We start from the raw sequence: 70,066 nt of genomic DNA, 5'->3' as shown, positions 1-70,066 counted from the left end.
GGCTGTTGAACAAATTGAGGAGACTAAATTACTTGCCGTTACTTTAGATTGTAAACTGTCATGGTCAAAACATATAGATTCAATGGTTGTAAAGATGGGGAGAGGTCTAGCCATAATAAAGAGACGCTCTGCTTTTTTGACACCACACTCCAAAAAGCAAGTCCTGCAGGCTCTAGTTTTGTCTAATCTTGATTATTGTCCAGTCGTGTGGTCCAGTGCTGCAATGAAAGACCTAGTTAAGCTGCAGCTGGTCCAGAACAGAGCGGTACGTTTTGCTCTTAATTGTAATCAGAGGGCTGATATAATACAATGCATACCAGTCTCTCTTAGCTAAGAGTTGAGGAGAGACTGACTACATCACTTCTTTTTATAAGAAACATTCATGTGTAGAAAATCCCAAATTGTTTACATAGTCAACTTACACATAGCTCTGACACAGACACTTATCCCACCAGACATGCCACCAGGGGTCTTTTCACAGTCCCCAAATCCAGAACATATTCAAGAAAGCGTACAGTATTATATAGAGCCCTAATTGCATGGAACTTCCTTCAGTCTCATATTGCTCAAATTAACAGCAAACCTGATTTGCAGATAAAGCAACACCTCGCGGCACAACGCCTCTCCCCTATTTGACCTAGATAGTTTGTGTGTATGCATCTCTTGTCCCTGGATGAGAGAGAGAGATGTAAAGTCACTCAGTAGGCTACATGTGCCTTTTAAAAAATGGTATGTAGTTCTGTCTTTGAGCTGTTCTTGTCTATTGATGTTCTGTATTGTCATTCTGTATTATGTTTCATGTTTTGTGTGGACCCCAGGAAGAGTAGCTGCTGCTTTTGCAACAGCGAATGAGGATCATAATAAAATACCAAATGCCAGATCTTTAATAAGCAGTGAATGGGCATTACCCTTTTTTCTACAGAACTACAATATGACCGAGATAGCTGTGGATGTCACAGGGATGAATAGTTCCTACATCTTAGTGGCCTCTCTCTCATCCAGGGACAAGAGAATGTACACACACAGACACACACACACACCACAGGCTGCTGAGGGGAGGCCGGCTCATAGTAATGGCTGGAATGGAGTAAATGGAATGGTATCACACAAATGGAAACCATATGTTTGATGTGTTCGATACCATTCCATTCCAGCCATTACTATGAGCCTGTCCTCCCCAATTAAGGTGCCACCGGCGACCTGTGACACACTCGTCCTGTCCCAGGGATGGCTATCTGGGCTTATGATCACATCCATGTGTTGCTACAGCAGAAGGTACTCTCCCCTACCCTGCACATCTACAGACTATAGAGCACAACAGTGGAGGTGTCATAATACCAATAATACCTAGCGGTCAAACTGGGAAATGGTTCCAATCGTTTTTCCACCATTCATTTTTCCCATAGGGAATTTTAGAAACACTTCAAATAAGGGCTGTGTTTCGTGTAGGCTTACCTTGGCATGATGTTTTTATAACCATGTAAATCTTTCTCGGACAAGGAGACTTTTATCAATATAGTCGTCTCTATTTACACACAGATTCGAAAATGCAAATTAGCATCAAAGTAGACATCATGCAAGCTCCTGCACGTCATCTTGTCACGTTCGTTATAATAATGATCGGACCAAGGCGCAGCGTGAGTAGCGTTCCACATAATTTATTAGAAAGTGAAACTTTAGAAAAATACAAAACAAATAAAGAATAAACAAACCATGACTACAAAGCAACTACACATAAACAATATCCCATAACCCCCAAGTGAAAAACAAGCTACTTAAGTATGATCCCCAATTAGAGACAACGAATACCAGCTGCCTCTAATTGGGAATCATACCAAATCAACCAAACATAGAAAAACCAAACTAGAACCCCACAGAAAATAATAACTAGAAAAAAAAAACAGTCACGCCCTGACCTACTCTAACATAGAAAATAAGAGCTTTCTATGGTCAGGACGTGACACATCTCTAGCTGACACCTTTGCTGACAGGTATTGTGTCAATTTAAAACTTCATAGAATTGTAATTATAAAGAAATGTAGCTAATTTATTAATGACTAAATTTAGCTAACATTAGATAGTTAATCATGGCATTTGTAGTTCTTTATGATAGCCACATTAGCAGCTAGTTAGCATTTCATTTTTGGTAAATACAGGCAAATATATTGATAAGTCACCTTGTCCTAGAGAGATTTACATGGTTATCAGGGTAAGGGTAAGCCTACACAAAACACAGCTCTTATTTTAAATGTTTCTAATATCCCCTATTGGAAAAATGAATGGGGGAAAAAATATTGTAACCATTTCCTTGTTTGACTGCTGGGCTTTATGGGTATTATGAGTCATACTGTGGTACTCTATTTTTGCTCCAACGGCCATGCCCTGTTCCCATGAATATGGTTCCAGGAACTGACATGGCCACTGATTTTTAACATATACTGTCAACAACATGCTGGTTATCGATGTTCCAAACATTGAATATAAATCTACGAGGTGAACCATTAATTAAAAAGATTATAAATCGCTTTTAAGAAACTGTGATAGATTTTAAAAAGTCAAGAATACAACACTGTGTACACACCGCGTTAGGGGGGAAACAAATTACTCATCCCATTCAGCATTGCGGTCTGTATCGTCCAATCACAGAGCAGATACAAGTCACGTGGTCTGTTAGCGAAAACATGATGGCACGGTCAGTGCTATCCAGGCTCCTTGGGACGTCCCAACACTGATGCTACCCCATTGATATTGAAATTTTAAATGGTTAAGGTTAGGATTATGGTTAAGGTTACAGTAAGGGTAGGGGTTAGGGTTTAGGGTAGGGACGGCCCAAGATCCTCAGTTATCACTAACCATGATGGCACTCGATAGCTGCCGGACAGTTAGGACGTGATCTGTAGATTCTGCTGCTGGACAGTTAGGACATGAACCTGTGTTGTGTTTTCCTATCTTTTGGAGGGAGTGATTGAGGCCGTTGTGTCCTATTAGCAGACGGGTGATTATGGTTTCTGATCATCTTGAGAGTCCTTTGTGGTTATTGAAATCAGTGTGTGGATGGAGTACTATATAGATCCCTTCCTTATTCCCATTCTGTACATTCTTTTTTGCCATTTGTCTGTGATTTTGATTCTGATGACTGACTTTATTTTACATTTTGACATTGGAACTATGGTGTTGATGTTGTCATGTTCTCCTTTGGCCGCTTCATCTGCCATCTTGTCTCAGGCACCAACAGTTGAAGTCGATGTTTACAGTGAGGGAAAAAAGTATTTGATCCCCTGCTGATTTTGTACGTTTGCCCACTGACAAAGAAATGATCCGTCTATAATTTTAATGGTAGGTTTATTTGAACAGTGAGAGACAGAATAACAACAAAACAATCCAGAAAAACGTATGTCAAAAATGTTATAAAATGATTTGCATTTTAATGTGGTAAATAAGTATTTGACCCCTCTGCAAAACATGACTTTGTACTTAGTGGCAAAACCCTTGTTGGCAGTCACAGAGGTCAGACGTTTCTTGTAGTTGGCCACCAGGTTTGCACACATCCCAGGAGGGATTTTGTCCCACTCCTCTTTGCAGATCTTCTCCAAGTCATTAAGGTTTCGAGGCTGACGTTTGGCAACTCGAACCTTCAGCTCACTCCCCAGATTTTCTATGGGATTAATGTCTGGAGACTGGCTAGGCCACTCCAGGACCTTAATGTGCTTCTTCTGAGCCACTCCTTTGTTTGTCTTGGCCGTGTGTTTTGGGTCATTGTCATGCTGGAATACCCATCCACGACCCATTTTCAATGCCCTGGACGAGGGAAGGAGGTTCTCATCCAAGATTTGACGGTACATGGCCCCGTCCATCGTCCCTTTGATGCGGTGAAGTTGTCCTGTCTCCTTAGCAGAAAAACACCCCCAAAGCATAATGTTTCCACCTCCATGTTTGACGGTGGGGATGGTGTTCTTGGGGTCATAAGCAGCATTCCTCCTCCAAACACAGCGAGTTGAGTTGATGCCAAAGAGCTCCATTTTGGTCTCATCTGACCACAACACTTTCACCCAGTTGTCCTCTGAATCATTCAGATGTTCATTGGCAAACTTCAGACGGGCATGTATATGTGCTTTCTTGAGCAGGGTGACCTTGCAGGCGCTGCAGGATTTCAGTCCTTCACGGCGTAGTGTGTTACCAATTGTTTTCTTGGTGACTATGGTCCCAGCTGCCTTGAGATCATTGACAAGATCCTCCGGTGTAGTTCTGGGCTGATTCCTCACCGTTCTCATGATCATTGCAACTCCACGTGGTGAGATCTTGCATGGAGCCCCAGGCAGAGGGAGATTGACAGTTCTTTTGTGTTTCTTTCATTTGCGAATAATCACACTAACTGTTGTCACCTTCTCACCAAGCTGCTTGGCGATGGTCTTGTAGCCCATTCCAGCCTTGTGTAGGTCTACAATCTTGTCCCTGACATCCTTGGAGAGCTCTTTGGTCTTGGCCATGGTGGAGAGTTTGGAATCTGATTGATTGATTGCTTCTGTGGACAGGTGTCTTTTATACAGGTAACAAACTGAGATTAGGAGCACTCCCTTTAAGAGTGTGCTCCTAATCTCAGCTCGTTACCTGTATAAAAGACACTTGGGAGCCAGAAATCTTTGTGATTGAGAGGGGGTCAAATACTTATTTCCCTCATTAAAATGCAAATCAATTTATAACATTTTTGACATGTGTTTTTCTGGACTTTTGTTGTTATTCTGTCTCTTACTGTTCAAATAAACCTACCATTAAAATTATAGACCGATAATTTCTTTGTCAGTGGGCAAACGTACAAAATCAGCAGGGGATCAATTACTTTTTTCCCTCACTGTACATATACCTTTGCCAAATACATTTAAACTCAGTTTTTCACAATTCCTGACATTTAATCCTAGTAAAAATGTCCTGTCTTAGGTCAGTTAGCATCACCACTTTATTTTAAGAATGTGAAATGTCAGAATAATAGTAGAGAGAATGATTTATTTCAGCTTTCATCACATTCCCAGTGGGTCAGAAGTTTACATACACTCAATTAGTATTTGGTAGCATTGCCTTAAAATTGTTTAACGTGTCGGGTAGCCTTCCACAAGCTTCCCACAATAAGTTGGGTGAATTTTGGCCCATGCCTCCTGACAAAGCTGGTGTAACTGAGTCAGGTTTGTAGGCTTCTTTGCTTGCACACGCTTTTTCAGTTCTATGGGATTGAGGTCAGGGCTTTGTGATGGCCACTCCAATACCTTGAATTTCTTGTCCTTAAGCCATTTTGCCACAACTTTGGAAGTATGCTTGGGGTCATTGTCCAGTTGGAAGACCCATTTGCGACCAAGCTTTAACTTCCTGACTGATGTCTTGAGATGTTGCTTCAATATATCCACATAATGTTCCTCCCTCATGATGCCATCTATTTTGTGAAGTGCACCAGTCCCTCCTGCAGCAAAGCACACCGACAACATGATGCTGCCACCCCCGTGCTTCACGGTTGGAATGATTTTCTTCGGCTTGCAAGCCTCACCCTTTTTCCTCCAAACATAACGATGGTCATTATGGCCAAACAGTTCTATTTTTGTTTCATCAGACCAGAGGACATTTCTCCATAAAGTACGATTTTTTTGTCCCCATGTGCAGTTGCAAACCGTAGTCTGGCTTTTTTATGTCGGTTTTGGAGCAGCGGCTTCTTCCTTGCTGAGCAGCCTTTCAGGTTATGTCAATATAGATACTTTTGTACCTGTTTCCTCCAGCATCTTCACAAGGTCCTTTGCTGTTGTTCTGGGATTGATTTGCACTTTTCGCATCAAAGTACGTTCATCTCTAGGAGACAGAACGCATCTCCTTCCTGAGCGGTATGACGGCTGCGTGGTGTTTATACTTGCGTACTATTGTTTGTACAGATGAACATGGTACCTTCAGGCATTTGGAAATTGCTCCCAAGGATGAACCAGACTTGTGGAGGTCTACAATTCTTTTTCTGAGGTCTTCGCTGATTTCTTTTGATTTTCCCATGATGCCAAGCAAAGAGGCAGTAAGTTTGAAGGTAGGCCTTGAAACACCTCCAATTGACTCAAATGATGTCAATTAGCCTATCAGAAGCTTCTAAAGCCATGACATAATTTTCAGGAATTTCCCCAAGCTGTTTAAAGGCACAGTCAACTTAGTGTATGTAAACTTCTCACCAACTGGAATTGTGAAACAGTGAATTATAAGTGAAATAATCTGTCTATAAACAATTGTTGGAAAAATGACTTGTGTCATGCACAAAGTAGATGTCTTAATAGACTTGCCAAAACTATAGTTTGTTAACCTGTTATGGCTAGGGGGCAGTATTTTCACGGCCGGATAAAAAACGTACCCGATTTAATCTGATTATTACTCCTGCCCAGAAACTAGAATATGCATATAATTATTGGCTTTGGATAGAAAACACCCTAAAGTTTGTAAAACTGTTTGAATGGTGTCTGTGAGTATAACAGAACTCATATGGCAGGCAAAAACCTGAGAAGATTTCATGCAGGAAGTGGCCTGTCTGACAAGGTGTCGTTCTTCTTGTCTCTGTTTATTGAAGAGTGAGGATCTTAGCTGTCCCGTGACACTTCCTACGGCTGCCATAGGTTCTCAGAAGGCGGCAAAACGCTGAATCGTGGCTTTGCAGGCTCTGGCTGAAACAAAGTAGCGCGTTTGGGTAGTGGCTGGTTACAGTACTGTGAGACTCAGGCTTGTGCCCGCGTCGACCGAAAGCTTTGTTTTCTTTCCTCTGTTTAGCTAAATGGACATTCCCGGTCGGAATATTATCGCTTTTTTATGAGAAAAATGGCATAAAAATGGATTTTAAACAGCGGTTGACATGCTTCGAAGTACGGTAATGGAATATTTAGATTTTTTTTGTCACGAATTGCGCCATGGGCACGACCCTTCTTTACCATTCGGATAGTGTCTGGGACGCACGAACAAAACGCCACTATTCGGATATAACGATGGATTATTTTGGACCAAACCAACATTTGTTATTGAAGTAGCAGTCCTGGGAGTGCATTCAGACGAAGACAACAAAAGGTAATCAAACTTTTATAATAGTAAATCTGATATTGGTGAGTGCTAAACTTGCCGGGTGTCTAAATAGCTAGCCCATGATGCCTGGGCTATGTACTTAGAATATTGCAAAATGTGCTTTCACCAAAAAGCTATTTTAAAATCGGACATATCGAGTGCATAGAGGAGTTCTGTATCTATAATTCTTAAAAGAATTGTTATGCTTTTTGTGAACGTTTATCGTGAGTAATTTAGTAAATTGTTAGCAAATTCCCCGGAACTATGCTAGTTCTGAACGTCACATGCTAATGTAAAAAGCTGTTTTTTTATATAAATATGAACTTGATTGAACAAAACATATGACTATTTCACAGCATTTTAAAGACAAGACTCTCCTTTATCTAACCACACTGTCCGATTTCAAAAAGGCTTTACAGCGAAAGCAAAACATTAGATTATGTCAGCAGAGTACCAAGCCAGAAATAATCAGACACCCATTTTTCAAGCTAGCATATAATGTCACAAAAACCCAGAAGACAGCTAAATGCAGCACTAACCTTTGATGATCTTCATCAGATGACACACCTAGGACATTATGTTATACAATACATGCATGTTTTGTTCAATCAAGTTCATATTTATATCAAAAACCAGCTTTTTACATTAGCATGTGACGTTCAGAACTAGCATACCCCCCGCAAACTTCCGGGGAATTTACTAACAATTTACTAAATTACTCACGATAAACGTTCACAAAAAGCATAACAATTATTTTAAGAATTATAGATACAGAACTCCTCTATGCACTCGATATGTCCGATTTTAAAATAGCTTTTTGGTGAAAGCACATTTTGCAATATTCTAAGTACATAGCCCAGCCATCACGGGCTAGCTGTTTAGACACCCAGCAAGTTTAGCCTTCACCAAAATCAGATTTACTATTACAAAAGTTTGATTACCTTTGTTGTCTTCATCAGAATGCACTCCCAGGACTGCTACTTCAATAACAAATGTTGGTTTGGTCCAAAATAATCCATCGTTATATCCAAATAGCGGCGTTTTGTTTGTGCGTTCCAGACACTATCCGAAATGGTAAATCAGGGTCGCGAGCATGGCGCAATTCGTGACAAAAAAAATCTAAATATTCCATTACCGTACTTCGAAGCATGTCAACCGCTGTTTAAAATCAATTTTTATGCCATTTTTCTCGTAAAAAAGCGATAATATTCCGACCGGGAATGTCCATTTAGCTAAACAGAGGAAAGAAAACAAAGCTTTTGGTCGACGCGGGCACGAGCCTGAGTCTCACAGTACTGTAACCAGCCACTACCCAAACGCACTACTTTTTTTCAGCCAGAGCCCGCAAAGCCACGATTCAGCTTTTTGCCGCCTTCTGAGAGCCTATGGAAGCCGTAGGAAGTGTCACGTTATAGCAGAGATCCTCAGTTTTCAATAAAGAGAAGCAAGAAGAACGACACCTTGTCAGACAGGCCACTTCCTGTTTGGAATCTTCTCAGGTTTTTGCCTGCCATGTGAGTTCTGTTATACTCACAGACACCATTCAAACAGTTTTAGAAACTTTAGGGTGTTTTCTATTCAAATCAATTATATGCATATTCTAGTTTCTGGGCAGTAGTAATAACCAGATTAAATCGGGTACGTTTTTTATCCGGCCGTGCAAATACTGCCCCCTACCGTAGAGAGGTTATACTCACAGACACCATTCAAACAGTTTTAGAAACTTTGGGGTGTTTTCTATCCAAATCAAACAATTATATGCATATTCTAGTTTCTGGGCAGGAGTAATAACCAGATTAAATCGGGTACGTTTTTTATCCGGCCGTGAAAATACCGCCCCCTATCCTAAACAGGTTAAGCAGACCGAAACTGTGACCATTTACTTTAATGGTAAATGACCTGAGTACGACATCTTCACTTATCTACCATCTTTGCTATAATGACACTGACTGTGGTCAAAGATTTTTTATTATATTGACAAGCTAGTCGAGTGACCACTCTGACAATGAAAATACATGTCCTCAAAGATGGAAGGCAGGTGGGAGGAGGTGAGATTCTAGCCAATGAGAGGGCAGATATGGGTGGAAACCACAGGCACAACTCCGATATGAAGTAGTTTTTTCAAACTTGCCAAAATGCCACTTATATAGGTGCACTCGTAACAAACTAACCACTACAAAATGTATATTCGATCAAATAAGACTCACATAGGCAATTAGCAATACATTTTTTTTGTTGACCAAATTTAACACTCTCTAGTTGGCCTCCATACAAAAATTCCTCACTTCGTGGTTTTATTTTCGTGGACAGATTTTGGGCGGAGTAAACCCGCTCACTTCGCTTCTTCCTCTCTGCTGTAGCTAAAATAAGTCTAGCTATCTGCATCTGTATTGTGTGTCCACCTTTGTCATGTTTCCAAGGGGATTCTTTTTAAGTCCTGCCTACCCCAAACTCAAAGAAAATCCAACATGACATAACTTCAAAACTTTTAATTGAAGGACCACTGTAGTCTTGGGAATTCCAGACCTAGGGCAACAGCACTAGGTCTGGGATTTCCGAGACTACAAAGGTCCCTAAATGAAAAGTTAAGGAGTTATGCCGCGGTGCATTGAGGTACATTTTGGTATAGTACGGTATATTGCCAAGTCAAGTGACGCCTCTTTGAAGCAATAGAGGAAGTCAACAAGATCCCCAAGTATTCTTTCACAATAGCTGGCCTTGTGTTTTCTGCAATTTTGTGCTGGAAACTGTCCTACTCCATGGTGGATAGAACCCTCTCCACGAGCACCCACACTTTGTTTATGTCATGGACTGTAAGGCACAAGTGTCCTATTTTTTTTAAATTGTCAAGTGTAATTGTGCCATTACCCAAGTTCTCTCTCAACTCCGGGACCATCAACCAGCTGATTCTTTTGGGGCAGATGCAGGACTATATTTCGAGAGGAGAGACTCTTGGACAGAAATATTCACACCTCCATTAATTTGCAAAAGGATAGTCTAATAGCTTGGCTAGGTATGAAAATGATGGGGGTAAATCATTGACAATGATTTGAGCGTGAAGAATAGATTTGTAGTTTTAAACACAATTTTGCTTTAGAAAGCAGCACAAGACAGGGATGTCCCCTCTTCCCCCTCCTGTTTGCACAGATAATTGAACCGCATGCAGAAAGAATTAGACAGGACCCACGAATGTAACAAGTATCAGTATTGGTAAACATGAATATAAACTAAAGTTATTTGCAGATGATCTTCTGATATACCTGATTAATATGAAAACTAAATGCCCCCTTTGCTAAAAACATTTTCAGAATACCCTAAAATCTCAGGATATAACATTTCTGGAAGGGAAAAGCGGGGAAAATTGTTGGAAAGTTGCTTGCTCGTTACTAGTAAGGGGAGACGGGAAAATTGTAACAGTCTTTATATCTATTATAGACATGCTTGCGCAGTGGCGAACCAATTGGACCTAGGCCTTCAGTGTGTGACAGGCTCATGATGCTGAAAGGACAGTAACCGTAATACCAGCGCAGTCATGTAGGAGAGTGAACTTTTTGTAAAACACAAAGGGCCAGTGGTGTAGTGGAGGCTATATGCAGGTATACACCCTATACACGCTTATTTTTCAGTTGGCATTGCCTATACTCACATCTTAATCTCTACTGTGTTGTATCAAAGTAGTGTAGTGGAGGTATGCGATTTACTAATTATTTAGTACAATAGAGAAATCATGCACAAAGTAGCTGGCTGGAGTGTTAACAGACATATTCAATCTCTCCCTATCCCAGTCTGCTGTCCCCACCTTCTTCAAGATGTCCTCCATTGATCCTGTACCCAAGAAAGCGAAGGTAACTGAAGTAAATGACTATCGCCCCTTAGCACTTACTTCTGTCATCATGAAGTTCTTTGAAAGGCTAGTTTAAGGATCATATCACCTCCACCATACCTGACACCTTAGACCCACTTCAATTTGCATACTGCCCCAATAGATCCACAGATGATGCAATCGCCATTGCAATGCACACTGCAATATCCCATCTGGACAAGAGGAATATTTACTGTGTCCTGGACTTCCTGACGGGCCGCCCCTCCAGGTGGTGAAGGTAGGAAACAACACCTCCACTGCGCTGAACCTCAACACAGGAGTCCTCAAGGGTGTGTACTCAGCCCCCTCCTGTTCTCACCATTCACCCATGACTGAGTGGCCACGCACGCCTCCAACTCAATCATCAAATTTGCAGACCACACAACAGTAGTAGGCTTGATTTCTCACATGGAGGAGCAGAGGGCCCTGGTGGAGTGGAAAAATAACCTCTCCCTCAACGTCAACAAATCGTGGACTTCAGGAGACAGCAGAGGAAGCATCGACGGGGCCTCAGTGGAGAAGGTGAAAAGCTTCAAGTTCCTCGGCGTACACATCACTAACAACCTGAAATGGTCCACGCACACAGACAGTGTGGTGAATAAAAGGTGCAATAAAGCCTATTCAACCTCAGGAAGCTGAAGAAATTCAGCTTGGCCCCTAAGACCTTCACAAACTTTTACAGATGTACTATTGAGAGTATCCTGTCAGGCTGTATCACCGCCTGGTACGGCAACTGCAACACTCGCAACCGTAGGGCTCTCCAGAGGGTGGTGAGGTCTGCCCAACGCATCACTTGGGGCACACTGCCTGCCCTCCAGGACACCTACAGCACTCTATTTCACAGGAAGGCCAAAAAGATAATCAAGGACATCAACCACCTGAGCCACGGCCTGTTCACCCCGTTATCATCTAGAATACGAGGTCAGTACAGTTGCATCAAAGCTGTGGCCGAGAGACTGAAAAACAGCTTCTATCTCAAGGCCATCAGACTGTTAAATAGCCATCACTAGCCGGCCTCCACCCAGTACCCTGCCCTGAACTTAGTCATTGTCACTAGAGGGTTACAACCTGCTTACTAAACCCTGCACCTTAGAGGCTGCTGCCTTATGTACATAGACATGGAATCACTGGTCACTTATTTACATACTGTTTTACTCATTACATATGCATATACTTTATTCTAGTCAATGCCATCCAATTCAACTATTGCTGTATATATTATATTCTATCCTACGTACTCTACAGATATACTACATACACTGTCCATACATTCCATCACACATACAGTGCATGGAATGTATGGACAGTTTATGTAGTATATCTGTAGATACGTTACCGCCTTATTCTAAAATAGATTCAATTATATTTTCCCTCATCAATCTATACACAATACCCCATAATGACAAAAAAAATACGTTTTTTAGAAGTTTTTGAAAATATAAAAAATAAAAACTGAAATATCACATTTACCTAAGTATTCAGATACTTTACTCAGTACTTTGTTGAAGACCTTTGGCAGCGATTACAGCCTAAAGTCTTCTTGGGTATGACGCTACAGGCTTGGTACACCTGTGTTTGGGGAGTTTCTCCCATTCTTCTCTGCAGATCCTCTCAAGCTCTGTCAGGTTGGATGGGGAGCATCGCTGCACAGCTATTTTCAGGTCTCTCCAGAGATGTTCGATCGGGTTCAAGTCTTGGCTCTGGCTGGGCCACTCAAGGACATTCAGAGACTTGTTCTGAAGCCACTCCTGCATTTTCTTGGCTGTGTGCTTAGGGTTGTTGTTAGGGTTGTTGTTGTCCTGTTGGAATGTGAACCTTCGCCCCAGTCTGAAGTTCTGAGCTCTCTGGAGCAGGTTTTTATCAAGGATCTCTCTGTACTTTGGTTCATTCATCTTTGCCTCGAACCTGACTGGTCTTCCAGTCCATGCAGCTGAAAAACATCCCCACAACATGATGCTGCCACCACCATGCTTCACCATAGGGACGATGCCAGGTTTCCTCCAGACATGGCGCATGGCGTTCAGGCCAAATATTTTGATCTTAGTTTCATCAGTTTCGGTTTACTGATATAGGGTACATACCATTTTAAGATTATAATTAGAATAAATCAATACAATAGAATGGCCCGTCCTGTTCTTCATTCACAATTGGTGATTACATAATTATTCATTGTTCTCTTCCATTCCCTCATCAACTCACCCATTCTCATCCTTTCTTACCATCATACTTTACTTAATTTATTTAATCTGTTGTTATGTGTATAAAATTAGTTTCGGTATAGTTTAGGTTCAGTTTCGAGGCAATTATCAGGGTAATTTTCAGCTGGACAGTTCACTTTCAACTGTTGGTAGAAGGAGCTGAGCAGGCCCTACTTTTGGGAGAAAAGACATGCCCTCCTAAAACTGGTTATAACTCCAGTTCTGTTTGCAATATTACGATTCTAACAATGACAGTGTGTTATATAGACTTATTTTGGAAAAGTAAAGGATGGAAGGGGGCATGACTTAAAAAATGGCAGAGTAAAAAAACAAGAACTAATCAAAATGACTGCTTTAGCGGTTCTAGTGTTATTGGCTGTGATAGAAAACTTTGGATGGATCAACAACATTGTAGTTACTCCACAATACTAACCTAAATGACAGAGTGAAAAGAAGGAAGCTTGTACAGAATAAAGATGTTCGAAAACATGCATCCTGTTTGTAATAAGACATTAAAGTAAAACAGCAAAACATATGAGCCATCCCTTCACCTCATTTTGTTATAACATCTTTGGTCTGACAGACGTTTACGTGACACCCAGAATGCATTGTATAATGTCACCAAACATGGCACCACACATAGCTGGCAAATAGCTTAGCATTAGCTCATCATAATCAGTTCAACCTTCAAAACCTATGCATGAATCAGAATGCATGATTTGTCACCAGTACTTGAAAATATGTGAATAAAACAGTAAATACTTAATTCTCCAATACGGTATGCTACAGTTGAAACGACAACACGATGTACAGAAAATAAGGCAATTACTTTGATAGGAGCAAACACATGTCCAAAGTTATTATTTGTAAAGACAACAACAATGAAGGCAATGCGAGCACCAGCCAGAAAATGTGCCATGGTGAAAAGTTCATACAAGACTGCACAAATGTCTGCATACTTGATCTGGGGAAACAATGGGGAAGTGCTTGGGCTGTCGTTGAAGAGTAAAGCCTCAAACATCAATTGTTCGCAAAAGTGAAATGGGCTACACCACATTTCAAACTGTTGTTAGAAAATAAAACTTGTTAGACAATCATTTTAAATTGACAAGTGGAATCATAGCCTATAGATAATTAGCAAGCAGTGTGTCTTGGTTTGGGGGCAGCGAGGGTTAACTGTCCTATTGTGTAATAATCACATTTTGGAACAGTGAGTGCATTCTGTCATCACGTACAGTACATAAAAAAATGAGTGAAACGGTTAAGTGCCTTTGAACAGGGTGTGGTAGAATGTGTCAGGCACCTGCTGGGTTTTTCACGCTCAACAGTTTCTCATGTGTATCAAGAATGGTCCATAAGCCAAAGGACATCCAGCAAACTTGACAAAACTGTGGGAAGCACTGGAGTCAACATAGGCCAGCGTTCCTGTGGAACGCTTTTGTCACGACTTCCGCCAAAGTTGGTCCCTCTCCTTGTTCGGGCGGCGTTCGACGGTCGACGACACCGACCTCCTAGCCATCGCCGATCCACTTTTCATTTTCCATTGGTTTTGTCTTGTCTTCCATCACACCTGATTCCAATTCCATCAATTACATGTTGTGTATTTAACCCTCTGTTCCCCCCCATGTCCTTGTCCGTAATTGTTTGTTGTAGTGCTTGTGCACGGTATGCTGGTATTTACCGGATTTTGTTTGACCCATTTATTGTATTGTTCTGTTGACGGTGGTTTATGGTTATTAAACACAACCGTTGTAAATCAGTTTCCGCTCTCCTGCGCCTGACTTCTCTGCCGCCAGTAGCATCGCATTACAGCTTTCGACACCTTGTAGAGTCCTTGCCCCAATGAATTGATGCTGTTCTGAGGGAAAAGGGGGTGAAGCTCAATATTAGGAAGGTGTTCCTAATGTTTGTGCACTTAGTGTACACTGGAGTTGCTTACCAAGACAACATTGAATTTTCCTGAGTTCCTGGTTTGAATACTTATGTAATGAAGATATGTTCTTTTTATTTTTTATCATAGAATTTTTCTTCCACTTTGACATTGTAGAGTATTTTGTGTCGATCGTTGGCAAAAAATATAGACTTTTTTTTCCCCCCCACCTTGTAAAAGTCAAGGGTTGTGATAGTTTCTGAAGGCACTGTACATACCCCACCAGACACGCCACTATAGGTTTCTACACGGTACCCAAATCAAAATTTAATTTAATGCATTACTCATTTATGTATACAGCCATGTCATCGTGGAATGCCGTTCCACCAGAGGTTACTCAGGCAAAAAGCAAGTTTAGCTTTAAAAAACAGTTTAAAAAAAACATCTTGTATCAGCACCTCTACTCTTTCCAAAGATCTAATTTACAGATGAATCCCGGTTTCAACTGTACTGGGCAGATGGCAGACAGCATGTATGGCATTGCATGGGCAAGCGGTTTGCTGATGTCAAAGTTATGAACAGAGTGCCCCATTGTGGCAGTGGGGTTATGGTATGGGCAGGCATAAGCTACAGACAATGAACACTTAATTGCATTTTGGCAAATTGGCAATTGCAATGCACAGACATACCGTCATAAGATCCTAAAGCTTATTGTCATGCCATTCATTCGCTTCCATCACCTCGCAAGGATCTGTACACAATTCCTGGAAGCTGAAAATGTCCCAGTTCTTCCATTGCCTGCCTACTTACCAGACATGTCACACATTGAGCATGTTTGGGATGCTCCGGATCAACGTGTATGACAGCGTGTTCCAGTTTCCACCAATAGCCAGCAACTTCGCACAGCCAATGAAGAGGAATGGGAGCATTGTGCAAGCAGCTGTGTTGTTGCTGAGCAACCAACCCGGTGTTAGAACTCTGAGTTTCGGCTAAAAAAGATATTAGCATTGTCAAAAATACTACAAAATGGTGCACATCATTGGTTCTTAATGGACAGAAATTAGCATGTGAGCGGGATAAATTACACATTTGATGAAAACTGTGGCACCTACAAACTTAGTCAATCCAGCATTTTTTCAATCCAATGGTCGCTTTATGGATGTTATAGTCTCTTTTTAATCCAACGTCTAGAATTTGAGCAGGTCGGCGCAAGACATACTCTTAAAAATCAATTGCTAACGACCTTGTTAAAAAAATCTGGTATGTGGTTCTCGGTAACGGTGGGATGGCTCATGACAAGAGGTAGGGAGTGTGTTTTGTACTTCCATTCAAGTTGATTTGCGAATTTTCATCGAGATTGGTGTCATATTGGCTTAGATATGAAGGTAGGGAGATTTGAATATAATATTGAGCTTCAACCAATACCTACAATATATATTGAGGGGGCTATCAAATGGTGTGTAAATAGTGTTTTTGTTGACTCTTGGGGTCTTTCCAAAAAATAACTCTTATTTTATTTTTTATTTAATGTAATATCTTATGTTGTTCTTGTCTATAACTGTTCTGTAGTTGGTCATGTATTTTTACATTTTATGTGTATCCCAGGAAGAGTAGCTGCTACATAAGCAGTAGCTATTGGGGATCCTAATAAACTAAACACACTCACTCTCTCTCTCTCTCTCTCTTTCTTTCTCTCGCTTTCTCTTTCTTTCTCTCGCTTAAGTGCTTACACTATTGATTGAGAAGGTAAATGAAACAAAGCAAATTGACGATATATAGTTGCGGCCAAATATTTTGGCGCCCTTGCACTTTTCTTAAATATTTCCCTATTTCTTCTAAGTTTACCATTTTAATTTAGAAAGTAAAAACAAATGGCATTGACAAAATTATTGGCACCCCAGAGCTAGAACTTCGTTGGCCAGCTTTTGGCTGATGGCTACAAATGCTTCTTGTAGCCATCAATGAGCTTGCTGCACCTTTGTTTGAAGAGTGCCTTTGAGGAGTGCCTTTGACCAACTGCTGTTTAATGTCTCGCCGTAGGTTTTCGATGGGATTGAGATCTGAACTCATCGCTGGCCATTCCAGAACAGTCCAGCATATCTTCTTGAACCATTTCCGGGTGCTTTTTAATGTGTTTGAAGTCTTTGTCCTGCTGGAAGACCCATAAAATTCAACGGACTCTCAGTTTTTGGATACTAGGTTGAATATTGTACTCCAAAACACCTTGATAATCTACACGTTTAAGTCCCCTACCATCTTCAAATAGGTGATTTAATAGACAGGTTGGTTGTTAAGCAACAAAACCAATGCGTGCACAACTATGGGACAGAAATTATAGGGTAGGCATGGATTGTTGACAACATGTAAACTATATTTTGTCTCCAAATGTTTATTGAAAACAAAAATGCCTTTGCACACAAGCACTTGTTGTCTCTCAAATACACTCAGTGGCAAGTTTATTAGGTTCACCACCCTCCGTTCACAAAAATGATTCACTCCTACAGACAGTGAGTCGTGGTCGTGGCTTGCTATATAAAGCAGGCAGACAGGCATCGAGGCATTCAGTTATAGTTCGATTGAACGTTACAATGGGCAAAACTAGTGACCTAAGCGACTTTGAGAGTAGTATGATCATCGGTGCCAGTATCTCAGAAATGGACAGCCCACTGGGCTTTTCACGTACAACAGTGTCCAGGGTTTACCGAGAATGGTGCGACAAACAAAACCATCCAGTCAGCGGCAGTCCTGTGGGCGAAAACAGCTTGTTGATGAGAGAGGGCGAAGGAGAATGGCAAGAATCGTGCAAGCTAACAGGTGGGCCACAACAGGCAAATAACGGCGCTGTACAACAGTGGTGTGTAGAACAGCATCTTGGAACGGTTCCTGTTGCGTCATGCTGATGGCAGAGTCAGGATTTGGTGTAAGCAGCATGAGTCCATGTCCCCATCCTGCCTGGTGTCAACAGTACAGGCTGGTGACAGTGGTATAATGGTGTGGGGAACGTTTTCCTCTCTTTTGCTAAAAATGTAGTTAATACTGAAATCAAGCTTTGTAGTATCTGGTTCAATTGTTCCATTTCAGAGAAAATGGAGTGTGAAATTTTGCAGTAAATACAAAATCCAAGTAAAAACCAAGGCAACCAACAGTAAATTAAGTTACTGCACTTTGGGTGTGTTCCACCATGTTTTGAATGCAGTTACCCGCTCTGCCATACAAAGACAAAGAGGAGTAACTACGCAAGCAGTGAAACTGAGAAAAAAATTGCTTTAAATGTTGTAGGTAGACAAGTGATAATGCACGGATGTATTATCTGATTATGAAGTAATTTTTTATGCATATCAACCATGACCACTGATTTGACCTTTTGACCCATTAGTCAAATAAATGACCATACAATCTGATGGTTCTCGGTGTCAAAGGCAGCGGATAGATCTAGGAGGATGAGAACAGAGGAGAGAGAGTCAACTTTTTGAGTGCGGAGAGCCTCCATGACACAGAGAAAGTCTTGGTTGAGTGACCCGTCTTGAAGTCTGACTGGTTAGGGTCAAGAAGATCGTTCTGAGAGAGATAGAGAGTAAGTTGGTCAGAGACGGCACGCTCAAATGTTTTGGAAACAAAAGAAAGAAAGGATATCGGTCTGTAGTTTTTGACATCAGAGGGGTAGAGTATTGGTTTCTTGAGGAGGGGAGCAACACTGGCCATTTTGAAGTCAGATGGGATGCAGTCAGTGGTCAGGGATGAGTTGATGAGGGAAGTGAGGAATGGGAGAAGTTCTCCAGAGATGGTCTGGAGAAGGGAGGAGGGGATGGGGTTGAGTGGGCAGGTTGCCGGGCGGCCGGACCACACTAGTCGCAGGATTTCATCTGAAGAAAGAGGGGAGAAAGATGTCCAGGCGTAGGGTTGTTCTGTATGAGTGGGACCAGGGAACTCAACAGGCTGAGTGAATGAGAAGCGGATGTCATCAATCTTCTTTTCAAAGTGGTTAACAAAGTGATCCATAGAGAGGCAGGGGGAGGGGTGGAGAATTAAGGAGGGAGGAGTAGGTGGAAAAGATTTTCCTAGGGTTAGAGGCAATTAGCAATTAGTAATTTAGTGTGATAGAAAGTGGCTTTAGCAGCGGATACAAAAGAAGAGAAGATAGAGAAGAGAGAGTGAAAGGATGACGGGTCCACCGGGAGTTTAGTTTCCCTCCAGAAATGTAAGCTCGTAATGAGTCATTCAGCCACGGAGCAGGAGGGGAGAGCCGAGCCGGCCAGGAGAAAAGGGGAATGTCAGTCATAGTCCTAGGTAAGGGAAGACCCCTAAGAAATTGACAAAAATGAATGGCAACTTATTGGCATTGGGCAAACCGTATACACAATCGCAAATACCACTCAAATGGACCGCAGTTCATCAAAACCATTTGGCAAGTAGAACATGGCAAATGCCATGCGTCATACCCCAAAAATCCCAAAGATGGCGAGTGTGCGCCATCGTAGATTTTCATATGGCAAATGGTCACAAAGTCAAGACCCAAGGGTGAAATGTTGTCAATTATACATATGTAATAACCGTATGAACATACATTTGTTTTATTTTATTGAGTTTGACCATAAGGCCTATGTTTTGTCCATTTACAATATATGATTATAGGAAGTCGGCTTCCGAACCCAAAAGTCAGTGAACCATGGCCAAATGGCATAAGAAATGTCCAAATGCCATACATAAGTATTGAAAGTACCAATCAGGATGTTATGTCCATTTGCCATATATGATCATAGGAAGTCGGCTTCCGAACCCAAAAGTCAGTGAACCATCTCCAAATGGCATAAGAAATGTCCAAATGGCATTTATACTGACCAAATTATATATATATTCATATGTTAAGCCCTGAATCAACCTAGAAGGTCTATTTGTCATGTTTGATCATAGGAAGTCACAGAAAGTAAGAATTTCTCGTTGATGTTGATTTCAGCCTGTCCATTTGGTGATGGAAAATCCTTCATTAAATACATTAGAAATGGACAAATGTAAACTGTCCATTTGCAATGTCTTATTGGATGGGCACGAGTGGGGGGTGCTCCCTACCCGGCCATGGACCCGGCCATGGACCCCTTGCACCTCCCTTTTTTTTTAATTGCTCCTTGTCACCCATTCAGATTACCAGGTGCACGGCTGTCCATTTGAAATGTCTTACAATGGGCATTTACCATCATGAATTGGACATGGTCTAATATATTGCAGAAATGCCCAATTGACTGGCCCGTGGTTCCTCTCCATTGCTCGTTGGTGTTGATTTCAGCCTGTCCATTTGATGATGGTTCATCACTGTTTAAACGTATTACAAACGGACAAAGGTCAGCCATCAAGTCAGCATCCATCAGTCAATAAGATAGCATTCTGACACCAAACTGATACATACTGACACCAAACCCACTTTGTCCAACACGTTTAGAAGCCAACTATCACATATTTCAGAGTAGGCCCAAAATCCATAGTGCCTTCTGTTTAAACCACAATAAAAACTTAAAACACGTAGTAATGTTCTAGCTGCGGGTCCAGTTCTGACATGTGTAGGCCTAGCTGAGGCGACCCCAAATCCCGAGTTTTGGCTCGATAGGAGGCCGAGCTGCAACCTTAATTAGTGCTGAAAATGAACTTATTCCGGGCGTTGCTACGGGGTCCCTGAAAGATCTATCGGACAGAAACTTTAGGGTCTGTCTCTATGGTCCGAGGTGGTTTCAATGCACCTAGTCTGGTGATTCTTGGACGTTTCTAAATGTCGTCATTTTCGTGATGTTCAATATGAATTGAAGTCATTGCAAATGGACGAGGCTGTTTCTTGTCCTGAGAACCTTCTAGACCCATATAACTCACAGTGCACTATCGACTTAAGCTCTAGAACATGTATATAAAGTTTCAGAGCTCTAGGTCTGACGGTTCTTTGATAGTTCGAACGCAGGTAACTATTGCAGGCTCTGTGTGTCTGTAAGCCTCACACTGTCACTCCCCATTGACTGTGTGTGTGAGTTCAGAAAATCACAGAAAATCACAGAAATCCCGTAGAGCTCCAAAACCCGCCTTAACGGATTCGTCTAAACACGCCGCAACTGGACATATAACTTTTTTTTAAAGAAAAACACATTTCTTTAACCATTACCAAAATGACTTTGAATTATTTGTCTTAAAGTACAATAGATAAATGGCTGGTTCTTTTTCTCCTTACACCGTAGGTTTATGTACTTTGACGTGAAGCGGTCAAATTAGCGCTGTATTACCATTTTTGACCTATAATCCCAGAAGATGGGCCTTAACTCAGAAAGCGTTGAGGCCTTGACGCCATCTTGTTTCTGGGCTAAAAGCCCATTTGGCCAAACCTGTGCTCACCGAGTTTCATCTTCAAAGTTTTTTCCATTTAGTAGAAACGGCCATGTCCATTTGGTGATGTTTTGTCCATTTGCAATAAGCAGCCAGTCGCCATCTAGTGGAATTTTCCGGAACAGCGGAAAAATGACCAAACATTTTAAAATGTATAAAACGGAAACCAAATGGTAAAAATCTGGTAAAAAAGGTAAAGGTAAAAATCTGTCATTCTGCCCATGAACAAGGCAGTTAACCCACTGTTCCTAGGCTGTCATTGAAAATAAGAATTTGTTCTTACCTGACTTGCCTAGTTAAATAAAAAAAAATTAAAAGCGTTGGTTTCATGAGCTGAAATAAAAGATCCCAGAAATGTTCCATATGCACAAAAAACGTATTTCTCTCAAATGTTGTGCGCAAATTTGTTTACAGCCCTGTTAGTGAGCATTTTACTTTGACAAGAGAATCCATCCAGCTGACAGGTGTGGCATATCAAGAAGCTTATTAAAAGAAATAAAGCAAACTGGATGGAATATGGAGAAAAATACACAAAATTCTTCCTGTATCTCCAATACAGGAACACTAACAAAAACAATTTGCAGAAGCTCGTTACTGAAGACGGAGTCATCTATGATTCCCCAAATGATATTTTAAAAGAGAAAGCAAATTATTTTAGGCAGATGTTCTCTTTTCCGTCTCATCCTCTCCCGCTGAATGAAGATTATGTTAAGGAATTCTTTCCAAATAATATAGAAAATGGAAAATTAACAAATGTACAGAAAGATGAGTGCGAAGGCCAAATTACAGAGGAATAACTTTTTGAGGCTATTAAATCCTTTCAGTCTGGAAAACCCCAGGGCTTGATGGCATACCGGTAAAGGTATATGAAATATTTTTTGATACACTAAAAGCTTTTCTTTTCTCTCCAAAACTCTTGAACGTGCCGTCCTTGGCCAGCTCTCCTGCTATCTCTCTCAGAATGACCTTCTTGATCCTAATCAGTCAGGTTTCAAGACTGGGCATTCAACTGAGACTGCTCTTCTCTGTGTCACGGAGGCTCTCCGCACTGCTAAAGCTAACTCTCTCTCCTCTGCTCTCATCCTTCTAGACCTATCTGCTGCCTTTGATACTGTGAACCATCAGATCCTCCTCTCCACCCTCTCCGAGTTGGGCATCTCCGGCGCGGCCCACGCTTGGATTGCGTCCTACCTGACAGGTCGCTCCTACCAGGTGGCGTGGTGAGAATCTGTCTCCGCACCACTGGTGTCCCCCAGGGCTCTGTTCTAGGCCCTCTCCTATTCTCGCTATACACCAAGTCACTTGGCTCTGTCATATCCTCACATGGTCTCTCCTATCATTGCTATGCAGACGACACACAATTAATCTTCTCCTTTCCCCCTTCTGATAACCAGGCTGCGAATCGCATCTCTGCATGTCTGTCAGACATATCAGTGTGGATGACGGATCACCACCTCAAGCTGAACCTCGGCAAGACGGAGCTGCTCTTCCTCCCGGGGAAGGACTGCCCCTTCCATGATCTCGCCATCACGGTTGACAACTCCCTTGTGTCCTCCTCCCAGAGTGCTAAGAACCTTGGCGTGATCCTGGACAACACCCTGTCGTTCTCCACTAACATCAAGGCGGTGACCCGATCCTGTAGGTTCATGCTCTACAACATTCGCAGAGTACGACCCTGCCTCACACAGGAAGCGGTGCAGGTCCTAATCCAGTCACTTGTCATCTCCCGTCTAGATTACTGCAACTCGCTGTTGGCTGGGCTCCCTGCCTGTGCCATTAAACCCCTACAACTCATCCAGAACGCCGCAGCCCGTCTGGTGTTCAACCTTCCCAAGTTCTCTCACGTCACCCCGCTCCTCCGCTCTCTCCACTGGCTTCCAGTTGAAGCTCGCATCCGCTACAAGACCATGGTGATTGCCTACGGAGCTGTGAAGGGAACGGCACCTCCATACCTTCAGGCTCTGATCAGGCCCTACACCCAAACAAGGGCACTGCGTTCATCCACCTCTGGCCTGCTGGCCCCCCTACCTCTGAGGAAGTACAGTTCCCGCTCAGCCCAGTCAAAACTGTTCGCTGCTCTGGCACCCCAATGGTGGAACAAGCTCCCTCACGACGCCAGGACAGCGGAGTCAATCACCACCTTCCGGAGACACCTGAAACCCCACCTCTTTAAGGAATACCTAGGATAGGATAAAGTAATCCTTCTAACCCCCCCCCCCCCCTTAAAAGATTTAGATGCACTATTGTAAAGTGGTTGTTCCACTGGATATCATAAGGTGAATGCACCAATTTGTAAGTCGCTCTGGATAAGAGCGTCTGCTAAATGACTTAAATGTAATGTAAATGTAAGCTCCATTGTTAGATTGTTTCAACTACTCCTATAAAAATGGTAGTCTGTCAGGTACTCAGCAGGAAGGTCTGATTTCTCTATTAATTAAACAAGACCCAGATGGCAAATATAAAGACCCAGTCTATATAAAAAACTGGAGGCCCCTTACACTTCAATGTTGTGATACAAAAATACTAGCAAAATGCATAGCACTCAGAATTAAAAGGGTTTTACCAGGTATTGTTCATCCTGATCAGACAGGTTTTTTACATGGACGATACATTGGAAATAATATACGACAACTACTAGAAATAATAGAACATCATGAAACATATAAGAATTCCAAGAATGGCATTTATAGCAGATTTTGAAAAGGCATTCGATAAAGTAAGACTGGATTTTATTTATAAATTCCTGGATTTTTTCAATTTCGGGTATTCTCTTATAAAATGGGTAAAAATAATGTATAGCAACCCCAGGTGTAAGACAGTAAATAACGGCTACTTCTCAGAGAGTTTTAAATTGTCAAGAGGGGTTAAACAAGGGTGTCCGCTGTCACCATATCTTTTTGTTATAGCCATCAAAATGCTAGCTATAAAAATCAGATCCAATAACAACACTAGAGGATTAGAAATCCAAAGCAAAAACAAAGGTATGCCGATGACTCAAGTTTTATATTAAGTCCGCAAGCTAGATCCCTGCAATGTCTCATTGAGGATCTAGATAACTTTTCTGTACTCTCTGGACTAAAACCTAATTATGATAAGTGTACAATATTATGCATTGGATCTTTAAAAAATACAACTCTTACATTACCCTGCAGTTTACCTATAAAATGGGCTGATGGTGAAGTAGACATACTCGGTATTCATGTCAAAAAATATATAAATAAGCTCTCCACAATGAATTTCAACGGAACACTTGTAAAATAGAAAAGCTCCTGCAGCCATGGAGAGGTAAATATCTGTCTATTTATGGAAAAATTGCCCTGATTAACTCCTTAGTCATATCTCAGTTTACTCACTTACTTATGCGCTGCCTACTCCTGATGATTCGTTTTTCAAATCATCTGAGCAAAAAATATTCACTTTATCTGGGACGCTAAACCAGACAAAATAAAACGTGCCTATCTATATCATGAATATGAGTTGGTAGGGTTGAGATGATTAAATATAAAAGCACTAAACCGCTCTCTAAAAGCTTCACTCATTCAAAAGTTTTATTTGAACCCTAAATGGTTCTCAAGTAGATTACTAAGAAAAGCTCATCCATTGTTTAAAAATTGCTTTTTTGTCTTTGTGCAGATTGCCATGTCTCATTTTCAATTACTTGAAAATGATACTTTTTTCAAAGTATCTCTCTTTTTCAAACAAGCATTGCAGAGCTGGCTACAATTTCAATTTCATCCCCCTGAAAATATAGAACAAATATTATGGCTAAACTTAAATGTGCTGGTTGATAAAATACCTGTATTTATGGGAAAGATGTTTGAAAAGGGTATTTTGTTCTTAAATTATATTGTAAATTGGAATGGTAGAGTTGTCCTTCATGGAGTTATCTGAATTGTACGGGAAGGTCTGCTCAATCTAACAGTACAACCAATTGATTTCAGCATTACCCCAAAAATGGAGGAGGCAGGTGGCAGCGGGATGAGGTAGGGAACTGGTCTGTCTGCCCAATATAAAGGATCAAAATTGGCAGAGGAATAAAAATAGCATAAATAGGAAAGTACACCAGTTTCATTTGAGGACCAGGATGTTGACAACTGTGCCATACAGATTGCAAAATAGTTGGGAAGAGATTTTTGATGTACCGATTCCATGGTACAGGGTGTATGAGTTGATATATAAAACAACGCAAGATTCAAGACCGTGCTTTTCAGCTAAAATTATTATATTGAATTGTTGCCACCAACAAAATGTTGAATATTTGGGGCATAAAGTCGTCGAAGCTCTGCAGATTTTGTTGTGAGGATACAGAATCAATAGACCATTTATTTTGGTATTGCCCTCAGGTAGCCTGTTTCTGGTCTCAGGTTCAGGAATGGCGAAAATGCATAGCATTGATCTAAAATTGACCCTAAAAATAGTACTGTTAGGAGATCTGGAGAGACCGGGTCAGTCAATTACTAATATACTAATACTCTTAGTAAAAGTATTTATCTTCAACTCGCAATCTGTTGATTCTATTCGATTAGATAGATTGAAATTGTACTTTAAACATCACAGCATAGTTGAAAGATATGTGTTGCGTAGAAACCCGAAGTGGGTGGCCAGCAGAGATAGATGGGATGGGCTGAGGGAAGCTGAGGGTTGGGATGTGGAATTAGAGACAGGTGGGAGTGGAGTTGCTGTGTGGGAGATAGAATGATGGTCAAAGATAAAAGTAAAAATACATTTTAAAAAATAATTTAAAGTCTAAATAAAACATAATAAAAAGTCAGTTTGAATGACACTGAGGGGCAGTGTTTTTACATCTAATGCCGGTTTGCCTGAGGCTGATGCCGTGCAGGAGTTTGTACACATGCATATAAACACACTCTCATTCAAATAAACACATGCAAGAACACATACATACATTTAATAGTGCCAGACATGCACACAAACATATACAGTTGTCATTGCTGTTATAATGTTAGTTGTCCTTGATGTACTTTGTTTAAACATTTTTTTTATATATATATTTTTTTTTGCATTGTTGTTTGCTGTTTTCTTCTGTCTTTTCCTTTTTTCTCTTTTAATTCATTCTCTTGGTTGTTGGTGCATTCGGGGGTTATTGAGAGTGGGGAATGGAATTAATTGTATTTTTTTTTTCTTCAAGGGGGGGGGGCTGTGGGAGGGGTCTCGAATGGTTGAGGGACAGATATTGGGGAACTGCGGGGGGATCTTGGAGGGTTCAGGTTCACGTTTTTTGGCCAGGTGGTAGATTTGTCAACGTTCCCTTGAGCAGGGCATTGACCCTGGATGCTTCTGTGTGTTGCTCTGAATGGGAATCTGTTGAATGACTGGTATGATGTAGTTGTTGAGCGGCTTCACTGCAAGTATATTGTATGTTTCGGATATTAAATAATAAAAATTAAAAAAAACGTATTAAACAGCATGATCATTACACAGATGCACCTTGTTGTCACGATTGTCATAAGGAGTGGACCAAAACGTAGCAGGAAAATGTATACTTATCTTCTTTTTTTATTTGAAGAAGGAAAAACAAAATAAACACGTATACAAAACAAACGACTCCAAACAGTCCCGTCAGGTGCAACAAACACTAAACCAGGAAATAACTACCCACAAACCCCCATAGAACAAACACCCCTATAAATAGGACCTTCAATCAGAGGCAACGAGAAGCAGCTGCCTCCAATTGAAGGTCAACCCAATAAACACCACATAGAAATAGACCAACTAGAAATAACATAGAAATACCCTAACATAGAACATAACCCAAACAACCCCGAAACACCCTAAACAAACACCCCCTGCCACGCCCTGACCAAACTACAATAACAAACAGCCCCTTTACTGGTCAGGACGTGACACTTGTGCTGTGGACAATAAAAGGCCACTCTAAAATGTGCAGTTTTGTCACACAACACAATGTCACAGATGTCTCAAGTTTTAAGGGAGCATGCACTTGGCATGCTGACTGCAGGAATGTCCACCAGAGCTGTTGCCAGAGAATTGAATGTTCATTTCTCTACCATAAACTGCCTCCGACATTGTTTTAGAAAATTTGTCAGTACTTCCAACTGGCCTCACAAACACAGACCATGTGTATCTACGCCAGCCCAGGACATCCACATCCGGCTTCTTTAACTGCGACTAGCCACCCGAACAGCTGATGAAACAGGAGTATTTCTGTCTGTAATGAAGCCCTTTTGCGGAAAAAACTAATTCTGATTGGCTGGGCCTGGCTCCCCAGTCGGTGGGCCTGACTCCCAAATGGTTGAACCTATGCCCTCTCAGGCCCACCCATGGCTGTGCCCCTGCCCAGTCACGTGAAATCCATAGATTAGGTCCTAATGAATTTATTTCAATTGACTGATTCACTTATATGAACTATAATTCAGTAACATCGTTGAAATTGTTGCATGTTACATTTATATTTTTGTTCAGTACAGTAACTGTAACAAATTACATTTAGAAAGTAACCTAGCCAAACCTGCAGAGAGGCATGCTTGTTCTACATAGCATATTTCTATCTAAACGTGGCCCTTTGTAGCTCAGTTGGTAAAGCATGGCACTTGTAATGCCAGGGTAGTGGGTTTGATTCCTGGGACCACCCATATGTAAAATGTATGTATGCACAACTGTAAGTCTCTTTGGATAAAAAACATACCGTATATATTATTAAAACGTTGCATCCTGCTGAACGAACCCAGGGTGAAGGCTAGGGAGGAATGGCTTGGGTCAGATAGGGGCTAAGGGTCCATTTGGACCACTCTGGTTTATCTTGTCATTATTAAAATGTTAAACCTTATTTTACTGTTGGTGTATGATGAATGTATGTGTGATGTTGATTGTAATGTTCTGCATTGCATCTCAGTGCACATTTTATACCATGTAAAAACTTGACAACAAATGTGTAGACATGCTATTTATTGGAAAATATGTTGTCTGTTATAAAATAATAACGTCTACACTTTTCAGTGTGTTGTTGTTTCTCTCCCCACTGTCTCTAGCTCACTCATAATTCTATTTCTATGGACTCACTCATTTCTGATGAGGTTTGTCTTTTCTCAGATTCCATACTTGGATATTGGTTACCTAGCAACGAGTTAAACAAACAACCTGTTTCCACTAGATAGCACAGCCACAAAGTTAAAATTGGCCATATCGTAAATATATATATTTTGCTTTTTGGTTAGGATTTGGTTGCTTTTTAGATTAGGGTTAGTGATACGTTTATCAGTGTGGTTAAGGCTAGGTTTAAAATCAGATTTTTAGAAGAGAAATTGTAGAAATGGGCGGGGTTTATGACTGTGGCTATGGTAACTAGTGACGACCATCGTGGGAAGCTTGCTAGCTAGCTAACGATACAGGCTAGCTGCAAATCGAAGTGCAAAGTTGTCCGATGAAGGACCGGTATACAGAATGGACAAAGAATTAAACGAAGAAATATTGCAAGACTTGTTTGCCTGGATAGACAAAATACCACTGTCCAGACCTAAGAGGAACATAACAAGAGACTTCAGCGACGGAGGTAGGGTATCTAAATGAACGACGTCATTAGAGGGGGGGAGACCCAGTAACAGGAAATGAATCTGCTCTGGATCTTACTCTGATCTCTAGTTCAAAGATGGAAGGCAGATGTAGCTGGGAGGTATGGGAGGATTCTACAGAGGGTAGTGATCACTCCCCAATCAAGTGTACTGTAAGAATGAGGGTGGAAGATACAGCAGGAAATGGGAGGAGATATTTTTCAAATTATATTTTCAGGAGTTGATGGCTTGTCACGGCTGTCTAGGAAGAAGCGGACCAAAGTGCAGCTTTTGTGTCATTCCACATTTTATTTACACTGTGAAACTATGCAATACATAAATAAACTGTAAACAAAAAACAACGACGCAGAGGTAAAACATACACTGACTCAAAATTAATCTCCCACAACCCCAGGTGGCACAAACACCAACTTAAATATGACCTCCAATTAGAGACAACGATGACCAGCTGCCTCTAATTGGAGATCATCTCAAACAAAGCCCAACATAGAAATACAAAAACTAGAACAACCCAACATAGAAATACAAAACTAGAACATAACAACATAGAAAAAAACGAAACTAGAAAACCCCCCTGTCACGCCCTGACCTACTCGACCATAGAAAATAACAGCTTACCATGGTCAGGACGTGACATGGATGTTGCAGGTGAATTCAAATGAAATTGTATTTGTCACATGCCACTGAATACAACACTGAATACAATGTATACCTTACAGTGAAATACTTACTAAAAAGCCCATAACCAACAATGCTTTAAGAAGTTAAGTTAAAAATAGATAATAAAAATAACAAATAATTAAACAGCAGCAGTAAAATAACAAGCGAGGCTATATACAGGGGGTACCGGTACAGAAGCAATGTGCAGGGGCACCGGTTAGTTGGGGTAATTGTGGTAATATGTACATGTAGGTAGAGTTAAAGTGACTATGCATAGATTATAAACAGAGTTGCAGCACTTTAAAAGAGGGGTCTGGGTAGCCCTTTGATTAGCTGTTCAGGAGTCTTATGGCTTGGGGGTAGAAGCTGTTAAGAAGCCTTTTGGACCTCGACTTGGCACTCCGGTACCGCTTGCCGTACGGTAGCAGAAAAAACAGTCTATAACTAGTGTGGCTGGAGTCTTTGACAATTTCCTCTGACATCGTCTGATATAGAAGTCCTGGATGGCAGGAAGCTTGGCCCCAGTGATGTACTGGGCCGTACGCACTACCCTTTGTAGTGCCTTGCGGTCGGAGGCAGAGCAGTTGCCATACCAGGCAGTGATGCAACCAGTCAGGATGCTCTCGATGGTGCAGCTGTAGAACCTTTTGAGGAACTGGGGACCCATGCCAAATCCTTTCAGTCTCCTGATGGGGAATATGCTTTTTCTCTTCACGACTTAGTGTGTTTGGACCATGATAGTTTGTTGGTGATGTGGACACCAAGGAACTTGAAGCTCTCAACTTGTTCCACTACAGCCCCGTCGATGAGAATGGGGGTGTGCTCGGTCCTCCTTTTCATGTAGTCCACAATAGAATTCAGTGCAGATATAGAAACAGTGAATGATGTAGTAAGAGGAGCAATAGAAGGGGCCGCAAGGCAGGTGATGGGTGGAGAAGGAGGAATGCAGTTCCCTGGTGGACTGAAGAGTGCAGAGAAGGAAGCTGTGAGTAGGAACGGTGCTTTAAGGATGTTTAAAGGGTCCTATAACTACCAGCACCTGATACAGTATAAACAAGCCTAAGCTGTAGTAAGGAGGACCATTAGGACAGTTAAGAGGGAGTATTGGCGTTGGTTTTGTGGAAACATAGGCAGGACTACTCCTCTGGGAGTGGTACGGGGGATGATTAAGAGGATGAGTGGGGTCAGACGAGAATGGGATCTCCCTGTGCTGAAAAGTGGGGAGACTGTTGCAGTGAAAGACATGGAGAATGTATAGATGTTAGCCCAGGCATTTGTGAAGGTGCACAGTTTGGTTCCGCTTTAAATGATGTTCAGCTTATAAAGGCTTCGTAAAGCCTTCACAATGCCTTCATAAGCACTACATAAATGTGTTACAAAGCATCTATAACTGGATGTCATGCTTTATAAAGGATTCATAAATGTGGCATAACTGTGTGACATAATCACCAATATAAAATGTGACATAACCCACTATGTTAAATATGATATAAACACGTGCTTTATAAAGGGTGAAATGTTGTGCTGAAGGATGGCATACGCTCTAAAGTGATGTCATGTTAGTCACATTACACCTAATATAGTTCCCAGACACTTCCGCCCAAATGCACGGAAGGTCTACTGGACCAATGCATCAAACTTGGCCATCATTAGTTAGGGTAAGGTTTAAAATCACATTTTAAGAAGATAAATTGTGGAAATGGGAGGGTTTAGAAATAATTAAGAATTTTTTACTGTGTTAAGTGGTGACGATAACGAATACTTTACTCAGTAAGGTCATCCTATAGAATTCTATGGCCAACTTTGAATGGTTGATATTCCAGGCTTATATGTGCTGTGTGTGCAATAGCATGGGGACAACGTTATCCCAGGAAACACTTACCTTGATGAAAGAGAAACCTAAAGAAATTGAAAGTGTCTTTCTTCTGGAACCAAGTTACATGTTCCTCAGTACACAAACATGCACACAACAAAAGCGAGCCATACCGCACAGTGCTGGGCCAGGTTAGGTCTTTGACACATTCACCCACTCCCCAGCTGAAAGATCAGCCATAAAATGTTGGCATCATTGTAACAGGTTGTAATCAAGCCCTGGTGCAGTGGGTTCAGGTTGGACTACTCCGAGTAATTTTGGTTCTAACACACACAAACGCTTTGCGGGTCCATCAATCAATTTAAATACCTTTCACACCTTACAGTAACCTTCATATTTTACCTTTATTTAACTAGGCAAGTCAGTTAAGAACAAATTCTTATTTACAATGATGACCTAGGAACAGTGGGTTAACTGCCTTGTTCAGGGGCAGAACAACAGATTTTTACCTTGTCAGCTTGGGCATTCGATCCAGCAACCTTTCAGTTACTGGCCCAAAACTCTAACCACCTGCCGCCCCTTCATAAATCGGCAGAACGTTAATAACCTATTTATTGACACTTTATGTATTGTCCTGTAATACGTACAGTGGTTTGTGAAAGTATTCCCCTTGGCATTTTTCCTATTTTGTTGCCTTACAACCTGGAATTAAAATAGATTTTTTTGGAGGTTTGTATCATTTGATTTACACAACATGCCTACCACTTTGAAGATGCAAAATATTTTTTATTGTGAAACAAACAAGAAATAAGACAAAAAATAAGCTTGGCACATTTAGCCACTGGTATTTTTGCCCATTCTTCAAGGCAAACTGCTCCAGCTCCTTCAAGTTGGATGAGTTTCGCTTGTGTGCAGCAATCTTTACCACAGATTCTCAATTGGATTGAGGTCTGGGCTTTGACTAGGCCTGTCACGACTTCCGTGGGTGACCAGCAGGTGTGGGGAGAAGGAGATGCGGCATTGGATGACTTCACGGAGTTCACACAAGTCTTTGACCACCCGGCGGGTGAACGTCTTTTCCACCTGAGGCTGGGGAAGAGGAGCGCCGAGGAGTTCGCCCTAGAATTTTGGACCCTGGCCGCAGGAGAGGGATGGAACGACAGGGCCCTTATCGACCACTACCGTTGCAGCCTGTGCAAAGATGTCCGTCGGGAGTTGGCCTGCAGGGATACCACCCTCACCTTCGACCAGCTAGTGGACCTGTCCATTCGGTTGGATAACCTGCTGGTCACCCGCGGACGTCCAGAGAGGGCTCTGTCAATTCCCTCTCCCAGCTCCACCGCTCCGGTGCCTATGGAGCTGGGAGGTGCTGCGCTCAGGGAGGCCGGAGGAGGGGCTTTCACGTGTACCATCTGTGGCCGCAGAGGTCACACTGCTGGTCGGTGCCGGGTTGGTTCCTCTAGGGGTCAAGGCAGCAGGCAGGGCACTCTGGCGTCGCCCCAGGTGAGCATGCACCACTCTCATCCAGAGCCCTCTGTTGTACACCTATTTGTGCATGTTTACTTTCCTGAGTTTTCCCCGCATTCCCAGCATAAGGCGCTCGTCGATTCAGGCGTGGCTGCGAATTTCATCGACAGAGCATTCGCCCATAGGTTAGGGATCCCTATAGTTCCAGTGGTTGGGCCTTTCCCAGTTCACGCTCTGGACAGTTGACCATTAGGGTCCGGGATAATTAGGGAAGCTACCATCCCCCTGGGCATGGTGATGCGGGGGGGTCACGAGGAGAGAATCAGTCTCTTCCTCATTGACTCTCCTGCGTTTCCTGTGGTACTAGGCCTTCCCTGGTTAGCTCGTCATGACCCCACCATTTCATGGCAACCGAGGGCTCTAACGGGGTGGTCACGAGAGTGCTCAGGGAGGTGTTTAGGGGTTTCCGTTGGTGCTACTACGGTGGAAAGTCCAGACCAGGTCTCCACCGTGCGCATTCCCCCCGAATATGCCGATTTGGCTCTCGCCTTCTCCAAAAAGAAGGCGACTCAATTACCACTCCATCGACAGGGGGATTGTGCGATAAATCTCCTGGTAGATGCTGCACTTCCCAGGAGTCACGTGTATCCCCTGTCACAGGCGGAGACGGCGGCTATGGAAACATATGTCTCCAAATCCCTGCGTCAGGGGTACATTCAGTCCTCCACTTCACCTGCCACCTCGAGTTTCTTTTTTGTGAAGAAGGAGGGAGGTCTGCGCCCGTGTATTGACTACCAAGGCCTAAATCACATCACTGTGATGTACAGTTACCCGCTTCCTCTTATCGCCACGGCGATTGAGTCAATGCACGGGGCGCGCTTCTTCACCAAACTAGATCTCAGGAGCGCTAACAACCTGGTGCTAACAACCTCCACCTCAGGGGTGGAGATGGAGAGTGACGCATTTCAGCCGTGCGTAATTGGCCGACTCCCACCACGGTAAAGGAGGTGCAGCGGTTTCTAGGGTTTGCCAATTACTACCGGAAGTTTATCCGGGGATTTGGTCAGGTAGCGGCTCCCATTACCTCACTGCTGAAGGGGGGACCGGTACGTTTGCAGTGGTCAGCTGAGGCGGACAGGGCTTTTGGTCACCTGAGGGCTCTGTTTACCTCGGCTCCAGTGCTGGCCCATCCGAATCCCTCTTTGGCGTTCATAGTGGAGGTGGACGCGTCCGAGGCTGGGATAGGAGCCGTGCTCTCGCAGCGCTCAGGTACGCCACCGAAGCTCCGCCCCTGTGCCTTCTTCTCAAGGAAGCTCAGCCCGGCGGAGCGAAACTATGACGTGGGGGACCGGGAGCTGTTGGCTGTCGTCAAGGCTCTGAAGGCGTGGAGACATTAGCTTGAGGGGGCTAAACACCCTTTTCTCATCTGGACTGACCACCACAATCTGGAGTACATCCGGGCAGTGAGGAGACTGAACCCTCGCCAGGCAAGGTGGGCCATGTTTTTCACCCGTTTTGTTTTCACACTTTCTTACAGACCAGGTTCCCAGAACATGAAGGCAGACGCACTGTCCCGGCTGTATGACACAGAGGAGCGGCCCATGGATCCCACCCCCATACTCCCGGCCTCCTGCCTGGTGGCACCGGTAGTGTGGGAGCTGGACGCGGACATTGAGCAGGCGTTACGTGCAGAGCCCGCTCCCCTCCAGTGTCCCGCTGGGCGTCTGTACGTTCCGTCTGCTGTCCATGATTGGCTGATCTATTGGGCCCACACGTCACCTTCCTCTGGTCATCCAGGCATCGGTCGGACGGTGCGCTGTCTGAGTGGGAAGTACTGGTGGCCCACTTTGGCCAAGGACGTGAGGGTTTATGTTTGCTCTTGCTCAGTGTGCACTCAGTGTAAGGCTCCTAGGCACCTGCCCAGAGGTAAGCTACACCCCTTACCACAACGGCCATGGTGGCACCTGTCGATCGATTTCCTGACCGATCTCCCCCCATCACAGGGAAACACCACGATCCTGGTTGTTGTGGATTGTTTCTCTAAGTCCTGCCGTCTCCTTCCTCTGCCCGGTCTCCCTACAGTCCTACAGACTGCAGAGGCCTTGTTTACGCACGTCTTCCGGCACTACGGGGAGCCTGAGGATATAGTGTCTGATCGGGGTCCCCAGTTCACTTCGAGGGTCTGGAGGGCGTTCATGGAATGTCTGGGGGTGTCGATCAGCCTTACCTCGGGTTTTCACCCCGAGTGTAACGGGCAGGTGGAGAGAGTTAACCAGGATGTGGGTAGGTTTCTGAGGTCTTATTGCCAGGACCGGCCGGGGGAGTGGGCGGCGTTTGTGCGCGCCACTCCTCCACTAACCTGTCCCCCTTCCAGTGCGTACTGGGGTATCAGCCGGTTCTGGCTCCTTGGCATCAGTCAGACCGAGTCTCCTGCGGTGGACGACTGGTTCCGGCATGCGGAGGAGACATGGGACGCCACTCATGTTCACCTTCAGCGCGCCGTGCTGCGCCAGAAAGCCAGCGCAGACCGTCACCGCAGTGAGGCCCCGGTGTTCGCACCGGGGGACCGGGTCTGGCTCTCAACCCGAAACCTGCCCCTCCGCCTGCCCTGCCGGAAGCTGGGTCCGTGGTTTGTGGGGCCATTTAAAGTCCTGAGGAGACTGAACAAGGTGAGTTACAGCTTCACCCCGATTACCGTATTAACCCTTCGTTCCATGTGTCTCTCCTCAGGCCGGTGGTGGTTGGCCCGCTCCAGGAGTCTGAGGTGCGGGAGGTTCCTCCGCCCCCTCTGGATATCGAGGGGGCCCCGGCGTACTACGTTCGATCCATAATGGATTCGAGGCGTCGGGCGAGGGGCCTTATACCTCGTGGACTGGGAGAGGTACGGTCCAGAGGAGAGATGCTGGGTTCCGGTGGAGGACGTGTTGGACCCTTCAATGCTGCGGGAGTTTCACCGTCTCCGTCCGGATCGCCCTGCACCTCGCCCTCCGGGTCGTCCTCGAGGCCGGTGTCGGCACGCTGCTGAAGCCACGCGTCAAGGGGGGGGGGTACTGTCATGACTTCCACCGAAGTCGGTTTCTCTCCTTGTTCGGGCGGCGTTTGGCAGTCGGCGTCACCAGTCTTCTAGCCTGTCTGAAAACAGGTTTCCCTGTTGGGTTTGAGAGGTGTTGGGAGGTGTTGGGTTTGCGCCAGACATAGCGTATTCCTTGTTGGCCAAAAAGCTCAATTTTAGTCTCATCTGACCAGAGTACCTTCCTCCATATGTTTGGGGAGTCTCCCACATGCCTTTTGGCGAACATCAAACGTGCTTGCTTATTTTTTCTTTAAGGAATAGCTTTTTTCTAGCCACTCTTCTGTAAAGCCCAGCTCTGTGGAGTAAACGGCTTAAAGTGGTCCTATGGACAGATACTCCAATCTCCACTGTGGAGCTTTGCAGCTCCTTCAGGGTTATCTTTGGTCTCTTTGTTGCCTTTCTGATTAATGCCCTCCTTGCCTGGTCCATGAGTTTTGGTGGGTGGCCCAGTCTTAGCAGGTTTGTTGTGGTGCCATATTCTTTCCATTTTTTAATAATGGATTAATGGTGCTCCGTGGGATGTTCAAAGTTTTGGATATTTTTTATAACCCAACCCTGATCTGTACTTCTCCACAACTTTGTCCCTGACCTGTTTGGAGAGCTCCTGGTCTTCATGGTGCCGCTTGCTTGGTGGTGTCCCTTGCTTAGTGGTGTTGCAGACTCTGGGGCCTTTCAGAACAGGTGTATATATACTGAGATCATGTGACACATCATGTGACACTTAGATTGCACACAGGTGGACTTTATTTAACTAATTTTGTGACTTGTGAAGGTAATTGCTTGCATCAGATCTTATTTAGGGGCTTCATAGCAAAGGGAGTGAATACATATGCACGCACCACTTTTCCGTTTTTTTCTTTTTTAGAAGTTATTTTTTTCATTTCACCAATTTGGACTATTTTGTGTATGTCCATTACATGAAATCCAAATAAAAATCTATTTAAATTACAGGTTGTAATGCAACAAAATAGGAAAAACGCCAAGGGGGATGAATACTTTTGCAAGGCACTGTAGTTTGAAGTGAGACAACTTTGGTCATTCATAACACATCCATAGAGACTCTATATTGTATGACACTGTACTTACTATAAAGTCTTGCCTCTCTTCCTGCTTGAGGTACTGTATGTTGGTTCCAACATTAAAGTAACAACAAAGAAAGTTAGCAGCTCTGTTAGGAAAAGCCTTTGTCACACCATCAGGATAAGGGCATTTCTGTGCTGAACCAGAAACTCTAAATGGGAAGATGGGAAACTCCATTCAATTCATATTACTAAATTCCTCTGGGACACACATGGCTCAACAGTACATTAAAATTGGTTGGAAAATGTCTGACTGGGAGGTATGATCATGAGGAGATGGAGACCGTGGAACACATGTTATTTCAGTGCCAGTAATATGGGAGGGAAAGGGAGAGATTGTTATCGGATTTAAGGAGTAATGGTGTTGAAGAGCCAAGCATAGGTGAACTGCTGAGAAAATCTTTAGGGGATGTAATATTTAATTATGTATTTAGTTTCCTTAATTTCCTTGAGGAGACGAGAATAATGAATAGGAGCTAGACCTTCCCTGTTTCTGGTCCACACTCCAGTCCAGTTGGTGGCGGTAAAGCATCTTAAAGTTGGTGGCAAATTGCCATATAAAAACCACAGAAGAAGAAGAAGCAGCAGCGGAGCGAGGTGGAAGCGGGGTGTGGCTAACAATTATTTATTCTAGGCCTAGGGTAGCGTTTCCTAAACTCGGTCCTCTGGACCCCAAGGGATGCACGTTTTGGTTTTTGCCCTAACACTACACAGCTGATTCAAATGATCAAAGCTTGATCATTAGTTGATTATTTGAACTAGCTGTGTAGTGCTAGGGCAAAAAAACTATATATGAACCCCTTGGGGTTCTGAGGACAGAGTTTGGGAAACCCTGGCCTAGGGGCTAACTTAGGTACTTGAGTTAACCAACAGCTTTGGTGCTGATCATTTATAAATGATTAATCTATTATAATTAAATTATTTATTCAATGTTTAAATGAATAACTTTTCTTTCTGTTGTCAGTTTCATTGAGCACTGTCCAGTGGTTGGCAACTAAGAAAAGTTAGTCCAGACAGAAACATGTCATAGCAGTGTTGTTTATATCGGCCCTTGTTCCAGTGATGGCTGCTGAGGTCGTCAAGTATTTCTTTCCCAAACTGGTGGAGCTTCACAACTACACCCCAGCCAACTCTATACAGCAAAAACTCAGCAACTGGGGCGCTCTCAACAGGCAAGTGTGTGTGTGTGTGTGTGTGTGTGTGTGTGTGTGTGTGTGTGTGTGTGTGTGTGTGTGTGTGTGTGTGTGTGTGTGTGTGTGTGTGTGTGTGTGTGTGTGTGTGTGTGTGTGTGTGTGTGTGTGTGTGTGTGTGTGTGTCAATGTACTGAACAGGTTCCTCTGGGAATCTTTGATGCTGTATTCTACTTCTAAGCAACTACACAGGGCCGTGAGAACTCCTACTCACTGACCACTGGGTTGGACCACAGCCATTTTGGATCCAGCCATATACAGTTGAAGTCGGAAGTTTACATACACTTAGGTTGGAGTCATTAAAACTAGTTTTTCAACCACTCCACAATTTTTTTGTTAACAAACTAGAGTTTTGGCAAGTCGGTTAGGACATCTACTTTGTGCATGATACAAGTCATTTTTCCAAGACAGATTATTTCACTTTTAATTCACTGTATTACAATTCCAGTGGGTCAGAAGTTTACATACACTAAGTTGACTGTGCCTTTAAACAGCTTGGAAAATTCCAGGAAGTTATGTCATGGCTTTAGAAGCTTCTGATAAGCTAATTGACATAATTTCAGTAATTTGGAGATGTACCTGTGGATTTATTTCAAGGCCGACCTTCAAACTCAGTGCCTCTTTGCTTGACATCATGGGAAAATCAAAAGAAATCAGCCAAAACCTCAACAACAACAACAATTTTTAGACCTTCACAAGTCTGGTTCATCCTAGAGAGCAATTTCCAAATGCCTGAAGGTACCACGTTCATCTGTACAAACAATAGTATGCATGTATAAACACCATGGGACCATGCAGCTGTCATACCGCTCAGGAAGGAGGCGCGTTCTGTCTCCTAGAGATGAAAGTACTTTGGTGCGAAAAGTGCAAATCAATCCCAGAACAACAGCAAAGGACCTTGTGAAGATGCTGGAGGAAACAGGTACAAAGATATCTATATCCACAGTAAAACAAGTCCTATATTGACATAACCTGAAAGGACAGCTCAGCAAGGAAGAGGCCACTGCTCCAAAAAAGCCATAAAAAAGCCAGACTACGGTTTGCAACTGCACATGGGGACAAAGATTGTACTTTTTGGAGAAATGTCCTCTGGTCTGATGAAACAAAAATAGAACTGTTTGGCCATAATGACCATTTATGTTTGGAGGAAAAGGGGGAGGCTTGCAAGCTGAAGAACACCATCCCAACCGCGAAGCATGGCGGTGGCAGCATCATGTTGTGGGGATGCTTTGCTGCAGGAGGGACTGGTGCACTTCACAAAATGGATGGCATCATGAGGCAGGAAAATTACGTGGATATATTGAAGCAACATCTCAAGACATCAGTCAGGAAGTTAAAGCTTGGTCACAAATGGGTCTTCCAAATGGACAATGTCCCCAAGCATACTTCCAAAGTTGTTGCAAAATGGCTTAAAGACAACAAAGTCAAGGCATTGGAGTGGCCATCACAAAGCCCTGACCTCAATCCCATAGAACATTTGTGGGCAGTACCCGAAATGTTTGACCCAAGTTAAACAATTTAAAGGCAATGCTACCAAATACTAATTGAGTGTATGGCGTAAGGCCATACACTCAAAATGGCTTAAGGACAAGAAATTCAAGGTATTGGAGTGGCCATCACAAAGCCCTGACCTCAATCCCATAGAACTGAAAAAGCGTGTGCAAGCAAAGAAGCCTACAAACCTGACTCAGTTACACCAGCTTTGTCAGGAGGCATGGGCCAAAATTCACCCAACTTATTGTGGGAAGCTTGTGGAAGGCTACCCGGCACGTTAAACAATTTTAAGGCAATGCTACCAAATACTAATTGAGTGTATGTAAACTTCTGACCCACTGGGAATGTGATGAAAGAAATAAAAGCTGAAATAAATCATTCTCTCTACTATTATTCTGATATTTCACATTCTTAAAATAAATTGGTGATCCTAACTGACCTAAAACGGGGAATTTGTTAAATGTCAGGAATTGTGAAAAACTGAGTTTAAATGTATTTGGCTAAGGTGTATGTAAACTTCCGACTTCAACTGTAGATCCATAACATAGCGCTAATTGCACACATTAACATATGTTTCCTCTACTCTCGCGCCGGGGGGGAAGTTTTCCCTAGCTACAGATCTAGGTACAGCTCCCCCTCCCCCAATCTAACCTTAACCATTAGTGGGAGAAATGCAAAACTGACCCAAAATCAGCACGTTTCCATGTTGACAGGAAGGTGTTCTCCAAGCTGAACTTCCACATCCCAGAGGAGACAGTGAAGAGGATAGTGGTGAGCACTGCTGGAGTAATAGAGCCTGTCCTGTGTTTGCTCCGAGAAAGGATTGACGACAAGAGACAGCAATGCACTGAAGACACACTACTGGTGTGTGTGTGTGTGTGTGTGTGTGTGTGTGTGTGTGTGTGTGTGTGTGTGTGTGTGTGTGTGTGTGTGTGTGTGTGTGTGTGGTGTGTGTGTGTGTGTGTGTGTGTGTGTGTGTGTGGTGTGTGTGTGTGTGTGTGTGTGTGTGTGTGTGTGACCAACTAACATTCGATCAAACAACCTTTGCTGATCAAACATTCCATTCTCATCATGCACACATCCAGTAACTGTTCATAGGGTAGAGCATAGAATATAACAGAGGTGTAAAATAAAAACACACTAACTATTCTTCTGTCTCCTAGGATGTGGAATACTACAACAACAGGAACCAAGAGAAGCCTCTCACAGGTACAGAAACCTGACCCCTGACCTAACCCCTGACTCAGGCACTGTGTACAGAGCTGTTGGTTCTCTCTCTGCAGTGAAGACAAACACTTGTATAATGTGACACAGTTATACATAGGGTGACTCCTCTGCTGACCCAGATATACTCAGCACCTTCAGTTAGCTGGTAGTTAGAGGAGGTGACCGAGTCAGAACTTGGTCAGCTGCACACACAGAGACAAAGACACACACACACAAAAGTGGGTCAGGAGCTGCTACGGTCAGTAATGTCCTTTAAAGGGCTGAGAATGTATGGGAGCATCCAACAACAACATCACTGTCTCTGTTAGAAGTATCCATGTAACTCTGTCTGTTGTCTGTAAGCAAACCCTAACCCCCCCAGACCTCCCATTCAGTCCATAGGATGCCCAGGCTGTGTCCTCTCAGCCCAAAGCCAGTAGTCTCACTGTTCTGTCTACCTTCTCCTGCTGACGTACAGATGGACACACGGATGGAGAGGCATCCTTCTACTGCTGACGGACGGGTGGACAGACAGACAAGATAGACAGATTAGATTGTGGTGCAAATGTGACATCACTCAGTGGATTGTCTCTGTTTCTCCATCTTCTGTGTCCCTCAGAGCCACCTCCCAACGACGCCCAGAAGAAACCAGGACTGGGGAAGAAGAAAGAGGAGAGGGCACATGTACACCAACACACAGACAAGACTAGGTACTACTAGCACTCACGATGTGTCAGTCTTTAAATGTAATGGATGTGTTCCAGGTCATGTCACCGTAGTCATGCTGCACAGATTATCAGACCTCAAACATCTGGAGGAGGAACCATATTCATTTGTTATAGTAATCCTCTGAGATGTGCAGCACAACAGCAACAAATATTGTACAATCTGGACTTTTCTATAATGTGTGTGTGTGTGTGTGTAGCACTGTGCTAGGTTCTCAGGTGGACCCAACCATCCGTCTTGTGCTGGAGGAGAAGGAGCAAGCTTTACTTGCCCTACAGGAGACTGTGGAGGTACACACACACACACACACACACACACACACACACACACACACACACACACACACACACTTTGGCCGGCAGGGTTACAGGTGTAATCTGGCCTCTTGAGTGACACTTTCTGACTGTAGTGTAGAGGAAGTGGGAGTGTCACTATCCGTCAGCAGATATGTCCCGTGTGTGTGTGTGTGTGTGTGTGTGTGTGTGTGTGTGTGTGTGTGTGTGTGTGTGTGTGTGTGTGTGTGTGTGTGTGTGTGTGTGTGTGTGTGTGTGTGTGTGTGTGTGTGTGTGTGTGTGTGTGTGTGTGTGTGTGTGTGTGTGTGTGTGTGTAAGCAGTGTCAGTAGTGAGTTGGTGAGCTTTCAGCAGACATCAGCTGTGGGTTTCCACTAATGTCTTTTTATCATTACTGTGTTAAAAATGGTCAGCAAGATCACGTACACACATTTACACTTGTCACTGCATTGTCACATCCGTTCTTTGATAGGAGATAGTTAGTGTGAAGTCAAATACATTGTTTACACTGAGGTGTGTGTGTGTGTGTGTGTGTGTGTGTGTGTGTGTGTGTGTGTGTGTGTGTAGATCCTGCAAATCAAGGTGAACAGACTGGAACACCTGGTTCAGCTGAAGGACATGAGACTTGAAGACCTGACACGCCATCTGGAGAGATACAAGGCCAGGGCTAACGTGCCTTGATACACACCGACGCGGACACACACTTAACTCTCAGACACAACTAGAAACAACAAACACACCTCTCCTTTTTCTAAACTCAATTTTTCAAACAAGAAATACTTGTTTTTCTATCAGCCTGTACTTTTCTATAAGTTAGCACTGAATGTTTTGTGACGCATTTGTTGAATTTATTAGATCATAACAGATGATATTGTATTGAGAATGTGTGTGTTTTCTATCTATAATGTGCTAGATTGAGTGGACTACTAGACTATAGTGTCTATAAGGTTTGTTGTGTGGATCTGATGTGTGTCTATTGCGGTGCCTTTATAACAGCCATGTGACCACTAACATCTGAAGCTGTCTAAATAAAACACTGACACTAAATCTGTCCAGTCTCTTTTCTGATCCATGCGTATGCTGTGTTAACAGGAGAGAAGATGGGAGATGAGGGGAAATAAAATAAGAGGATATGATGGGGAAACTAAACTCTATTACTAAACTATATGACCAAATGTCTCATGTGGATTTAAAATCAGATTAAATTCTCTCTCAATTTAATGGGTCAAATCTGACAGCAGTTTTTAGTGCAGCAGATAAGTTATTTCATCAGAACGGTCGAACGTCTACCCACATCCAGCCCTAACCACAGCCGCACACAAATTGTATCGGCTCTAGCAGTTGAGCCTGGGGAAGAGATTAGCGTGTTTTTGTGACAGGGCTCTCATAGGATTATTCATGAAACTTGAAACTCAGGTTTATTCTAATGATTAGCAACCATCTAAAACAGGAGAAGGGGTTGATGTGCTCCTGTAACATGCAAGGACATGAGTGTAGGAGAGCCAGTAATCTCGCTCCTACCAAAGGCCAGTGCTGGGAACAAGGTTAGGGGAGTCAGTAGCATTGACCATTGTCATATAACTAACAAACTTATTCCTAGTTTTAAAAAAAAATTGGGGGGGGGGCGGAGGCAACATTGCTCATGTTCACTGTGGTGAATAACCTAGTGAGTATACAGGGGATTTTTAAATAAATTAAACTGAAATTGTTACCATTGTTCACACCTTGAGAAATGTATCACATCATGTGTGTTCAGGGCTTACAACCACATCCATTTGTTAAAGGAGGGAAACAAATCCAGAGTTGCTGTAGCAACACCTAATGCCATGGTCACACAGAGATGAATGATGAAAATGCACATGCATTCATCAATGTCCATCAACTTTATAGTGGAACATTTTGAGAAGGTGATACTCGCAACTAGCGACTTGTAGGCGCTGATGCCCAGCGTGTTGACTCAATCACTCATGTTTCATGACAATGTTTGGAAGGCTGACCATCTGTGGGCTATCACAGGGGTCAAACACTGTGTCTGTGGTAATCTCTAGGAAGAGACGTTCCCACAGAACCCTGGGAGCACGGACACCGTTGCAGGTGGGAAGACCGATGAAAACGTGAGTTGGCGAAATGAATGTTACTGTGTGAATTAAATTGTCATGTTTGGATTGTTTCAAGAGTTCATAAAGAGCTACGCATTTTGATATATTTTATTGTACTGTAAGTGCTATGGATTCATTGTTAAGAAGAAACTGTTATTCGGAAAGTTCAAAGAGGGAGCGAGGAAGATGTGCGCTCCTATCATTTAGATAACAGTTGTGGATGTTGTTTTAATGCTTTTTGTGTCAATGTTTTGGCCATGCAAAGTAATGTTATTTAGACAATAGGAGATACTGGGATTTGGCACTCTTGGAAGAATAAAAGCTTGGTTGAAACTTTGGTCATGAAGTCATTATAAACCAATCTCCTGGTGTAGCGTTCCGTTACACTATAGTGTGTTTTTATACTTAACCTATAGACTTTTAGATATTGTGTATCTTTTGACATTGACTACTTCTGGTATGTGCCATTTGATCATTGTATTCTTATTACATAACTGCAATAAAACTGATTACTTTATAATGGATACCAACCGTAGTCCTCATATTTCTGAGTAATATTCCTTGAATTATGAATGGTGTAAGGGTAAATGTTATTCACACTACACATAGCATATATGCTTGGCCTTGAACTGTGGGGGGGAAGAGAGACTTCCGAGGGGTTACTCCTTCCTTCCAGTAAGAATCTTGTGCTATGACTTGAGTGTGTGATAATATTTAATTTTATAATATGTAATTTTATTGGGTTACTTTTTATTTTATTTTGTACTTTAGTTTATTTAGTAAATATTTTCTTAACTCTATTTCTTGAACTGCATTGTTGGTTAAGGGCTTGTAAGTAAGCATTTCACAGTCAGGTCTACACCTGTTGTATTCTGCATGTGACAAATTTGCGCATGTGACCGACCGAATCGAGCCGGTCGCTGCACTGTAGCTGTTATTGGCAGAGAGGTTTGTAACTGTCTTTCTTATTGGCCTATTAACTGTCACCAGGCAGTCCAAAACTCTATTCCACCAAAACAGGCTGAAATTTCAGGCGGCCTTTTCAAACAGTTCTTACACTAAAAGGGCATTATCAAAATCTTCACAATTTCATGCTATTTTTCCAACCTCGTAGTGTGTAAATACACTGCTCAAAAAAATAAAGGGAACACTTAAACAACACAATGTAACTCCAAGTCAATCACACTTCTGTGAAATATAATAGACAACAGGTGGAAATTATAGGCAATTAGCAAGACACCCCCAATAAAGGAGTGGTTCTGCAGGTTGGGACCACAGACCACTTCTCAGTTCCTATGCTTCCTGGCTGATGTTTTGGTCACTTTTGAATGCTGGCGGTGCTTTCACTCTAGTGGTAGCATGAGACGGAGTCTACAACCCACACAAGTGGCTCAGGTAGTGCAGCTCATCCAGGATGGCACATCAATGCGAGCTGTGGCAAGAAGGTTTGCTGTGTCTGTAAGCGTAGTGTCCAGAGCATGGAGGCGCTGCCAGGAGACAGGCCAGTACATCAGGAGGCGTGGAGGAGGCCGTAGGAGGGCAACAACCCAGCAGCAGGACCGCTACCTCCGCCTTTGTGCAAGGAGGAGCAGGAGGAACACTGCCAGAGCCTTGCAAAATGACCTCCAGCAGGCCACAAATGTGCATGTGTCCGCTCAAACGGTTAGAAACAGACTCCATGAGGGTGGTATGAGGGCCCGACGTCCACAGGTGGGGGTTGTGCTTACAGCCCAACACCGTGCAGGACGTTTGGCATTTGCCAGAGAACACCAAGATTGGCAAATTCACCACTGGCGCCCTGTGCTCTTCACAGATGAAAGCATGTTCACACTGAGCACGTGACAGACGTGACAGAGTCTGGAGATGCCGTGGAGAACGTTCTTTTGCCTGCAACATCCTCCAGCATGACCGGTTTGGCGGTGGGTCAGTCATGATGTGGGGTGGCATTTCTTTGGGGGGCCGCACAGCCCTCCATGTGCTCGCCAGAGGTAGCCTGACTGCCATTAGGTACGGAGATGAGATCCTCAGACCCCTTGTGAGACCATATGCTGGTGCGATTGGCCCTGGGTTCCTCCTAATGCAAGACAATGCTAGACCTCATGTGGCTGGAGTGTGTCAGCAGTTCCTGCAAGAGGAAGGCATTGATGCTATGGACTGGCCCGCCCGTTCCCCAGACCTGAATCCAATTGAGCACATCTGGGACATCATGTCTCGCTCCATCCACCAACGCCACGTTACACCACAGACTGTCCAGGAGTTGGCGGATGCTTTAGTCCAGGTCTGGGAGGAGATCCCTCAGGAGACCATCCGCCACCTCATCAGGAGCATGCCCAGGCGTTGTAGGGAGGTCATACAGGCACGTGGAGGCCACACACACTACTGAGCCTCTTTTTGACTTGTTTTAAGGACATTACATCAAAGTTGGATCAGCCTGTAGTGTGGTTTTCCACATTAATTTTGAGTGTGACTCCAAATCCAGACCTCCATGGGTTGATAAATTGGATTTCCATTGATTATTTTTGTGTGATTTTGTTGTCAGCACATTGAACTATGTAAAGAAAAAAGTATTTAATAAGATGATTTAATTCATTCAGATCTAGGATCTGTTATTTTAGTGTTCCCTTTATTTTTTTGAGCAGTATATATTACAAAGAAGAAAAAAGCTTGCTACCTAGCAATAAAGGAAAGATGAACTTACAAGCCATGACAGCTAACAGCTGGGATTCATTGGTGAACATGTTTTTGTATTTAAAGAAAACATATATTATTATATATTTTTTGTACAATAATAAATAAATACAAAATAACATGAGGAAGAATATACTATTGGGCCAGGGGGTACATTAACACATTACACAAAGACCTTAAGGGATATACACACATTTATAATTATTGGTGAGAGAATGCCAAGAGTATGCAAAGCTGTCATCAAGGCAAAAGGTGGCGACTTTGAAGAATCTCAATTTAAAATATATTTGGATTTGTTCAACACTTTTTTGGTTACTACATCATTCCATGTGTGTTATTTCATAATTTTGATGTATTCACTATTATTCTGCAATTGTGAAAATAGTAAAAAAATAAAGAAAAACCCTTGAATGAGTAGGTGTGTCCAAGCTTTTGACTGGTACTGTATTTGCACGGTTCGCTGGCCCTTGACTTCATCTCGGGCCTAACAACACCCGTCCCCAAATATCCTACAAGTACCAGCTTCCAGGGCATTATCACTTTTATACAAGGGTTACTAACAGATTCAAATAATGATTGACATATTTTAATTAAAAACTTTATTTTGATGAATTTATTCATACTATTTCATCCTTCCACAAGATATAGTCCCGACACAAATCTATGGTCCAAGCCGGCTGTTAATTCATTCTATCGGTTTGGTTGCCAGAGACGCTACCCAGTCTCCTTTTTGTTCTGTATCTATGGACGCGACCCTTTCGATCGTTCTAAATGTTCCATTGCAATACTGGCTGGCAACGTTCTTATCCCTTGCTTGCTAACTAGCCAACTACGGCTAACTTACAGTCACATCATTCTGCAGCCAGAATAACAGCAAAGTAGTTGCATTTGCATTTGTTTAAGCTGTTTTCTAGTGACATTTAAAATGTAAAAGTTTCATACATAGACATTTCGATCTGAAATCTTTTGGACGTCAGAGCAATCTTGAGGGAATCCTGTCATCTATTGATGTGACGTACTGATATATGACGTCACCACGTCAGTCAACGAATGGGGGGCTTGTTACACGGACAGTGATGGAGTAAAGACATGTTGAAGTTTACCTCTGAGTCTGGTTGATTTAATTCATTATAATATCCTAACTTAGCACAAGTTGTAAGTATAGGGTTGAACAACTCCTATTTGAGTCAGAAAAGGATATTCATATAATAGGTAATTATCCAAAACCTTGTAGAGAGCCTATCCAACTGACAATCGTTTAGAAAAAAATATAAACTATTGGAACCAAGACTTAAAAAGAACTGATATTGGCACAAGATGGAGGGAATGTTGGAACATAACTAACAAAAGAAGTTAATGAAAATTGATGCTTAATCAAGTATAAACTAATGTATAGAATGTATTACACAAGATACAAAATTCACAAATTCTACAGCACAATGGCAGAGTCATGTCTTAAGTGTAAAACTAACAATTACTCGATAATCCATGGCTTTTGGGAATGCTATAAAGTCCAAAAGTTATGGGCGGAGTTAGACAGTTGGCTGTCAGAAGTATTACAATGTAAATGTACTTTTAATCAGTCTGTCTGCATATTTCAAGACATGGCATATGAGGGTGCAGTGACTAGGGCTGTGGTGGTCATAAAAAATGTTCAGACGGTGATTGTCAAGCAAATAACTGTCAGTCTCATGGTAATTGACCGTCATTAGCATAAACACATTTAGCATCTCCTGGCTTCCACGCACAGCCTACAAGCCACTGATGCAGACCCTTGGAACATCTACATTTTAAAATGTCTAATAATTCCAAAAGAAAGGAGGACCAAGGCACTCTTCATAAAATTAATTAAAATGCCTTTATTTGTATGGCATGTTCAATGGAAACAAAGTTCTAAAACTCTGACGTGTTTCAGCTGCAAAGGCTATGCAGCCGAAATGCGTCAGAGTTTTTAAACTTTGTTTCCATTGAATATGCCATACAAATAAAGGTATTTTAATTAATTATATGAAGAGTGCCTTGGTCCTCCTTTCTTTTTGATTTATTAGACATTTTATTAGACACTTGTCCTTATGTTAGGCTCTGATATGGCTATGCCATATGGCTGTGGGCTACACTAGTTCATTTAGCAGACAAGATTTGCTTAGAATTCCGTGGCATTCTTTTAAAATTATTTTATAGTATGAAGAATACAATTGAAGATAGCTTAATAAAATAGAAAGATTATTTTCTCCAAACGATTTCAAAAGGAAGTGCGCACATGCGGCTATTCTGTGTTGAACGGTTAACAAAGAAACTGGTCATATATGGTTAATTGAAAGTTATTTATGCAACTTTAGTTGTGATACAAACGTTGGGCTATATCTTTTGATTTTTAATACATTCTAAGGCTGCATGATGGGACTCTAATGATGATTTGAAACGTTGCAAGCTGCACACACTTCATCAGTCTCTCATTCACAATTTGACAAGCATTTGATAATTTTCTCATCAGGCCTCGAATTTCCGGCAGCATCACCCTTGTGTGGCTGTAATGCCCCCTAAAAAATCCATGCCTTTTGCGGCCAAAGTGGCCATTGTGCCCATGGGCTGAATATAATAGGCTAATTATAATTCACTTCTCAAGGCTGCTGTGCTCCGAAGCACCTCTCACTCACATGGCTCTCTCAGATGTAGCAAATGGTCATCATGTGGTCCTTCTCAAAAGGCATTTCAGCTAAGAAGTAGGCTACAAGTGAATGAAGACAGACACATCGGGGACGCAACTGAGAACATCCCTCTTATTGAATTCCGAGGCACATATTTTAAATAACCAGGTAAGAACAAATTCTTATTTACAATGATTGCCTACCGGGGAACAGTGGGTTAACTGCCTTGTTCAGGGGCAGAACGACAGATTTGTACCTTGTCAGGTCAGGGATTCGATCCAGCATCCTTTCGGTTACAGGCCCTACGCTCTAACCACTAGGCTACCTGATGTTAGAACTGTCCACATTTAGCCTACTTTTCATCAGCCAACAAGATGAGTAGGCCTAACAGCAAACAGCAAAAGCACTAGCCTATGTCAATCTACTAACCCCCATAGTACAAAAGTTGGCATATTATATCAGTCAACTTGTCCTTCTGTGGATTAAATAAATATTCCAAACATACTCTGGGACAGTGAGGGATGCGATAGATCCCAAATTAATACAACCACTAGCATCAAAAAAACATTTTAAAAGCAATGAGGCTAATTGTTTAGCTTAAAATATTGTTAAACTATTAGGCAATTTTTTCACATTTTAAGCGCAGCAATGTGAAAACGGCAGTAGGCTATAAGCGCAAATGTTCCAAACTGCAATCAATTAGCGGAAAACCCTGTTCTCGAAATGCGATTATGCATGTAATGCATATAAAGGTGAATTTATATGGTGAAAATTATCTTCCCCAAACTTGAAACTCATGAGTAGCCAATGTATGCCAGTTAGGCTCTACACCGGTTATAAAGCAGATTAATGTGCTTCATTTTAAGAAGTTATTTGGCCACTTTAGTTGTGATACAAACCTTATCAAAACACATTTCCAGAAACACGTGGTCTCACCGTTGACGCTTGCTATAGACCACCCTCTGCCCCCAGCTGTGCCCTGGACACCATATGTGAACTGACTGCCCCCCGTCTATCTTCAGAGCTTGTGCTGCTAGGTGACCTAAAGTGGGACATGCTTAACACCTCAGCCATCCTACAATCTAAGCTTGATGCCCTCAATCTCACACAAATTATCAATGAACCCACCAGGTACAACCCCAAATCCGTAAACACAGGCACCCTCATAGATACCATCCTAACCAACTTTCCCTCCAAATAAACCTCTGCTGTTTTCAACCAAGATCTCAGCGATCACTGCCTCATTGCCTGCATCCGTAATGGGTCTGCGGTCAAACGACCACCCCTCATCACTGTCAAACGCTCCCTAAAACACTTCAGCGAACAGGCCTTTCTAATCGACCTGGCCCGGGTATCCTGGAAGGATATTGACCTCAATCCCGTCAGTAGAGGATGCCTGGTTATTCTTTAAAAGTGCCTTCCTCACCATCTTCAATAAGCATGCCCCATTCAAAACATTTTGAACCAGGAACAGATACAGCCCTTGGTTCTCTCCAGACCTGACTGCCCTTGACCAGCAAAAAAACATCCTGTGGTGTTCTGCATTAGCATCGAATAGCCCCCGTGATATGCAACTTTTCAGGGAAGTTAGGAACAAATATACACAAGCAGTTAGGAAAGCTAAGGCTAGCTTTTTCAAACAGAAATTTGCATCCTGTAGCACAAACTCCAAAAAGTTCTGGGACGATGTAAAGTCCATGGAGAATAAGAGCACCTACTCTCAGCTGCCCACTGCAGTGAGGCTAGGAAACACTGTCACCACCGATAAATCCACTATAATTGAGAATTTCAATAAGCATTTTTCTACGGCTGGCCATGCTTTCCACCTGGCTACCCCTACCCCGATCAACAGTCCTCCACCCCCCACAGCAACTCGCCCAAGCCTCCCACATTTGTCCTTCACCCAAATCCTGATAGCTGATGTTCTGAAAGAGCTGCAAAATCTGGACCCTTACAAATCAGCCGGGCTAGACAATCTGGACCCTCTCTTTCTAAAAGTATCTGCCGAAATTGTTGCAACCCCTATTACTAGCCTGTTCAACCTCACTTTTGTATCATCTGAGATTCCCATAGATTGGAAAGCTGCCACGGTCATCCCCCTCTTCAAAGGGGGAGACACTCTAGACCCAAACTGCTACAGACCTATATCTATCCTACCCTGCCTTTCTAAGGTCTTCCAAAGCCAAGCAGATTACCGACCATTTCGAATCCCACCATACCTTCTCCGCTATGCAATCTGGTTTCAGAGCTGGTCATGGGTGCACCTCAGCCACGCTCAAGGTCCTAAACGATATCATAACCGCCATTGATAAGAGACATTACTGTGCAGCCGTATTCATCGACCTGGCCAAGGCTTTCGACTCTGTCAATCACCACATTCTTATCGGCAGACTCAATAGCCTTGGTTTCTCAAATGATTGCCTCGCCTGGTTCACCAACTACTTCTCTGATAGAGTTCAGTGTGTCAAAAATCGGAGGGCCTGTTGTCTGGACCTCTTGCTGTCTCTATCGGGGTGCCACAGGGTTCAATTCTCAGGCCGACTCTCTTCTCTGTATACATCAATGATGTCGCTCTTGCTGCTGGTGATTCTCTGTATACTCTGTATACTACGACAACATTCTGTATACTTCTGGCCCTTCTTTGCACACTGTGTTAACTAACCTCCAGACGAGCTTCAATGCCATACAACTCTCCTTCCGTGGCCTCCAACTGCTCTTAAATGCAAGTAAAACGAAATGCATGCTCTTCAACCGATCGCTGCCCGCACCTGCCCGCCCGTCCAGCATCAGTACTCTGGACGGTTCTGACTTAGAATATGTAGACAACTACAAATACCTAGGGGCCTGGTTAGACTGTAAACTCTCCAATCCAAAATTAAATCTAAAATCGGCTTCCTATTTTGCAACAAAGCATCCTTCACTCATGCTGCCAAACATACCCTCGTAAAACTGACTATCCTACAGATCCTTGACTTCGGCGATGTCATTTACAAAATAGCCTCCAACACTCTACTCAACAAATTGGATGCAGCTTATCACAGTGCCATCCGTTTTGTCACCAAAGCCCCATATACTACCCACCACTGCGACCTGTACGCTCTCGTTGGCTGGCCCTCGCTTCATACTCGTCGCCAAACCCGCTGGCTCCAGGTCATCTACAAGTCTCTGCTAGGTAAAGCCCCGCCTTATCTCAGCTCACTGGTCACCATAGCAGCACCCACCCGTAGCACGCGCTTCAGCAGGTATATTTCACTGGTCACCCCAAAAGCCAATTCCTCCAATTCCTCCTTCCAGTTCTCTACTGCCAATGACTGGAACGAAATGCAAAAATCGCTGAAGCTGGAGACTCTTATCTCCCTCACTAACTTCAAGCACCAGCTGTCAAATCAGCTCACAGATCATTGCACCTGTACATAGCCCATCTGTAAATAGCCCATCCAACTACCTCATCCCTATACTGTAATTGTTTATTTTTCACCCCAGTATCTCTACTTGCACATTCATCTTCTGCACATCTATCACTCCAGTGTTTAATTGCTATATCGTAATTACCTTGCCACTATGGCCTATTTTATTGCCTTACCTCTCCTATCTTACCTCATTTGCACACACTGTATATAGACTTAAAAAAATATATATATTCTACTGTATTATTGACTGTATGTTTGTTTATTCCATGTGTAACTCTGTGTTGTTGTATGTGTCAAACTGCTTTGCTTTATCTTGGCCAGGTCGCAGTTGTAAATGAGAACTTGATCTCAACTAGCCTACCTGGTTAAATAAAGGTGAACATTTAAAAAAGAAAATGGACTTAATATTAGGAAAGTTGATAAATAAAATGTTGTAAGCCTATAGAAAGCTGATGGAATCCTCCTATTTTTAATAGAGGCCATCAAAACTCACACAATTGCATAGCCTATAGAAATATTGCGCAACATGAGCTCATGGACAGTCATGAGGTGTTTGATTCGATTTTTGATTACACTTGCATCGATGTCAGAGTGATTAGAGGGACAACAGAGTGCTGAGTACCAGGCAGTTAGCAAGTTTGGTAGGCTACTAATGACCATCGGCACCATCAGAGATTGGAGAAGCCTAATTACCGTGAATAAACTGTCACATGGAATTTGACTGCCGTCATCAAATCAAATCTAATTTTATTGGTCACATACACATGGTTAGCATATGTTACAAGTGTAAAGGAATGAATAAGAATATGTACATATAAATATATGGATGAGCGATGGCCGAACGGCATAGACAAGATGCAGTAGATGGTATAGAGTACAGTATATACATATGAGATGAGTAATGTAGGGTATGTAAACATTATATAAAGTGGCATTATTTAAAGTGACTAGTGATACATTTATTACATCCAATTTTTTATTATTAAAGTGGCTAGAGATTTGAGTCACTATGTTGGCAGCAGCCACTCAATGTTAGTGATGGTTTTTTAACAGTCTGATGGCCTTGAGATAGAAGCTGTTTTTCAGTCTCTCAGTCCCAGCTTTGATGCACCTGTACTGACCTTGCCTTCTGGATGTTAGCGGGGTGAACATGCAGTGGCTCGGGTGGTTGTTGTCCTTGATCTTTTTGGCCTTCCTGTGACATCGGGTAGTGTAGGTGTCCTGGAGGGCAGGTAGTTTGCCCCCAGTGATGCGTTGTGCAGACCTCACTACCCTCTGGAGAGCCTTACGATTGTGTGCGAAGCAGTTGCCGTACCAGGCGGTGATACAGCCCAACAGGATGCTCTCGATTGTGCATCTGTAAAAGTTTGTAGGTGTTTTTGGTGACATGCCAAATTTCTTTCGCCTCCTGAGGTTGAAGAGGCGCTTTTGTGCCTTCTTCACCACGCTGTCTGTGTGGGTGGACCATTTCAGTTTGTCCGTGATGTGTACGCCGAGGAACTTAAAAGTTTCCACCTTCTCCATTACTGTCCCGTCGATGTGGATAGGGCGGTGCTCCCTCTGCTGTTTCCTGAAGTCCACGATCCTCTCCTTTGTTTTGTTGACGTTGAGTGTGAGGTTATTTCCTGGCACCACACTCCGAGGGCCCTCACCTCCTCCCTGTAGGCCGTCTCGTCATTGTTGGTAATCAAACCTACCACTGTAGTGTCATCTGCAAACTTGATTGAGTTGGAGGCGTGCATGGCCACGCAGTCATGACTCGTGACCTCCGGTGTAGCAGTAATATGGTCACCGTAACAGCCCTAGCAGTGACATACCCATGGGTTGGACGATACTTTTCTCGTCAATCATCTTGAAAAAAATGTATACTTAAAAACATAAAATAAACCAATCCTCCATTGTTAACACAATGGAAAGGTCAAATGATTTATTATCTAAATGTTGAAAGTTTGTGCATGATGGAGAGAAACAAAATGGTGCAGTTTGAGGCCATGTGGAGAAGAGTGATGTGGGCGCTGGAGATGGGTGTGAGCAGGTGGGTCTGGGCAGGGGCGATGTTGTGGATGTTTGTGTGTCTCTGTATGTTGTCGTTTGAATGTGTATGTTTTGTATTGTTAAAATAAAATAAAAAAATCGTACAATTTTGGGGGATTTTATCATGCAGAAAAAACATGACAAAATTATTATTCATCAAAAGTATATTTAATTATATTTCATTAGTTCTTTTTTGCCTACCCTGCCCGCACATCACTGTAATGTAATTTTCTAGTTTTCTTTTAAAATCTCAACTTGATAAAGTTTTAATGCACTGATTGTCTTCACTGCAGATCTATCCATAACACCAAGAGGACCACTACGCTCCAGATCATTTTCTGTGCTCAGAAGTCCTTGATTTGTTTTTGCCATTGCTTGATCTATTTTAAATGTAATATGTTGCAGATTGAAACTTTAATTGGTGCCTATGGAAACAAATAGAAATGTAATGAACAATGTTTTCAATATTCAACTTTATCCTCTGCAATACTTTTTGCAGTAGGTAATAAGCTGTTGTCAGATTGTTATTACCAGGTTATGAGTAGGTCTTAACTATGACCAGTACATAATATAGTGGTCACAAATAGAAATGATGAAACCTGACCAGCTGGTTTTAATTTTTTTCTTCAAATAAGTATAAATCAACCACTTTATTTGCACCTTATTTTTCAAAATAAGAGTAATAACAATATAATTTTGTCAATATTTTTAGATGTTCAGTTGACCACTTCAGTTGACCACTTGGATCGATAATAAATTCAGTCTCCAACACAACAAAATGTGAAAAAAGTCAAGGACTGTGAATACTTTCTGAAGGCACTGCAGTAATTGTAATGCAATTAGCAACAAATACGTATCTAAACTGTACATTAAATATAAATATATTATTTAATATCTTTCCTAACAAAATGTCCACCCTGTTACGTGCATTTTCCACCCTGTAGGGTGCATAATCTTAACAGTGTGGAAACTAACAGAATATTTTTTTTGTCTAAATTAGCCATAGCTCTGTTGGTGACGGACATTGAGCTAGCATAATGGTAAACATTTGAAGAAGATTTTAACTTCTATATCAAAAGGTATTTACATTTTTGGAAATGTAATACATTTTTTCTATAATTTAGCCTAACAGGGTGGAAATGTATGAGTGAGACAAACAGACTAACATCATGAAACATAGAAAAATAGATCAAACCGAATGTATATATTTATTTACATTTGCACGTTGTTTTCCCACCCAAAAAATCTGGACACTTCATGAATGAGATGTCATTGTGGGAAGGGGCTGTTTTTCTAAAGGGGAATAACTACAAACAGATGTCAGCTAAATCAGGCCCTAAATGTAAAGAATAAAACAACGTTTTTTTTTTAATATAAAAAAACCCATCCTCTTACTGTCAACTGCATTTATTTTCAGCAAATTGAACATGTGTAAATATTTGTATGATAAATTGAAGAAGTTCGACAGACATGTGACTAACAGAAATTGAATAATGTGTCCCTGAACAAAGGAGGGGGGGGGTCAAAATCAAAAGTAACAGTCAGCTGCATTAAGTATTGCAGTGCATCTCCTCCCCATGGACTGCACCAGATTTGCCAGTTCTTGCTGTGAGATGTTACCTCACTCTTCCACCAAGGCACCTGCAAGTCCTCTGACATTTCTGGGGTAATTGCCCTAGCCCTCACCCTCTGATCTAACAGGTCCCAGACGTGCTCAATGGGATTGAGATCCGGGCCCTTCGCTGGCCATGGCAGAACACTGATATTCCTGTCTTGCAGGAAATCACGCACAGAACGAGCAGTACGGCTGGTGGCATTGTCATGCTGGAGGGTCATGTCAGGATGAGTCTGCAGGAAGGGTACCATATGAGGGAGGAGGATGTCTTCCCTGTAACGCACAGCGTTGAGATTGCCTGCAATGACAACAAGCTCAGTCCAATGATGCTGTGACACACCGCCCCAGACCATGACAGACCCTCCACCTCCAAATCGATCCCGCTCCAGAGTACAGGCCTCTGTGTAACGCTCATTCCTTCGACGATAAGTGCAAATCCGACCATCCCCTCTGGTGAGACAAAACCGCGACTCGTCAGTGAAGAGCACTTTTTGCCAGTCCTGTCTGGGCCAGCGACGGTGGGTTTGTGCCCATAGGCAATGTTGTTGCCGGTGATGTCTGGTGAGGACCTGCCTTATAACAGGCCTACAAGCCCTCAGTCCAGCCTCTCTCAGCCTATTGCGGACAGTCTGAGCACTGATGGAGGGATTGTGCGTTCCTGGTGTAACTCGGGCAGTTGTTGTTGCCATCCTGTACCTGTCCCGCAGGTGTGATGTTAGGATGTACCGATCCTGTGCAGGTGTTGTTACACGTGGTCTGCCACTGCGAGGACGATCAGCTGTCCGTCTTGTCTCCCTGTAGCGCTGTCTTAGGTGTCTCATAGTACGGACATTGCAATTTATTGCCCTGGCCACATCTGCAGTCCTCATGCCTCCTTGCAGCATGCCTAAGGCACGTTCACGCAGATGAGCAGGTGCCCTGGGCATCTTTATTTTGGTGTTTTTCAAAGTCAGTAGAAAGACCTCTTTAGTGTCCTAAATGTGACTTTAATTGCCTACTGTCTTAACGACCGTTTCACAGGTGCATGTTCATTAATTGTTTATGGTTCATTGAACAAGCATGGGAAACAGTGTTTAAACCCTTTACAATGAAGATCTGTGAAGTTAGTTGGATTCTTACAAATTATCTTTGAAAGACAGGGTCCTGAAAAAGGGATATTTCTTTTTTTGCTGAGTTATAGATATATAATTTGAGATCTGGCTGCGGACCACCTGCCAGGGCCATAGCTATGGATGAGGACACAGAGGTCCCGACCTCTGTAATAAATAAAATATAAAAACTAATTTAGAGTGTATTCGGAAAGTAGTCAGAACCCTTGACCTTTTTCACATTTTGTTACGTTACAGCCTTATTCTAAAATGGATTACATATATTGATTTCCGCAATCTACACATAACCCATATTAACAAAGCGAAAACAGGTTCAGAGACTCTTTACTATGAGAACCGAAATTGAACTAAGGTGCATCTTGTTCCCATTGATCATCCTTGAGATGTTTCTACAGCTTCATTGAAGTCCACCTGTAGTTTTATTCAATTGACTGGACATGATTTGGAAAGAAACACACCTGTCTATATAAAAAGTCCCACAGTTGACAGTGCATGTCAGAGCAAAAAACAAGCCATGAGGTCGAAGGAATTGTCCGTAGAGCTCAGAGACAGGATTGTGTCGCGGCACAGATCTGGGGAAGAAGCATTGAAGGTCCCCAAGAAAACAGTGGCCTCCATCAATTCTTAAATGGAAGAAGTTTGGAACCGCCCAAACTCATCCTAGAGCCGAGCAGGTTCAGGGAGGTGACCAAGAACCCGATGGTCAATCTGACAGCGCTCCCGAGTTCCTCTGTGGAGATGGGAGAACCTTCCAGAAAGACAACCATCTCTGCAGCACTCCACCAATCAAGCTTTTATGGTAGAGTGGCCAGACGGAAGTCACTCCTCAGTAAATGGCACATGACAGCCACTTGGAGTTTGGACTCTCAGACCATGAGAAACAAGATTCTCTGGTCCGATGAAACCAAGATTGAACTCTTTGGCCTGAATGCCAAGTGTCATGTCTGGAGGAAACATGGCACTATCCCTACGGTGAAGCATGGTGGTGGCAGCATGATGCTGTGGGGATGTTTCACAGCGGCAGGGACTAGGAGACTAGTCAGGATCGAGGCAAAGATGAACGGAGCAAAGTAGAGTGTTCCTTGATGAAAACCTTCTCCAGAGCGCTCAGGACCTCAGACTGGGGCTAAGGTTCACCTTCCAACAGGACAACGACCCTAAGCACACAGCCAAGACAATGCAGAAGTGGCTTCGGGATAAGTCTCTGAATGTCCGCGAGTGGTCCAGCCAGAGCCCGGACTTCAACATCTCTGGAGAGACCTGAAAATAGCTGTGCAGCAACACTCCCCATCCAACCTGACAAAGCTTGAGAGGATCTGTAGAGAAGAATGGGAGAAACTCCCCAAATACAGGTTGTCCAAGCTTGTAGCATCATACCAAAAGAAGACCCGAGGCTGTAATCGCTGCAAAAGGTGCTTCAAAGTACTGAATAAAGGGTCTGAATACTTATGTAAATGTGATATTTATATTTTATACATTTGCAAAAATGTCTAAAAACACGTTTTTTCTTTGTCATTATGGGGTATTGTTTGTAGATTGATGATGGGAAAAAAATTATTATATCCATTTTAGAATAAAGCTGTAACATAAGTGTGGAAAAAGTCAAGAGGTCTGAATACTTTCATAATGCACTGTAATTTATAAACTAAGCATTCGTGTTTAGTGAGTCCGCCAGATCAGAGGCAGCAGGGATACCTAGGGATGTTCTCTTGATAAGTGTATGAATTGGACAATTTTCCTGTCCTGCTAAGCATTCAAAATGTAATGAGTACTATTGGGTGTCAGGGAAAATGTATGGAGTAAAAAGTACATTATTTTCTTTAGGAACTTAGTGAAGTAAAAGTTGCCAAAAATATAAATAGTGAAGTTCATATACCCCCAAAAACTACTTTAGTACTTTAAAATGTTTACTTCACTGGCACTATGGCACACTGTTTTTAAAATGTACAACGTAAAATGAAAACGAGCATTTGTCAGGTTGTAGGATATCTCGTTTCACTCACTCCGTTTCCGACTATTTTCATCCATTTTGTGCCTAGACAAAACCCAGCTTCAGGCTGCAGTTTTAATCACACACAGACACACATTGTGGTATCAAAATAGGTTTTATTTCACATATTCGAACATTGTCAAAACTTGAACATTATTTGCATATAAATCTTTTAAAATAAGACAGTTCAAATTATGAAAATTGTACAAAAGTAATATTCACAAAAACGTGTTAATTATTTCCATGACAAATTGAATTCCATCCTTTTCTGCATTTTCTAATTTAAACCCGCCACCAATGCCATAGGAGAAAGATGATTGGTGAGATCAAGTACAGTAAACAGCAGCACGGTAGCGTGATGTCACAGGGCAGGATTGAAGGAGTTCGCCAGCTAACTTTCCTAAATATTCTGGATTCATATGTTCAAGTTTATATACACTTGAAATTGGCACAGTAACTGACTCACTCAACATTCCAAACGACTGATAAAAGTTTATTTCTTATCGAACCGGAAATTCAAGAGCTAGCCTACATCTGAGCGTTTATCAAAGTTTGCTGGCTAACTGTGAACCCACTGTGTTACACTCCTCCAGAGTAGTTTCCCTGTTAGTGGTGGTTAATCTACTGAAGAGCCCTAGTAGCTTTACTGAACTGAAGTCTATCTCTGTAAGCCTGTCAATTCCTACGCCTGTAATTTCTGAGCCTGAAGGTGGCACTACAGCCATTCTGTATATGAGATATACATGTATGTATGTATGTATGTATGTATGTATGTATGTATGTATGTATGTATGTATGTATGTATGTATGTATGTATGTATGCATGTATGTATGTATTATACAGTATGACCCTGTCTGCCTAAGTCACTAGTCACCTCAAGCTCTTTCCTGAGAGTTAACACTAACGCTACCCCTCTACCTACTAATACAAACTAAAAAACTACTGAGCTGAACTGAGTGAAGTAAAACCAAGATGTACTGAGCTGGCCTGGTTACACAACCATAGTTGTTGGCCTGGAATTATGCTGAAAACTTTGAAATGGACTATGTGAAAATAAAATATTAGAGCCAGCTCAGTTTGAACGGAACGATGGCGTAAGAAAAGCATCGGCCTTCCGCTCTACCCGTGTCAATGTAGTCTGAGCCGGTTTGTCTGGTTTTGCATTCAATAGCCACACATGGCTAACTGTACTCTACATCGACACCCAGTCAAACAAGCAGACATACAGTGTAGTGGTTCCAGGCAAACAGTCAACAGCCCTTATATTAGTAGTCCTGTATTCTCTACTGGAGGTGTTTCACAGTAAACAGAAAGATAATAAGGGCAAGTCTGACTTCAGTGTCTTTCGGCCAGCCAGTTTAACTGATCCTAGATCATTTGTTTAACCTCAGCCTCAAACAGAGAATCAACCCATCTAACTACAACTATTCCACTGACACTAGATTCCCAACTGAAAATACACACCAAGACTACAATACCCAGAAGCCCTTTAGGTAAGAATGGCAATACAAGCCAATCCTCTCGCAGCCCTTAGGCCTACTACAGAAAAACTATTTTCACTCAGTCCCCCCCCAGAGTTATAATAGAACCACATAGGTTCTAAGAAGAGTTCTAAGGAGTTCCACCGGGTGTTTATGCGCTTACAAGAACTCCAACCCATGTGTGCCGACAGACAGACTGAAGGTTTGTAGTGTCCCATTGTCCTGGCTCAGATCTGCTCTGGGGTTAGAGTGGAGTATGGGCTCACACACACTCTCGTTTTCTTTCTCTCTCCCTCAGTCTCACACACATATCCCTTTCTTGCTCTCTCACACGTGCAAAACACAAACTGTGGATGACTAGAAAGAGACTGAGTACCAATAAACCCACCCCATTTAGAATCAGAACCAGAAACCCTTTAGTTCAGAATTAGTGTTGCCTTCTTTACATTCTAGTTAAGATAAAAACAAATTAGACAGTAAGGCTAATGTTCAAGTTAAATATAAAGTCATTATTTTGCATAAAGCTTCAAACAAAAAAAACAAAATCATACAATTCCAAAAAACAAAGCCAAGAGTTGCATCCGATGCAAAGCTGCACATGTAGAGCAGGGCGACTGAGAGTCACCTGCCTGACACTCAACCCAGCCCAGATATCAGCATTAATGCCTCTACTGATCCTTCCCACCGACTGCCTACTCAACACAGGTGTAGACAGACACTCTCGCTCTCTCCCTGCGATCCCCCCCCCCCCTCCCCACTTCCCTCACTTTTTTTCCCCATGCCTCTCTCTCTCTCTCTCTCTCTCTCTCACTCCTTCCTCTCCCCATCTCTCCCCCATCCTTCTTTTCCAATCCCCCTTCTCCCTCCCCCTCTCTGGCAGATAGAATTAAGACTAAAGCCTTACGCACCCCAATTAGGGGAATGACTCCTCACACATTCCTTTGTCCCTCAAACCCTTCAACTGACAGACAGACAGCTAGTCTCGGATCTTAGTGTCTGGCCTGTTCAGAGGCTTTCGGGGGCTCAGGGTCCTGGGTAGGGCTGTGCCCCTCGACAAACATGTTAGGGATGTCCTGGCCGAAGTAGATCTTACTGTTGGCTGCTATCGCCTGGTACTTCATCAACTCAAGGTACTCAGGTGTTAACTTCAACTGGAAAGATGGGAGAGAGATGATGAGAGAGATGATGTCAGAGTGTGTGTGTGTGTGTGTGTGTGTGCATATATAGACATGTCTTACCCTGTTAGCTTCAGCAAACTTAGCGGCTGTATAATACTCCGCATCAGCCCTGGCCTTCATTTTTGCCAAGAACGCAGTGTCTGAAATAGACACAGAGTTCATTAATATGCGCACGCGCGCACACACACACACACACACACACACACACACACACAACACACACACACCCTCAATCTCAGAGATCCTCTTCTCAGTCTCTTTCTCCATCACCTTCTGTTGGAAATGAATCTGTGCTACTTCAGCCACCTTCTGAGCCTCTGAGAGAAAGACAGTGGTGTGCGGTGGGGAAAGGAAGAGAGTATATAGTGTTACGGTTTTGAAAGGAGTACAAGTTACAACCTGTATTGTATTAGCTCCACTTAGCTCTCCAGTTATTTCAAATGTACAGGTTGTTTTCAGATACACAATTGGTTGTATACTGTAAGTGTGTATACTAATGAGATGGAGTGTTGCTACGTTACCGATGACGGCTTTCTTCCTCTCAGTCTCAGCTTCTTTCTCCACAACCTTCTGAGTCTGAACTGTTACCAACAGACGAGTCTTCTCCCCCTCCCTACACACACAGTGAGAGAGAAGGTTACACACACACACACACAGATGGTTATAGAAAGAACGAAAAAGAAATAGAGTGAGACACTGGACAAATGATAGAGAGAACAGAAGAGAAGAGAAAAGGAGAGAGAGTGAGAACACTCACATGAGCTCAAAGTTTCTCCTGATGGCCTCTGGGATTTTGGGCTTGGTGACTCGGACAGCCTGGGACATAAGAGACACACTCAGTATATACAAACCAGAGCCCCGTTCAGTAGCCGAACGCAGGGCATAACATTACATTTTTGGTCCACCAGCCACTCAGATTTTTAACCAGTCCAACATCCCTCCCCCCTACAATTACATCACCAAACAGGAATGAACATGCTTTGTAATGTTTCTAAAACAATACATGCATTACTAGTAAGAAGAATTGTGGTATACTGTTTAATTTCAATTTTTGTGACCCGAGTCTTTTAACCAAAAGAACACAGAAGAGATGAAACATGGCACCTGCCCCTTTAAGGGTGGGAGATTACCGTGGTAATGTGACTTGAGTCATGTTTGTGCCTGTGAGAATGAGTCTGACTAGTAGCTGCTTTGTCTTCTCTTCCCAAACATTGAAAAACAACCTAGCTTGTGAACAAAACAAATGTAAATAGCCAAGAAACACATGGACAGTCTCACTTTAGTAGACTTTCTTTTCAAGTAAATGAGACCAACTTTTATACCTATGCGCAGCACTTCTAAAAATGAATATTTCACTCAGCTCTTTACATGTGCACAGCCTCAAGCCAGGCAGTGTTGCAGCGCGAGGTGGGATAGGCCATTGTAAAATTCGTATACTGAACAAAAATAAACATTCAACAATTTCAAATAAGTCAATTGAAATAAATTCATTAGGCCCTAATCTATGGATTTCACATGACAGGGCAGGGGTGCAGCCATGGGTGGCATGGTTACACGTGGTCTGCGGTTGGTTGGATGTACTGCCAAATTTGTTGAAGGTAGTTTACGGTAGAGAAATTAACATTCATTAAATTCTCTGGCAACAGCTCTTGTGGACATTCCTGCAGTCAGCGTGCCAATTCCACACTCCCTCAAAACATCTGTGGCATTATTTTGTGTGACAAAACTGCACCTTTTAACATGGCCTTTTATTGTCCCCAGCACAAGGTGCACTTGTGTAATGATCATGCTGTTTAATCAGCTTCTTGATATGCCACACCTGCCAGGTGGATGGATTATCTTGGCAAAAGGAGAATTGCTCACTAACAGGGTTGTAAACACATTTGTGCACAACATTTGAGAGAAATAAACTTTTTGTGCGTATTGACCACCTCTATATGGTCAAAGTAGATTATATTTTTGTTCAGTGTAGTGCTTTGACTTTGTGTGATTAATTTACCAGCTATGAAACAAAAACGCCAGAAATACTTTGAAAACAGCTACGGCAGCATTTATTTTTGCTATAAATGTGATCATACATGGGCACTGTGGAACACAGACCATCCGCCAACGTGGTTGGTGAAATAGACATCTTACCCGCCAATGCCAAAATCTACCCGCATTTGGCAGGTGTTAATTTTAGGCCCTGGTTGTCAAACGCTGCAGATAGAAGTGCCACAAATAGCACTGATGTGATTCCTTATTCTACATGTCAGAGAGGCATTATTGTTCTACATAGCATATTATTATCTGAATGTTCCAAAACATTGCTTCCTGCTGAATGCGCCCAACCACTCAGGTGAGTGTGTGTTTGTGTCAGGGTTGGGGTCAATTCCCATTTAATTCAGTCAATTCAGGAAGTAAAGTGAAATTACAACTTTGCGCCAAGTTTACTTCCTGAATTGGAATCGACCCCAACCCTGGTGTGTTTGTGTGTGTGTGATTGACCCAAACCCTGGTTTGTGTGTACCTGTATCGTCAGTCCAGGCGCCATAGAGTTGAGGTCTTTCTGCAGAGCGATCTTCAGGTTCTCATCAATGATGTCTGACAGACCAAGATGCAGGAGAGAAAAAAAAAAGAAAGAGTTACACTGATGTATAGAAAGTGTCTCAACAGATATACAAGTGAGTGAGTGAGTGAGTGCTCACCAAACAGCTCGATGTAGACCTCCTGTAAAGTGTGTACGCTGCAGAATTGGTTGAGTTCGTGGTGAATCTTGTTGAAAATGAGAGTTTTGTCATAATCAGCTGTATAGTTCTTCACTGTGTCCACCACTGTGAAGAGAGAGAGAGGTTAGTATACACTAGGAAAGTAGAAACATCACCCCCCCTTCCCAACTACATAGCAACGGGGACAACATAGGTGTCCTAGGGATCCACTCTGTTAGCTAGTAGTTCTGAAGGTCTTACCAGATGAGGGCACCAGCATGTTGACCACCTCTATACGGTCAAAGTAGATCATCACTCCACCACTGTGGAGAGAACACATCAGAAACATGGTCACAAACATGGTCAACGTCCTCCGCCACACACGCACACAGCCGTATGGCAAACACCTTTCAGAAACACCATGCAACTGTTTTGATTTACCTAGTTCCACAAGGCACGTTCTTTATCTCATCAGTTTGAAGAGTCGTCTGGAAGAGAAAGTTTTTTAGAACTGATCTTTAGATGTAATAAAGGCCAGCATGATGTGGTATGCAGAGTTAGAAGTCAGGGGTCAGGGTTTAAAGGTAAGACAGGTAGTACCTGTACTGATCTGTAGGTGGTAAGAAAGGGCATCATAATGTGGTATCCAGGGCCGTTGGGTGCGGTTAGCAAAGCTCCTCCTCTAAAACACAGAAATTAACCAATAATATGAATCTACTCTTCACAGTACTTCACTACCTGGTGAATGGATGACAGAGGGTTGGGGGTCATGGATCATACCTGTAGTAAACAGCTAGGTGTCCCTCCTCTATCTTGTGAATGGAGGAGTGCAGCAGGATGGCCATCACTGCAGTTACTGCACCAACTACTGCCCCCACGTGAGTCATCGTCATCCTCACCCGAACTCACCTACAACACACACACACAGTTACAGAGTGAGAGAACAAAAAAGAGAGAACAAAAGATAAAGCAGTGCTTTCCAAAAGCTTTAGCTTTTTTAGTATAGGGGGCAGTATTCGGAAGTTTGGATGAATGAGGAGCCCAAAGTAAACTGCCTGTTACTCAGGCCCAGAAGCTAGGATATGCATATAATTGGATAGAAAACTCTAAAGTTTCTAAAACTGTTAAAATTGTGTCTGAGTATAACAGAACTGATATGGCAGGCGAAACCGAGGACAAACCATCCCCCCAGAATTTTAAAAAATAAATAAATAAATTTAAAAAAAATCAGCCTACCCCTATTTTCAATGGCTATCACTTTTATTATAAGGCAAAGTCCTCCCAGATTGCAGCTCCTAGGGCTTCCACTAGATGTCAACAGTCTTTAGAATGAGTTTCAGGCTGGTTTTTGGAAAAATGAGCCAGAAAGTGTAGTTTTTCTAGATGGCTCCCATTTTGGCTGTAGTGTTTCCAAGTGCGTAGAAGAGAGTGCGTTCTTTGGTATTTTTCTCCGGTTAAGACAATAATGATTCTCCATCTTAAATTTTATCGTTTATTTACGTATTAGGGTACCTAAGGTTTGATTATAAATGTTGTTTGACTTGTTTGGAAAAGTTTATTAGTAACGTTTGGGATTCATTTTGTATGCATTTTGATGGAGGGAAACTGGCTGGATTATTGACTGAAGCGCGCCAGCTAAACTGAGTTTTTATAGATATAAAGGACATTATCGAACAAAAGGACCATTTGCAGTGCCAACAGAAGATCATCAAAGGTAAGGCATTTTTTATATCGCTATGTCTGACTTTCGTGTCGCACCTGCCTGGTTGAAATATGTTTTTCATGTGTTTGTATGCGGGGCGCTGTCCTCAGATAATCACATGGTTTGCTTTTGCCATGAAGCCTTTTTGAAATCTGACACGGCGGCTGGATTAACAAGAAGTTAAGCTTAATTTTGATGTATTACACTTGTGATTTTATGAAAGTTAAATATTTACAATACTGTAGTTTGGATTTCCCCCTCTGCAATTTCACCGGATGTTGGCCAGGTGGGACGCTACCGTCCCACCTGCCCATAAGAAGTTAAGCTGATGCATAACACTTGTATTTTTATGAATGTTTATTATGACTTTCTGTATTTTGAATTTGGCGCTCTGCAATTTCACTGGATGTTGTCGAGGTCGGTCGCTATCGGCACGCCTGCACCAAACAGGTTAAAACACTTTGGCCAAGAGCCAGGCCTTTAAAATTTTGTCTGAGACCATGCCATTGGCTACACCCACTACGCGCCCCACCTCCCCTCCCGCTCACTTTGCCACCACTGCTAAAACAAATTATTGGGGAAACACTGATAAAGAGAGAGAGATGTCTATCAGAACTGACAAACAATGCTGTGCAGCCTCATTCTGGCCAGCATTCACCTAGACTAGAGGGATGCAAACACACACACTCTCTCAGTTAGTCACAGACAGACTACCGCTCTACACACACACCACTATCAAAAATCGCACTCAATGAGCTGTATACAGCCATAAGCAAAAAGGAAAGCGCTCATCCAGAGGCGGCGCTCCTAGTGGCCGGGGACTTTAATGCAGGGAAACTTACATTTCTTCCAGCATGTTAAATGTGCAACCAGAGGATTTTTTTTTATTTTTTAAATACAATAAAATAAATAAAATAAACTCTGGACCACCTTTACTCCACACAGAGACACGTACAAAGCTCTCCCTCGCCCTCCATTTGGAAAATCTGACCATAATTCTATCCTCCTGATTCCTGCTTAAAAGCAAAAATTAAAGCAGGAAGCACCTGTGATTCGGTCAATAAAAAAAATAAAGTGGTCAGATGAAGCTGATGCTAAGCTACAGGACTATTTTGCTAGCACAGACTGGAATATGTTCTGGGATTCTTCCCGAAGCAGCCATTCAACAGCTTTTCAAGCTTAATAATGTCAAAATACAGTCGGTACATAGCAAAGAATGGAGTTTTGCTGAGCAACTATCGTCATTACTGCAGTTACGGACTTAACGTACTTCCAAAAAAAGGTCTAAATAAAAAAAAAAGTTACATTCAACCGAAAAAATGCCTTGTCTGGATAGAATCTAAGTATTCTGCATGCGCCAAATCCATCTCTTCTGCACCTCCTGCAATATAAAAAAATTGAATGAAAATACACTGAATAAAGCCATCTAGAAACATACAACTGTAAAAAAAAAGTACCCTATATGGTCTACTTAATCTACTTGCATGAAATATTGCATTTCATGTAGCACGGGTGAAACAACAGATCGATATGACATTCACACACTGCTGTAGGTGATAAAAGAAATCAATGACCTTTCCTGCTGTTGGACCAGCGACCTGTGTGTGGCAGTAATGAGTGATTTTACTGGAGGTGGATTTAGCGCATGCGTACTAGGTCAAAAACAATACTTTTTCCAGAAAAGGCATTTTTTCAGTTGCATGTAACTTTTTATTTTGACCTTTTGAGAATGGATGCCTTTTTTTTTACCCCCACCCAGAAAAAAAGTATAGATTCTTCTCTATCCTCCCTCTATTCTAATTCAGAATATATAGTTTAAGAGCTATTGAAGGTTGAAATCAAAATCAGGAAGAAAGAGAGAAAAAAAAGGCATGGACTTTTCTCTATCCTCCCGATTCAGAATATCATTTTCATAGTCATGGCACGCTTTGTTTAAGAGCTATAAATATTGAAATCTCAAATAATTTTTTATTTTACAAAAAACAAGTGTGGATTCTTCTCCATCCACCCCTTCAAATTAGTGTATTTGGCTATTTCAGCAACACCAGTTGCTGATAGGTATATAAAAATTGAGCACACAACCATGCAATCTCCATAGACAAACATTGACAGGAATGGCCTTACTGAAGAACTCAGTGACTTTCAATGTGCCATCATCATAGGATGCCATCTTTCCAACAAGTCAGTTTGTCAAATTTCTGCCCTCCTCGAGATGCCCGGTCAACTGTAAATTCTGTTATTGTGAAGTGGAAACGTCTAGGAGCAACAAAGGCTCAGCCGCGAAGTGTAGGCCACACAAGCTCACAGAACGGGACCAGTGAGTGCTGAAGGGCATAGCGAGTAAAAATTGTCTGTTCTCGGTTGCAACACTCAGCACAAGAACTGTTCGTCGGGAGCTTCATGAAATTTTTCCATGGCTGAGCAGCCCGCACACAAACCTAAGATCAACATACGCAAGCATCGGCTGGAGTGCTGTAAAGCTCATCGCTATTGAACTCTGGAGCAGTGGAAAAGCGTTCTTGATTTCTTGATTTTATTTAGAGTAAGAATAGCAGCCTACACAATAAATAACTTGTAATATTGGTAGTAACCATCTGCTCAATGTGGAGAGTTTGCACAGCAAGCCGACAACACAAAGAGTCCTTCGACCCCGTTTATTTATTTAACCTTTAGGCAAGTCAGTTAAGAACAAATTCTTATTTTCAATGACGGCCTAGGAACAGTGGCCTTGTTCAGGGGCAGAACGACAGATTTGTACCTTGTCAGCTCAGGGAATCGAACTTGCAACCTTTCGGTTACTAGTCCAATGCTCTAACCACTAGGCTACGCTGCCGCCCCGCAGTAAGGGAGAGGGAAGTAGCTAGATAGTGTAGCCCAGGGGTTTCCAAACTTTTTTTGTCCCGCGACACCATTTGATATCACTTTTTTTTTGCAACCCCACCATGTAAAAAAAAAGAAAAAAAAAGTGATGTAATTAACACCCAATATATACTTTTTTAATTGGGGCTAGAACAATTAGTCTGACAGTACTTTTGACAGTATTCCAATCTGAAGGAAGTATGGTTTGAAGTGACAAATGCACCAGAAAGGTATCGGGAAGTTCAGAAGATTGGGCAATACATTTTGTATGATCTTCTGTATAGAAAAGAACATCAAGGGTCTTTTCGCAAGTCTGATTTAGTGCCTGCCACTCTGTTCTAATGAGTCCTGGCCGGCTTGTGGGCATTGTAGATGGGGAAAGAAACAGAACTGCTCTTCTTACAACAAATGTGGCTCTGTTAATTACAATCGCATCTAGCGACTACTGGAGATTCGTACCGTAACCCCGGTTCTATGAACCAAGCGTGTTTTTTTATTTCAGAGTTTCTCTCGCGCCCACATTTTCAAATCAGGAACCCTAGTTTGGGAAATGCTAGTGTAGCCAATATCAGGCCAGGATGACAGCTAACGCACATTTCTTGTAGTGATTTTCACCGAACTACGGCATTAATGTCTAACGCTATAAAAACAGAATGATTCTGAATAT

The 70,066-nt window shown here is 42.6% G+C and overlaps 2 protein-coding genes across 3 annotated transcripts in view; one reads left to right on the top strand and one right to left on the bottom strand.

Moving 5' to 3' along the window:
• Window positions 1-28,664: 28,664 nt before the first annotated feature.
• Window positions 28,665-42,945, top strand: spef1 (sperm flagellar and cilia associated 1). Of its 2 annotated transcripts, none has more exons than XM_014153930.3 (7): window positions 28,665-28,880; window positions 38,052-38,163; window positions 40,389-40,446; window positions 40,839-40,884; window positions 41,501-41,591; window positions 41,807-41,897; window positions 42,466-42,945. In XM_014153930.3, the coding sequence occupies exons 1-7, from the start codon at window positions 28,772-28,774 to the stop codon at window positions 42,577-42,579; spliced, it is 621 nt and encodes a 206-aa protein (XP_014009405.1). In that variant the 5' UTR covers window positions 28,665-28,771; the 3' UTR covers window positions 42,580-42,945. The 2 variants fall into 2 exon arrangements, with proteins under 2 accessions (XP_014009405.1, NP_001134250.1); NM_001140778.2 differs by having other exon boundaries at window positions 28,675-28,880; window positions 40,389-40,539; window positions 42,466-42,942.
• A 16,642-nt stretch (window positions 42,946-59,587) lies between these two features.
• Window positions 59,588-70,066, bottom strand: part of erlin1 (ER lipid raft associated 1) — a 12,743-nt gene continuing 2,264 nt past the window's right edge. The window contains exons 2-12 of the mRNA XM_014154379.3: window positions 65,619-65,747; window positions 65,439-65,520; window positions 65,280-65,326; window positions 65,100-65,161; window positions 64,839-64,964; window positions 64,661-64,734; window positions 62,909-62,967; window positions 62,673-62,764; window positions 62,379-62,468; window positions 62,212-62,291; window positions 59,588-62,124 (exon numbers count right to left, since the gene is read on the bottom strand). Coding sequence (XP_014009854.1) covers window positions 61,963-62,124; window positions 62,212-62,291; window positions 62,379-62,468; window positions 62,673-62,764; window positions 62,909-62,967; window positions 64,661-64,734; window positions 64,839-64,964; window positions 65,100-65,161; window positions 65,280-65,326; window positions 65,439-65,520; window positions 65,619-65,731 — 987 coding nt within the window. The 5' untranslated portion in view covers window positions 65,732-65,747 and the 3' untranslated portion in view covers window positions 59,588-61,962. The remainder of the gene's footprint in view (window positions 62,125-62,211; window positions 62,292-62,378; window positions 62,469-62,672; window positions 62,765-62,908; window positions 62,968-64,660; window positions 64,735-64,838; window positions 64,965-65,099; window positions 65,162-65,279; window positions 65,327-65,438; window positions 65,521-65,618; window positions 65,748-70,066) is intronic.

The sequence above is a fragment of the Salmo salar genome, chromosome 18 (genome assembly GCF_965601325.2).
Source record: "Salmo salar chromosome 18, fSalSal1, whole genome shotgun sequence".
Lineage (NCBI taxonomy): Eukaryota > Metazoa > Chordata > Actinopteri > Salmoniformes > Salmonidae > Salmo > Salmo salar.
This window is presented reverse-complemented; position numbering and strand designations above follow the sequence as displayed.

Excerpts from the sequence above, each read along its gene's own strand:
- spef1 (NM_001140778.2), top strand. The coding sequence starts at position 28,772 with ATGGACAAAGAATTAAACGAAGAAATATTGCAAGACTTGTTTGCCTGG. Across the intron at positions 28,881-38,051 it reads AAGAGACTTCAGCGACGGAG|TGATGGCTGCTGAGGTCGTC; the intron begins GTAGGGTATCTA and ends CCCTTGTTCCAG. Across the intron at positions 41,898-42,465 it reads CCCTACAGGAGACTGTGGAG|ATCCTGCAAATCAAGGTGAA; the intron begins GTACACACACAC and ends GTGTGTGTGTAG.